The 72089-nt window shown below is 37.5% G+C and overlaps 1 protein-coding gene across 2 annotated transcripts; it reads right to left on the bottom strand.

Moving 5' to 3' along the window:
- Positions 1-45572: 45572 nt before the first annotated feature.
- On the bottom strand, positions 45573-66343 carry GORAB (golgin, RAB6 interacting). 2 transcript variants are annotated; one of them, XM_012765170.3, is made up of 5 exons: positions 66197-66343; positions 58723-59080; positions 56398-56499; positions 54131-54271; positions 45573-47483 (listed from the first exon to the last, which is right to left on the bottom strand). In XM_012765170.3, the coding sequence occupies exons 1-5, from the start codon at positions 66255-66257 to the stop codon at positions 47036-47038; spliced, it is 1110 nt and encodes a 369-aa protein (XP_012620624.1). In that variant the 5' UTR covers positions 66258-66343; the 3' UTR covers positions 45573-47035. The 2 variants fall into 2 exon arrangements, with proteins under 2 accessions (XP_012620624.1, XP_075856491.1); XM_076000376.1 differs by lacking the exon at positions 66197-66343 and having other exon boundaries at positions 58719-58854.
- Between the last annotated feature and the right edge of the window lie 5746 nt (positions 66344-72089).

Genomic DNA, 72089 nt, shown 5'->3' with positions numbered 1-72089 from the left:
AGCTTTGTTTGTTTGTTTTTAAAGAAGACATAGGAAGGACCACTCCTAGTGGACGTTAAGAGGGCATGGGGTCTGTGGGAGGGAGCAGCCGAGAGCAGAGCTTTCAGTCCAGCCATGATTTCTACTCCAGTGGTGAGCCCCCGTCCCTGTCCCTCGCTACTGAGGTACGCCATGTTGGGTTAGGAGATGAATCAGCTCTTTTCATTAGCCTCTATTTTACTTGACTCCTGAGAAAGGCCCAGAGCAGTTCTTTAATCCAGGCCAAAATGGAATATAATCTGAATTCCAAACATTCCAGTTGTAATGGAAAGAGCACATGCTTTGGAATCAGGGAGGCCTGGGTGAACTTCGAAGTTCTGTCACTTACCGGCTGTGTGATCTTGGGGAAGGTGTTTAACCTCTTCAGATCTGAACTCGCTTGTGTCTAGAATAAGGGTGATAGTACTTAGCCCGTGGGGCTATTGCGAGGCTAAATGAGATCATGGACACAAAAGTCCTAGCACAGTATGTGACACAGCTGATTTTTTTAATAAACTAAATCCCCCTCATTGTGTTCCTATAAATGTCAGTAGACTCTACCAAACCCCGTGGAGCTCACTTCTTAACGACAATTTATGTAATCTAAAAAGCTCAGCTGTGATATTTTTAAAAAGTTATATTCCATAGCTATGATATCACCAGTGTCAAATTTAAGCCTGTGATGACAGCACAGCTGCGAACTCTTTGGGCGTCACAGCCTTTGGAAGCAGGGCACTGTGACAGTCCTGAGGAAAACTGCTGTGTTTTGTATTCTCTGGGTGCACTTGTTAGATTCTTGAATTTCCAGACAGAAAGGGCTGATTGTATCCCATTCATTTACTTCGAAGAACCTACCTCAAATCCTTTCTTTTGAAAGTAGACAGATTATAAATAAATGTGTAGTATTATTATATACTTTATCTTCCCATCATGTATATGTGGACTCGATAGTCTTTGATGTTAATAATAGTCTGTTTTGAAATTCATGCTTCAGACTCTCCCGGAGAGAAATTTAATACACAAAAAATTTAAAATTAGAGAGTAAAAATTATGTGGGCTTAATGATGAGTTTAAGACAGTCTGCTGACTCAATAGAATGACTTCTTGTTGCTGTTTTCAGAATAATAACAATATAACAATGGAAGTCTTGAATGTCTGGCCATTAATATTTTGACCCAGGAAATCACTCCCTCCTGAGGGAACAGTATTTTGCCACAATTGCTGCACAGTGTACATGGCACTATCTATTTAATCCCACACATCTTGATGCCATCTAGATGAAAACAATAACAACAGGTTGTAATTAGGAATAGGCTCATGTTAATACAGGCAGCAGTAAGGCGAGCAGAGCATCGGAGCCCAATCAAGGATTAAGCAGGCTTGCTCAAACCCTGTTTTTGGCCCTTCTCTCCCATATTTTGAAATCACGTTCGAGTTCTCATTTCAGGCAATCATTTCTTCAGGATTATAGTATTCAGACTCTGTGCTTGTCAAATAAAGGACAATGATTTCATTGTTTTCCTTTCCCTACACCAGTCTTTTAGAGAAGCATACCAGATAGGAAAAAAAAAAAGAAAATTCATTGTTTTGAGTTCATCTTCAGACTCTACATGAGTTGACAAGGCTTTGCATTTAGTTGGTTGTCAAACTATGAAATCTTCAAATACACATGGTTAGGACAAAACTTTCTGTCTTCGCCATTAAGTAGGATTCATTGCCCAGCTAACTTTGCCACAGAAAAGTTGGACAGTTGAGATGTTGAAAATATCTGGTCTTGCGGAAAGTACTTAAGTGCACATTCTACCTTACCTCCACTCAAATCGATTCCAGGGATTTTTTTTTTCATGACACCACACCTCATCTCTCTTACGTTTTCAATTGCCACATTAGCAGCTTCCTTTACTGCAGTCTGTTTATATTCACAAAAGACCAATTATCCACAAGTCTCTGACAGAGGCACCATGTGTTGTCTTTCTTCATTCTATAAATACATATTAAATGTCCTGTGCATGCTTTATGCTATACTTGGGATCTTGAGCAATGAAAAACTAAGTGGATAACATGCTTCTGCCTACAAAGAGTTTGCCCAAAGAGAAAGAATGATGGTTGCTTTCCATGATAAAGAATTTAAAGTTAAAGATGTCCTTCTATCGTCCATAATACCATCTACTCCTAAGATCCTAACCTATGACTTTGCAGGTTGAATTCAACCCAAAGACACATTTTGGCTCACACAGTATTTATAAAAAAAATTTTTTAAATCATCAGTATTTTGAAATGGGAAGATATTACATAAAATTCTAGATTTATGATTTTTCTTGAAGAAAAAAAGAAGCGATGTGGCAATACAAAGTCTTCCTTCCCACTTGGCCGTAATTGAATGGAGTGTCCATTGCTTTCTTACTGTGTCCTCCCAATTTTCATAATTTCTGCAGAATGTGGTGGGACGTTTCTAGGAAGGTGGTAGCTTCTTCTCTCTCTTCTTTTAACTTCAGTCTATTCTGCTACCTGAGCTTCAAAATCACTAATGCTGATTGATATATACGCATGTGTTGGTAAAACCAAACTCCGTGGGACACTCAGAGGAGAAACCTTATATAGGACTTTCTTCTGTGTAGTCTAGGAGAGCCTAGAGATCAGATGGAGATCCCCAAGGTAAAGATAAAAAAAACTGTGGATCCTGGAAAGAAAGTTCCTGGTTCTAAAACAGCATGAATCCTTGGAAGAAGGTTGGCATTAGTTTCATTGCAGATGCCTAGTCTTCTGGCCTTCAAGAGCTAACTAAGGAGGAGTAAAGTGGATTGAACTCTCATTATCTCCGGGATTGGAAGAGAGGAAGGATAGCTGGGAGTAGGAGGGTCTTCCCATGGTCTCTTAACAAGGGCCAGCCCCTTATTTGTAAAGACTGCTTTACCTTGTACCACTTCAAGGGCCTATAGTATAAGATATTCCAATAACTAGACAATTGACTCATGATGAGAAATAATCAATTGAGGAGAGCCCTTCAGAGCTCATGAGAAGAAGAGAGATAATAATTCACAGAACACTCCATATAGCTACTGAAGGAGACGGATGACAATTCAGAGATTCGAATGCAACCCAAAAGTGCTCCCTATATCTAAAACCATAATTTCTGAACTGAACAATTGAGTAGATGAGTTGATGGATTGGATGGTTACCACTGAGATGCAAATTAGTTGCTTGGAATATCAAGTAGAAGTAATATCTCAAAGCACAAAGCCCAGTACGACACCTCAAAGATTTGGAAATATCACTCTCTCTCTAACACACACACACACACACACACACACACACACACACACACACACACGACTTGGGAGATATAGCAGGCCCCCACATGTGAATTATGGAACTTCTAGAAGAAGGTGGTACAAAAGAAGGTGAGGCAATAAAAAGAAAATAATAGATTTCCCAAAGTCTAAATAAAGGCCTAATCTGCAAATTAAAAGAACTGATGAGAAAGAAAAAAACACAAACCCAAAAGATAGATTTTTGAAAAAGAAAAAAAAAAGTAATATTACTAAATTTTCTCACAAAACCACTTAAGGGAAAAAAGAGGTAAAGCAAAAGTAGACAATGATCAGGAATTTAAAAAGCAACATTATAGATTCATTAATTATGAAAATAATGATTAACATAAAAGACTATTTCCCATGATTCTTAAATTTGAAAAAGTCAAAAAAAGAATTATTGCCTAGCAGAATAAAATTACCAAAGATGACTCAGGAAGGAGTGGAAAGTTTCAATGAATCAATTACCACAGAAGAGATTGTCAAATGATTAAAAGTTTACCATTGCAAACAGTACCAGGAGCAGATGGAGTCATAACCAAGTTTTATCCAACCATTTAAAAATAGATAATTTTGGTGTTGGTTTGTTATTCTAGGCCACAGAAAAAGATGTTTTTAATTCTTTAATTTTTTTTGCACAGCATATATAGCTTTGATATCAAAGTCTAACAAAACAACTCAAAGGAGGAAAAATAAAGGCTTATAGCATGTATAAATAACAATAAAAAAATCCATATAAAATGTTACCAAATAGAATCTTGTGATATATATAAAGAATAAATAAATATTTTTAAAGATACGGTTCATTGCAAGAGGGAAAGGATATTTTATCATATATTAAGATAATCTATCATAAAAAATTTTAAGATAAAAACCCATATAATTATATCACTCAATGCCAAAAAGTCATTTTATAATTCAGCAGTAATTCCTAATTTTTAAAAATATAATTTACCAAGCCCGACTGCTAAGATTGTCCTAGATGGTCAACACTAAACTATTTCAATAAAAATAAGTTTTAAGTGCAAATCTTCTTAATATTGAACATTACTATGGATTCTAGCAAATCAATCTCATAGAAGAAACTATGAAACACTTGGAGATAAAATTGTTTTAAAGAAACAGGAGTTATGTGAAGAAAAGATTAAATCTACTGAAAGATATAAAATAAACTCTTCAAAAATGAAAAATATGCATTTTTATGGAAAGATCTGATATAATGAAAAAGTCAATTTGCCAAAAACTATTGTTTAAATTTAATATAATCTCAATTTTAATCCTTACAGAGGTTTAGGGGAAATGGATAAAAAGACTTCAAAGTTTACAAGGAAGCAAACATTTCTGAAAATAGCCTAACAAATGTTGATAAAGATGAATAGCAAATAGGGACTTGCTTTACTATCAGAACATACTATTAAACAATTGAGATTGAATGGCATAGGAAGAAACAAATAGATTAATAGAACAGAATAGAGAATCCAAGAAAATACATGATTTGATATGTAAAAAAGAGAAAAAACAGATTGTTTAATAAATACATCTGAAAGGAAATAAAATTTAACCCTATTTTATATGAAAAATTCTGTATGCATTAAAACCTTAAATAAATAAAAAAGAGTAACATATGGCAAGAAAATCTAGCACACAAATACAATCAGGGGCAGAAAAGATCCATCATGATAAAAGACATTTCTTACCATACAAAACATAAATTTTTTGAATGGCAAAATGTCATATATCATATTATATGTTGTAATACTAAGCATATATTACATGGTACATAAATAGACCTAATAATTTACAAAATTGATTTGGGATATACATTTGCAATGCAGAAGAGCAACAGATGTTAACTAACTGTAGTCATAAAAAGCCCTCTAACTAAATGAAAATATGGGATATGAATCTCAACAGCAAAGGACATGAAGATAAATTAAGTGGCCAATCAACATATGAAAATAGTCTTGCTTTAATTTTTATTTCCCTGATACTTTTTACTCCCCATTGGATTAATAAAATTAGAAAGTACTGAAATATCTATTACTGTCAGGTTCATGGAGACATGGGCTCTCTTACATATTGCTGATGAAAATGTGAATAGTTTCAGCTTTGATGGATACCAATCTGACCAAATATTAAAATTAATAAAATGTGCGTTTAATTCAATCAGTCAGACTCCTGGACGTCTCTTCTTTAGAATGAAAGCCATCAATTCTTTTTATACCCATATTTATGCTTTCTGAAAAGCTACCACTTTTTAAAAATGGATTTTATATGAACAGATATATATTGAAGCATTGTTGATACTGGCAAAAATAATATAAAATAATAAAGTAGATGTACCTCAGTATAGGAATGGTACAGTGAATTATGGTACAACTACACAGTGGACTACTATGGGGCCATTGAAAACAATGAATGAGAGGTCTAGCGGTTGATTTGGAGAGATTTCTAGTTGATGTAAAAAGAAAGTTGTTGAGTAAAAAGAAAGTTGCAGAGATGTATAAATATGATTCTATGTTATAAAATAAATGATAAGATGCTATATTTCTATATATACATCCATGAATATATTATTTACATAGAGGGTTGTTATCACAGAGAAAATTGTGAATGGCTCCATACTAAGTTATTAGAATGATATAGCGTTGTAGTTTGTTGGGGCCACACAGCAAGTTCTGGCAAATGGACTGTGGGTGAAAATGACGGATACACTTAAGAAATAACGTGGCTTCTGCATCTATATCTTCCCTTGCCTTGGCAAACCTGGAAGCCACATATTCCAGATGGTTTACCTGTAACTTTGAGGAAGATCACCAGTCCACATCAAATTTAGCATGAGGAAAATGAAATTTATTTCAAGTTTTTGAGATTTTAGCATTTTCCTCATGTGGCAGTTACATTAATTATCCTAATTCAGAGATTTATTTTTTCTTTACACAAAAGCAAACAAGTTTGTCTTAAAAATATCAAGTATCACATCCATAGCCTATTCCTAATTATAATTACTTCTTAAAGCAACATTTGTCTTTGTTTACAAATACAGCAGCAGGTGATAAAACCTAACATCTCAAACAGATTGCTTACAGTTCATAATACAAATGTATATGTCCCAAATAGGCAGAGATTAATTTTTTTTTAAAATGAGGTTTTGGTGGAACTAAAAATCTAAAATATACACCTTGTATTAATAGGAAGCAGGCAGTGAGAAAATTGACATCGAAAGTAAGAAAGATAGAAATTGATGTTATTCAGTGGGGGAAAATAAGTGAAACTATCGTTTATGGCAACATAGGGAGCAAAACACATCATATGCATAGCAGAAGAGATTAGAAAAGACAACAATTAGAAATGAATATTGAAAATTGCTCAAGCTTTTGTCAAAATATTACGAGAAAGTGACAAGCTCAGGAAAAACTTTGGCTGATTTGCAAACAGAAATGAAAAGGAACAGAGAGAAAATAGATATTTGAGGGCATGCAGGGTTGGAAAAAACTGCTTGTTAACCTCAAAGAGTATGAAATGGTAACGATAACAGCAAAAGATTTTAGAGAGAAAATGCCCCATAAAAACTCCTCGTTGACAAAAGTCTTCACATATGGGTTTATCACCTTCAAGCTTTATAGCCTCAAGTTGGCTACTATTAAGCTGAGAAGGACATGTGTAGAGATGAAAAAGCAAAGAAATAAAGCAAATCTGAAAATTATGCCTCAAAAATATTTAGGATGTGGTTACTGGCACATGGAACTCAACAAATAGATAAGAAACCTACTATAATTTTTAGATATTAAGCCCACCAACATTTTTAAAAACTACATTGCCAAAGAAACTATTAGCTTAGACCACTGTGAAATTTTGCTGTTCAAGACATGGAGACTTCTACTTCCCATCAAAATGGATTACCATCCCGCATAAAACAACCAAGAAATCAGAGAAAATATATGAAGAATTGCTTTTTAAGACATCAGATATGAAGCAATGAGGGAAAATGATCCATGACAGATGGAAAACAAACAAGATGAGTCCTACAATTATCCTAGCTTACAGCTCAGGTGAAGTTAGCAGCCAGGGCACAAATGGAAGAATTCAGATGGAACATGGCAGTCTCCCTGAATTGAGAAGACAGAGCTGGGAGTTGGGGAGCACAATATGGCTAGATTTCACAGGGCAGAGTACCAGAGAGGAGAGAGGTGCACACCCAGAGAATTCTGGATATCTGCAGAGGATTCTTCTCAAGTATTAATCTGAATATTGATCAGTGCATGCATGTGACAAAATACCCAAGACTGGGGGGAAAATGCCTGAAAGGATTAGAGGGAGCAATGCCACCAGCCAGAGTGGAAAACTTCATAATGCATAGAGCTTTGTTTAGAGTACTCAGAGAATTTCATCTTGAATTAAGGAAAAATTAGCCTCCAATTAAACACTGCTTATTCCAGCCTAACAAAGAGTAAGAGCAAGACCCCAAGGGTTGGACTGTTTCTAAATCATTTAACAATGTACCAAAATAAAGCTCAAGAATGTTTATAGGAATAAAACAAAAACTCAGCCCCTAACAAGGTAAAATTCATAATGTCTGGCATCCAATAAAAAATATCATCAGGCATGCAGATGGGCCATATTTTGGGGCCATATTGTCAACCCAAATGATTGATAATATGGCCTCCAAAATCCCCCAATTAATCAAAACTAACTCATAAATGACACAGATGATAGAATTAGTAGACAAGGACATTAAAACAATTATGATAGAATTTTATATGTTTTAAAAACTAAAAGAAAGTTTAAACATATTAAGTATAAACAAGGAAGATATAAACAAGAACCAAATTGAACTTTTAAAGATGAAAACTGTAATATCCAAAATGAAAAATACACTGGACAGGATTAATGGCAGATTTAACATTGCTGAAGAAAAGATCAGTAGCGAATTTAAGGATATAGCAATAGAAACTATCAAAAATGAATCACAGAGGATTAAAAAAAGAGTAAACAAAGCCTCATTGAGTTGTGAGACAACTGCAAGCAGGCTAATATACATATAATTTCTAGTCTCCAAAGTACAAAGAGAGAGATAGAAAAACCTTTGAAGAAATGCAGTCATCCCTTGGTATCTGTGGGGGACTGGTTCCTGAACTCCCTGTAGAAACCAAAATCCAAGAATGCTCAAGTACCTTATATAAAATGTTGTAGTATTTGCATATAGCCTATGGACATCCTCCTATACATTTTTAATCATTTCTAGATTACTTATAATATCAAATACAATGTAAATTCTATGCAAACAGTTGTTTTACTTTGCTGGTTTTTCACTTATATTATTTTTTATCATTGTATTATTATTTTTAAAAAATATTTTTGATCCTTGGTTAATTGAATCCTCAGGTGTAGAATCCGCAAATCTGGAGGGCTGACTGTAATGTCAAAATAATAGTAAAAAAAAAAAATCAAATTTGATGAAAACTATAATCTCATAGATCCAAGAAGCTCAAAGAACCTAAAACACAAAAAATATAAAGAGAATTACACCAAGAACTATCATACTTAAATTTCTTAAAAACAATAATGAAGAGAAAAAAAATTTTAAAGCCGCCAAAGAAGACACATTACCTACAGATGAACAAAGATGAGAGTGACAGCACATTTTCATCAGAAGTAGTGAAAGTGAGGAGATAGTGTACAACATCTCTAAAGTTTAGTCATGCATCAGTATGTTCTGAGAAATGCATCATTAGGGCATTTTGTCATTGAGCAAACATTGTAAAGTGTATTCACACAAATCTAGGTGGCATAGCCTACTGCACACACACCTAGGTTCCACGGTTTAACCTACAGCTTCTAAGCTACAAAGATGTACAGTATGTTACTATACTGAATACTTTAGGCAACTGTAACATAGTGGTAAACATTTATGTATCTAAATATATTTAAACATAGAAAAGATACAGTAAAAATATAGAATAAGAGATTTTTTAAAATGATACACCTGTAGAGGGCACTTAACATGAGTGGAGCTTGCAGTACTAGAAGTTGCTCTGAGTCTGAGAGTGGTGAGTGAATGTGAAGACCTAGCACACTACCATATGGTACTGTAGACTTTATAAACACTGTATACTTGGGCTAGACAAAATTCATATTAAAAACCCTTTTCTTTCTTCAATAATAAATTAACCTAGCTTACTATAACTTATTTACTTTATAGAGTTTATCAGTAGCTTTGTTTACACAATCATGATCACAAACATACGAGTAATGCATTATGCTACTTGTTACCACAGATACATTTCAAAACCAAATGTGCAATCAATACATTTTCAGTCACACAAAATCTGAAAGAATATATCACCATCAGATCTGCACTGTAAGAAATTATTCCAGGTGGAAATATGGATTTATACAAAGGGATGAAGAGCACCAGAATTGGCAATTATGTGGATAAATATAAAGACTTTTTTGTAACATAAAAATAATTGACTTCTAGCTGTGGCCAAATGAGGAGAGTGACAAATCCTCTCTCAAAGAAGCAATACAAAAGCTGGGGCAAAATTGACAAAAACTACCATTTTGGTTTCTGAAAATCAAACCTAGGCATACAACAATCTGAGAAGAGTTTGTTCTTGAAAAAAGCTTAATTTCAAGTAAGGACAGTGAGAATTTATAGTACTCTGGCTGGGAGCTTCCCCTTAACTTGTTCTCCCAGTTCAGTCAGCAGGAAGGCTGTGCCAGGGCTGGGAAAGCCATGGGAACTGGTACTCTTTCTGCCAGTTTGGGGGAGCAGGTGATATTCACCCATGGCATTGTCAGTCTGAATGGCTTTGGGGAGGGGGAAAGTAAAGGAGGGCCAATAACTTGGCTCTACTAGCTTGAGGTTGCAGTTGTAATTGGCACAAGCTTATTCCTACCTGAAACTGCTCACAAGTGCTCTGAAGATTGAAGAGGTGCCAAAGTATTCATGTATTCCTGGCTGACCCTGAGAATATGTATATGCATTTAGGAGGCTGAAAAGGAAACTTGTGAAAAGTAAAACCTGGGAAAGACTTGAAGAGAGACTGAATTTTGACTGTGCTCCCTTATCATACCAACACAGATTGATTTACATAAGTCAGAAGACTTACCGTTTTAATATTTAAGCATGACTTCTGTCTAATCATTGGCTGAGGCTACACAAGTACAGGGGAAGCCCCTAGGAATTCAGTCTTGAACTAAAAAATATGAACTAAAAACATAAAAGAAAAACCCTAAACCAGCCAGAGATATTCATGACCACACAATGTAGGGGAGTCAGATTTCACAGATTTAGCCCAGATAATTTACTAAACAAAGAAAAAACAAACAAAAGGGAACAACAGTAACAATCTTTAGGGGGAAAATAACAGAATCCAGAGTTGCTACAGACTATTATAAGATGTGCAAAGAAATAGAAAAGTGTGACTCATTTAGGAAAAATACAAGCAACCAATAAAAACTGTCCCTGAGTGTCTCCAGAATATGGATTTATCAGGCAAAGACTGCAAAGGATATATGTTCAGAGATCTAAAGTAAACCATCTATATGTTCAGAGATCTAAAGTAAACCAACATGTTCAGAGATCTAAAGTAAACCATCTTTAAAGAATTAAGACAAAGTATGGCAACAATGAATCAACAAAAACAGATTCTCAATAAGGATATAACCATCATTCTTTTTTTTTAAAAAAGGATCAAATGAAAAATCTGCAGTTGACTGAAAATTTTAAAAATCCACTAGATGGGTTCACCGGCAGAGTTAAGATAGCAGAAGAAATGAATCAATGTACCTGAAGTTTTTCTTCTTTTTGAGACTGACTGGGTCTTGCTCTGTTGCCCAGGATGGAGTGCAGTGGCACAATCAAAGCTCACTATAATCTTGGACTCCTAGGATAAAGCAATCCTCCTGCCTCACCCTCCTGAGTAGCTTGAAGTACAGGCACACACCACCATGCCTGGCTAAATTTTTATTTTTTGTAGAGACAGGGTCTTGCTATGTTGTCCAGGCTGGTCTTGAACTTCTGGGCTCAAGCAATCCTCCCAGCTTGACCTCCCAATGTGCTGGCCTGAACCTGAAGGTTAATCAATAGAATTCATCCAATTAGAACAGAAAGAAAAGAGATTTAAGAAAAAGACATGTGAGACAACATCAAGCATACCAACATACATGCAATGGGAGTTCCTGCAGAATAGAGGAGAGATAAAGGTACAGAAAATATGTTTGCAGAAATAATGCCAGAAAATTTCCAAATTTGTTGAAAAACATTGAAGTTCATTAAACCCCAAGTAGGATAAATTTTAAAAAGATCCATATACATACACACTATTAAGAAACAAAGACAAACAGGATATCTTGACAGTAGCAAGACTTATTGTATATAGAACAGCATCAACACAATTAAGGACTGATTTCTTAGTAGAAACATTGGAGGCCAGAAGGCAATGGTATGTCATGTTCTAAATGCTGAAAGAGAGAAATAACTATTAACAAAGAGATCTATATCCAGCAATATTGTTCTTCAAAAATGAAGGCAAAGTAAAGATATTCTCAGCAAGATATTCTCACCTAAAAATATTTGGTGCTATTGAACTTGCATATGTATAGTAAATATATTATTGTTTATTATATATTGTATAATTAAAAGCTTATAGAAATATTGTGGAAACTTTGGACAATTGAGAAAAAATGCCTAAACCACATCCCCTGTGTGGAAGTTTCTATGCATTCTTTTCCAGTATTTGTTCATCTACATACACATTTCATCTAGAGTAATAATAGTGTAAAGACACTTGTTACGATTTACTCACTTTATTACGTTATCACTTTTAGTAGTTGTAATATTTCACAGAGTTTGTAAGGCATCATTTAATTATTCACTTTCCTAATTTTTGACATTTCCAATGTTTTCTCTATTGTGAATGTTTGTCTGTGTATAACTTTTCCATCATTAAATGTTTTTCTAGGCTAGATTCTAAGAAATGTGCTTACTAGGTCATTTTATATCATAACTTTCTTGCCTCTGTCACCCAACCACTTTATCTACTCATCATTTTTCAGATCAAATGCATGGAAGGTTAACTACTACTTTTGGTTTTCTTTGTTTTCCTGCTTCAACTTGAACCCAATCTATCCAGGGCTCTGGTACATCTGCATCCACTTTCCTATCTTAGAGCTTTTGTCTAGAAGCATAGGACAAGATTAAATATATATTATTTACATAAATTATATATATTAATATATTATTAAATATATATTATTTTCTTTAAGAAGATATTCTATATGCAATCAATGAAAATATACAGAACTTAGAGTTAAAACAAATTGAACTGAGAAAAGAAGTGGTGAGAAATGGATTTATCAAGTAGAGAATAAGCTAGTTTACCCAGGAAGTCTTCAGGAAGAAAAACAACCTTGAGCTGTGGCTTTAATATAGATCCTGAAACTAGCATGTTGGGGAAAAAATAAGATAAATAACCAAATGTACCTTTGTTTATTGCCTGACATCTTTTCCTTCTATGAACTCTGTTTGGAACTCAGTAGATTTGATTAAGAGATGTTGACTATGGAGTGAATTGGAACCAAAGACTGTGCAGGTGAGCAGATTGTTCAGCATTAAATTCCTGACTCTATCACTTACTAACTATAGGAATTTAGAATTGCCTAACTTCTCTAAGCCCTGGTTTCCTCACCTATAAACAAGGAATAACTATGTATGCTTTGTAGGGTTACAGTAAGAACTGAAGTGTTTATACCTGTAAAGGGCCCAGCTTAGTAGACGCTCAATCACCTGCAGCAACAGCAGCCTAACAAAGTCCTGTTCCCAGTGTGATGTGAGCTTCTTCAGGTTCTGTGTATTTCATGGCCTCTTCCTAGCATCCCCATCTATAAAATACGCTCTAACCATAGTAAATAGATGCATATGAAAAATTTTAAAATGCATGTTGAATGTCACTGGCTGGCAGATTTATCATCCACTATCAAGAATCTCTAAATTAATTAAATTACGTTAAGATTGCAATAGGTGAAGCATAACTCACCAGTTCACTGCAGGTATTGACGAAGACACTAGCTTCCACTGACTGCCTTTGAGGGAAGGCTTGACTTTTGCTTAGTGACTACATGAAAAATATAAACAGGTAAGGGGGGCCATTTCTAGTCTCTAGTTGTAGAATTCATGGTTATTTTGTATTTCTTTGAACAAATGGGAGACTGATACTGCACATTTTGTAAGGATTTGAAAAACCACAAAGGAAATGATTCCAAGAGTAATTATCATAAATCACTTTTTCAGTACCACATGCCAATTTAATAGCCAATGATTCACTTTAGGCCCTGATTTTGTCTTATTCAACATTCTAGTTTGTAGGAGAATGACTGAGGTTGTAGACCATGGCAGTGTTAAAAACAAATGCCCAACTCTCTGAGATCCTACCATTGTGAAGATGAGGGATGCCAACGGCTCTGAACAGAGTCGGGACGTGTTCCAGCTTCGCTGTCACTGAAATGGGGACCCGACCAGGGGAAGGTAGGAAAGGTATGTCCTCTTCTTGCCTCTGGGGATCTCTCCTGTAGTTGGCCAGACAGCTGCAGGGGCTGACAAGGTGCTTCCCATCTTCTTCCTGTGGCCCGTGGGGCAGCAGGCAGCATCTTGCTAACAGCCAAACAGATGGACATCTCCTGACAAACAACCAGACTGTATCCTACTCTGGCTCAGGATCAGAACCAACTCTGCTGATTTACTCTCGGACTTTGCAAGTGGTAATGGAATTCAAAGCACTTTATTTCCAAATGCTAAATTGGATTTGACACACACACATACATTCAATTTTAGTTCCAAGGAAAGCCCAGCGCTTGATGCTTTTTGGTTCCCAGTAGCATCATTCTCCCTCCAAAGCCTGACTTCTCTGACCTCTCCGATAAGCATTACCATGACTTTTCCCTGCCGCAGAAGCTCCGTCCATGGAGGACTGTGAATTTATCAAATTTGTCTCCCTTTGGCACCTGGCAGCCCAGGAAAACAAACAGCTAAACTGAAGATAACTGTAAGTTGGTTTCTGCTGAGCCAGGTAAAGAAAATAATATATATTTTTACCAAGATGCAGTAAATACATAAATATTCTAAGGCTTCTAGCTGCCTCATGTTGCTTCCAGAAGCCAAGTAAATGTTTTCCTGGGGGAATTCCTCTTAGGAGTACGTTGTTTTCAAAGATGACTTATGCTAACCTGTGTTAATTATGCCTTAGTTTCACCTTGCAAACTGTTTCAGTGTTGTGACATCCATTTTAGAAAAGAAAAGAACAAAACATGTATTTTTCTTGTTTTTCCATTTCTCCATGTTCCACCTACATTAGGATTAAATTGATTTCCTCCAGAACACTTGCTCGTGTCTGTCTTTATCCTAAGTTGTTCCTTCTTATCTGCCAGGAGGCTCCCCGGTATTGACAAAGATGGTCTTCAAGCCTTCTCTGCCCTTCCTCGGTTTGCTTGTTTGTATTTTCCCTGTCTGAGGTTAGACTGACTGAGGGGCTTGCCACAGAAGAAGCAGGAGTTTGGATAAGCCAGCAGTTTAAGCAGGTTTTATGACCAGCCGGTGTAATAAAATGCATTCAGGGGTCACCCAAGAAACTTTAATCAGCACCAGGGGTCATTGGATAGCACTTCTAGACAGGAGAAAAAGAAATGAGGAACAGAGATTCAAAGGGGAGGAAGAAGAGCTGGGGGAAGGGGATAGAGAGGGAAGGTTCTCAAGTTATCAGTAATAACTTTTTAAAAAATCAATGTGTTCTGCAATCAGAAATAGTAAAAAGAGCCATAATTATCCAACGGAAACTAGAGATCTGCTGCAAATTTAGATGAGAATTTTAGCCAAAGACTTAATTTTTTTCCCTTGTGCAGTTTTGCATGAAAGTTTGGCCTTATGACTGGTCTCGGAATGGATATCAGATATCTCACCCTGAAGGGAGAAACATTCCCACCAAATCCTTCTCCCCTGAAAGAAAAAAAAAAAAAAATTCTGCATCCAATAATCAGAGCCTGGGCAGACAAATTGGCACCACTTGTTTTTCACTCTCCAGCCTCCTTTTTATTTTCTGTGAGAAATAAGACTGCAGACTTGAGTCACAATTCACAAATATTTGGTAGTATTATGTTGCAGGGAACTGGGGGGGAAAACCAGAAGAAGGTAATTCCTAAAAGCTTTGCCTTCACTCATGCAAACAAACTTTATGCTTCTCAATAAATCTCCTGTTTTGTAAGTGGCCATTAAAATAACAGATCATTTGATTAAAATTCTGTTTTCTTTTCACAACAGTCATTTGGAATTTTTGGGGACCTCCAAATGTGGTCTTGGCCATGATGTCATTAGCATTTTATTAATGCATTCAAAAGGTTAAAAGCTCTTACTTTTTATAGGGCTTTTAAAAGCAAACATTAGATTGTCTCTTGCATAAACTGAGTCTGAACCCATTAAAATGTGACAACAACTTCAGGACTAACCCTGTTTAAGGGTAAAAAATTGATCAAGGATTTGCCACATTTTTAATTGCTTTGAGTGAAATGAAAACTGAACTGAGGCCAATATTTGGGAATGGAAAGAATTAAATCCAGTCCAACACTTTTCAATATAATAATGATATTTTTTAAATTAGTGGGTTTTTTTTTCCCTTTTAGAGTTGAATGATTCTTTATGGCACAAAAATAGTTTATAGTTTGAGAGGTTTATTTTTCCCTCTCTAGTCCAGTCACAATGTAGGCAGTTTGTCGTTAAAAATAAGATGGAAAAATTTTTTTTTTAAATATATGTTTCAGGTGTCCTGGCCTGTAAAAGAAATGCTCAGGGCAGCAAGTACAAATTTGCCTTTGTTGTTTATATGAATGGAAAAAGAATCTGTGGCTGCGTAGATTGGGAAATGATGTTATCACGTTTTCAGATCTAAAGACAATTTTAAATTACACACTTTGGAGAATTATGTCCGAAATCCACAATAAAATAATAAAATCAGTAGTACTGAGGCATATGTGGCCATTTATTGTTATTTTCCATTTTGTTTCCTTCCCATCACATATTTATTTTTCGGTTGGATTGTGCCATTCTATGGCATGATCTTTTGTACACAAAAGAGAAAATCCCTGCCCTCTTATCCCTCAATTTTCACTCTAAATGAAATGATAACAAGCCCCATTCTAAGTTTTTTTGTATCCTTATATCATTGATCATGAAGGGTTTTCTACTTACCTTTATTGTTTTCTTCATTAATTTCTGGTCACCGACCACAATTCTCATTCTGGTACATTTTGTTTCTTCAGGGTACGTGAGCTCTTTTCTTTTTTTATTCCTCATAAATGAACTACTGAAAAACCATCTCCCTGAGCCTTTCTTTTTTAATTGCCTCTGTGTTCTGAGGCGCTGGGGGGGGAGGGGTACAGAACTAGCAGGAGCCGATCAGCAGATAAGCTTGCATAACACGCACTTAATTATACAAACAAGTCTTTCTGGAGAAAGTCTTCTGACAATTACCTCCCGAAATAAATATACCTCAGTGACTGTCAATAGTAATAAAACCTACACAATCATTTCTTAAAGCTTTTATTGTTTGCCTGTAATTAGCATGTTGATGTGATTAAAGCTACATTTGACTTTTGATAAACCCCAGACTCCTATAGATAACATTTCCAGCAGTTCAAAGCTGCTTTCATTAGAAGCGATATTTATCTGATTTGTAACCAATCAATTGGAAATAAAACTTTCCTGTGGCATGCCGTTAAAATAGCCAGCAGCAGCCCTGGTTTCCTCAAGCCCCTCTCCTCGTCTAAGTCCTTGAATGAGATGGATTCCATATGGTTAGGAGAAGCGGGCAGGAATTGGGAAGGTAGAGAATGCAGCTCTGTGGAGAGCCCCTTCAGACTCACCGTGTTGTTTCTACAGGCTGCTGTTGGAAGGCACCGTAACTGCTGTAACCAATTTGCTTGAAAAATACGCTTTCGTGTGGCAGCAGAAAAGCCTGCAGAACTAGGGTTTGTTAAAAGCATATTTGCAATGTTTACTCTGCTTCCATATTTTTAGGTTTATGTTTTATTCTTTTATCAGACCCTTTCAATCCTGACTTTAACTTTGCCCTCTCACGATGTTATTTCTCCCACTATTTTCATATTATTCCCATTTTATTTTTCTTTCTTCCCTCTGTCCCTTCCTCACCTGCCTAGCTATCTTTCTTCCTCCCTCCCTCCCTTCCTTCCTTCCTTCCTCCCTTCCTTCCCTCCCTCCCTCCCTCCCTCCCTCCTTCCTTCCTTCCTTTCTTCCTTCCTTCCTTCCTTCTTCCTTCCTTCCTTCCCTCCTTTTTGTTTTTATATGTTTGTTTTCTGTAATAATATTTGGTTTACTGCCAGCCACTTTAATTTTTCTTGTTCAAAATTACAAAGCTCTAAATTTTAAAGTCTGAACAAATAGATTTTCAAGTTTTTCTGCCCCAGCACACACGCTGAGGTGGTGCTCAATGTTCCCAAGCTATAGAGGAGTACTGAGCTGATAATAACATCCCTACCTTATCTCTGTAGCAGCGCTGCATTCTACAGCTTGTTTTCTGTGCAATTTCAGCACTGTACAAATGTATTTATTTTTGTTCTCAATAGAAAAGAAAGAAAAAGAAAAGAAGAAAAGAGAGCCAACCCGCCTTCAAAATCGGTATATACATATTCAAAGCACTTCTTCATTCTTAACCTCTACACTCTCCAAACATTTCATATTTTGAGAAATGAAATAGGGGAAGGAAAATATTTTCTATAATGGAACCAGTGTTGACATGCAAACCTTTATGGATTTCCAGCCATGCTTCATTAAAATCTGTCTTTAAATATATGGTAAACATGTGCATGAATGTTATATATGCCATACTTTTTAAATTGGGTTTTAAAGTGAATGTACATAAACGAAATATTTTATTGCTATTATTATAAAATGAAAACATGAAATCTATGTCTGTGAAGCCAATTACACTAATCTGAACATGTTCGAAGACTCTCCATTTTTATTTAGTTACACAGTTTCTCAGTGCCCATTTCGACTATTTTCTCAAACACCGTAATTTATAAACTTTTAGATAATCTCATACAATTCCAACCTTATTTAAGCACACATCTGTCTTTGCATGGATAATTCAAGTGCATTGTCTTAAAAATACTGACTCTTTCTAATCTTAAAGTGATTTCAGTTATGACATTTAATATCTTGGAAATAAATACCATTTCATGTATGTATAACCTAGAGGCAGTTACACTTAAAATTGGAGCAGAAATTATTCTTGAAAAATGAACGGCTTTGATGATAACAAGATTGGGTATGACAAGTATGTCTCTACTGGTCTGGGGCTTATGAATATGCCTTATAGCCAAGAGAATTTCTAAAGATGCCAGTCTCAGGAAAAAAAGTCTGTAGTACACTATGTGCCTCTTGAAAGCAGCTTTTATCAAAAAACATTTTCTTTTAAATATTTTCTTTTCCATCTTTTTAAGAAAATATTTAGGAATCATTAAAAGTCCGTTTTAAAAAGTTAGCTGTAATTTGGTTCTTCACTTAAATACATTCCCTCATTTCCTAATTCATATAAATTAAGATAAGTCGCTTAGCAAATATATTATGCTCCCAAAGCACGAAATATTCTCATCATCTTGATTTAAGATTATTAATTACATATTCTTTGGGTAAAAATTGTATTTCTGCTGTAAAAAGTTAAGTACATTTTAGACACTAAAGCTGGGATTTTCTTTTTTTATTGGACAGCAATTTCTTGTATTTCAGCATCCACATGATCACTAAAATAACAGAGATTCAGAGCATTCTGAACTGAAGCAGGGCCTTTAAAATATACTCTGCACATAACCAAAACCACAGCAACACAAGTAATAGAAGGAAAAATAATCTGCAGATTTACAAGGAGAAATCATGTATTTCTGCAAAGTTTTATTCTCACAGGATCTATCTGGCTTATGGCAAAATAAGCTTGAGATACCATATCAAATAACTAAAGGTAGAGGGGGAAATGAATTTTTTTTAAATTGGTGTTTAAGCATGTGTGTGCACATATGTGTGTTTATGTGTTTGTGTGTGATGAGGATAAATAGGAGACCGTAGCATCATGATTTTATAATTTTAAAAGCACCACCTTTTTTTTATAATTTTACTTCTCTTGGACCCGCTATCGTATATACGGTATAACTTCTTTCTTTTTTCTAGTGGGGAGAACATGCACTTATCTAGCCATTGACTATAACTACACAATCATAAACATCGGAATGAAAACTGAAAAATCTAGCTACCTATCTGGATTGTTTCCCTTTACAACGCCAAAGATCCAGGTGTCTGAAAATCATCGAGGCACTGGCCTAATGTTTTCAGTTTTTATCCAGGTGTTTGGCATCCCTCTCTGCTGAGGGTGTCTACCATCTGTAGAAATGGGATATTTCAAAAGTCCTCAGTGGAACAACTGAAAAAGTGATTGAAATGACGTTCTCCAGGCAGTATAACTAAAGAGGGGAAAGTTTGGATTTTTTTTTCCTTGCAGGTAGCCAAGCCAAGCCACTCCAATTCATATCTCTCATCTTATACCCTGAGATGATTTTCTCCCACTTCTGTCTTTGCACTGGTATGTGTTAGTTCCTTTATTTTTGGTTCCTGAAATGAACATACTAATTTTTAAATTCTATACTCCATGGAGATTTGGCTTTTGCTCATAAATCCTACATACGTAAGTAAGTGGCTGTATGTTTCTACATCTTGGAAAATAAACTCTTGAGTGAGAGGGAATCTCCTCATTTCAAGCATGACCTGAAGACAGAGTGGGTGGGTTTTCTGCTTCACCAGTAAGCCTGTCAAAAGAGCAGAGTATCCATGAACTTGAGCAGGTCTACACAGGAAGAAATAGTCTGGTTTCTATTGTCCCGTTAAACTACAGAGCCAATTCAAATTTAGGTAACTCTCAATTTGTTAGAGAGATTAACTTTGCCTTTTTTTTCTTACATGCTAATCCGAAGTACACTTAAGAGTGTGTTCTGATGTTAAGTGGTCTTTCTGAAGTCTGATCACACATTGGTGACCAGCTAAAATTCATACCAGTCCCCAAACCAAAAAGATGAGGACAAAGATATGTCCTGAAAGTGTGTTTCTGTGTATATTACAGAATCGCATTCATGAATTCTCTTTAAAACTTATTTCGTATGCATATAAAACTTGTTTGCTTAAATTTAGGAAAAAAGAAGAATCATCCTTTATGCAGATCTATATGTGGCTACATGACTAGTATGATTATATTTTTCTTTTTTCCACAGCTTGAAACACATTGAAACAAAGCCAGTTAAAGAGAGTCCCGATAAAATGTTACATAGCTCTGTAAATAAATGAATACAATAATTTCTATTCTCCAAGTGTCTAAAAACTAGTTCTTAAAAGCAACTTGGAAGATTCTTCTGAAGCAAGTCCTCTGCGCAAAATGGCGGTGTTGGGCAAGTCTGTTCACAGGGAAGGTTCTGGGGGAGCCACAGATTCTCGCAGAGAAGGGGTCACTGGCATTTTCATGCCTGAGCATGTCTCTGCGCCACTCTGTGGTGCCTACTCTTTATGTGCTATATGAAGGTCGTGTAGGTGGACAGTGTGGCCCCCAGGGACTCTGTTTACTCTGGTCTTGGCAATTTTTGCAGAACCACTACAGAATCCAGAAGAAAGAACACCACAAGCGAAGTCTTTAAAGGAAAGGAAAGAGAAAGGGGGGTTGGGGGGGAGGAAAGGAACAAAAAAAAAAGAACAGGCACTCTGAGCTCCAACGGAAGCTATGCCAAGAAGCAACTAACTAAAAACAGACTGAACAGAGACGAGAAATGAGGAAAGAATAAAATGGTTTGGAGTCAGGCTGACAAATGCATAAGAAAAAAATTCACATGGCTTCAGAGAAGTACTTGGCATCTATCTCAGAGATTCGTGTGTGTGTGTTTATGTATGTGTGTAGTTTTTCATTTTTATTTCTGGAAGGATATTTTGCAAATTCTTTTTACTGAAAAAGATGAGTTATTTTCCTTCTTTTAAAATGTGGAGAGACCACCCCCAACTTTCCCCCAAAAAAGTCTACCTCCTTTAATTTATTAGAGTTTTAAAAAATTTTTTTTTGAGCTACATCACTAAATCATTTTCGATAGTCTCTAACCTAATAGAGTACTAAAACCCAAATGTCTGGGTCTACTGTCATTCAACTAACTTCGTAGCACTCACTTAGGAGGAGATAGGGGACCATTGGGCTTGTTTCATTTAGTCTACTGTAACAAAAACAGAGTAGTTTCAAAAGAAGGCAGAGTGCAAAGTGGGCTGATTTCAATCTGCATTACTTTGAGCAGTTTAAGCAGCCCCCAGGCTGAGGTCTGCAAGTATTTGGCTTATTAGATCTAATCCACTGATGGCTTGTGTAGTAATGAATGTCTGAAATGCTTGTCTATGATTAGGAATTTTTAATGCTGTCCTCATGGGCTCTGCTGAACTTTTCCTGCTTGTAAGCAGAGGCTTAACACACTCAAATCATCCATGGAACTGTGCAAGTTGGCGACACCCGGAGAGAAATTCGCCATTGTGATGCTAATTTCCCTCTCACCTTTGACCAGGAGGGTAATTATATATAATTTGTAGAAACAGTTCTTCTGGAATGAGCAAACATAAGGGAAACAGGGAAGTTTGCTTATACTAAATTGAATACCTTTTGGATAAGAAATACAAATGCAGTTTGAACTGAATTATTTCCCTCTGCCCTTTTAATCAAAGCACTGGGAGAGTTTAACTGCTCGCAAAGCCAAGGCAACAGTGTGGGCATTCTTATTTGCACCTCTCCCTGCAATCTTTGCTTAATGAAACCAAGACCCTCACTCAGAACAGCTGCCAGAAACCTTTGTTTTCTTCTATCATAGACATGTTACAAAGGCATGGGTAGTGCCTAACTGTAAGAACAGCAGTAATGATTGTCCCAAAGGGCAGCATACAAGCATGTGTTTTCTGTGCTTCTCCCTTGCCCCTGCACTCCAAATGGAGTGTCTTCGCCTCCATGCACCAACCTTAACCAAGTCGTGTCAGGACAGACACACCTGGGAAGTCACTGTGATGATGGCTCCCACCTCTAGGGTAACCACCATTCTTGCCCTGAGAACATTCGTGTAAGCACCTGACTTCCCTGTGGCTTTGAGAGAAGTCTCTCAAAATGCATGCTTTATCATGTCCTCATTTCCAGTATTTCTCACATCACAAGTGAGCTCCTCAAAAGGTTGAAACTATCAGTGGTGCAGTAAGAAGATAAAGTCAAAGCAGATGTGATGTGGACATCAGTGATGATCTGCAGGTACAGCACTTACCCTTTTCTGGGGTAGGCAGTGGCAGCTGGAGGACAGGCATTTCAACCACAGTCAAACAAGCAGTCAGGATGTTCATATTGTAGTATTGATTGAAATACTATTTATATTGATTTCTACTATCGAAAGTTCCAGATAAGTAAAAGTCAAATCGGGTCCCTTCCATGTAGTAGAAATAGCATGAGCTTTAAAGTCAGACAGATCTGGATTCACATGCTTAACTGTACAGTATAGTAACTGCATGACCCTTGACCTTCGAGAACCTCAATTTCCTTACCTTTAGAATAAGCATCATATCAAGGGATTTTTAACATAAGATACAGAGAATGCTTGGTAACATTAAAAAAAACCTCAATACTCAATAAAAGTGAGATATTTTTTCTACCGTAAAAACAAAACAGAACATTTGCAGCGAAATATTTTGTTGCAAATATTCTAAAGTCTAGTTGTCAGTTTTCTTTAATAATTAATGATCTTGCTATTCCATAACTAGATTTATCAGATCATGACAAAGTCATACAGTTGTAGAAGTTATAGGAGACATGATGAACAATGTACTAAATGTTGAATGTCCTCTGAAAGTCACCTTTAGTACCAAATACCCATAGACAGTATTTTTTCTGTTGTAATAATAATAATCATAATGTGATATCTTTTTTAGCATTGTGGTGAGAGCTATTGATAAATTATTTCACTTATTTCTTATAACAATTTCATGAAATAATTATTTCTATTTTACAAAGGAGGGAATGAAGACTCAAAATGGTAAAATTTTTGCCACTACATTGATAATGGTGATGAGGTTGAGACACAGGTCTATTTGGCTAAATCCCAAGCTCTTAGCCAGGGTGTACATTGTCTTGTGCCACTCAACCATGCGGTACAGACTCCATCACAGAGTCCCTACAGGTTGTCATTTAGACTGTGCTCAAATACTCTGATGACACAAAACTCACTTTTCCAACTAGGTAACTCATTTCACTTTTTGAAAGCTCTATTTTTCTACAGTTCTTTACTTTGAATCTGATGATCATCACTGTGAAGCCGAGAGGAACACTTAAACAATTGTATAGGGGGAAAAATGTGATATGGGATTAAAAAGAAAAAAAAAAAAGAAAAAGAAAAGAAAATGCTGCTGAATTCTCTACAAGTTCCCTGGCCATTAATTGGTTTCTAGTAATCTTCTCCAGGGTCATTAAGTTTTCATTTGTTGGAAAATTTTCAGGGCTGATGTTTTAGGACTGGCCCTGCTATACGTGGCTATCAAGAACTTCCACTGTGGCTGGTCCACATTGAGATGTGCTGTAAGTGCAGATATACTCTGGATTTCAAAGATGTAGTCAAAAGGAAAAAAAAAAAAAGAAAAGAGAAAAAGAATGTAAAATACCTCATTAATTAATTACACATTGAAATGATAATATTTTGATTGTGAGTTAAATACATTATTAAAATTATTTTCACCTGTTTCCTTTTACTTTTTTAAATGTGGCTACTGGAAATTGTTGAATGATATACATGGCTTACATTTGTAGCCTGTGTTATATTTCCATTGGATAGCACTTTTGTGGAACCTCAAAAGTGGAGTTCACCAGATGTTTGAAATGTATCAAATCCACACCTTGCTCCATATAGTCTCAGAGAACCAGTAAAAGCAGAACGCTTATTCAGCTTCCATCCTGTTCTGGTCTGGGACTTTGAGTACACGGGACTTTGTATGCATGGAGAGATCATTTATCTTTTGGCCAGAGGCTAGTGCTAAAATGAATATCCCTTAATCATCCATATTTAAGGTTGATGAGAATTATTTCTTCATTTGCCCTGGAAATACTGCTCTTTCTGTTACAGGCAAATCCATGCACGGCCTTATTCCTTAAAAACCATGGAGTCAGCATTGGGAAAATGTAGGCATTTGCCCTCCTTTTGTGGGTGTGGGTGGGTGAGCATGGGAGGGAGCTGTGGAGCGGGGTGGTGGAGAGCTGTACTAAACACCGCCCAAGGAGGCGAGTGCCACCGTGAGCACCCATCATAGGTGGGCATAAGTGTCTGTCCAAGCCCGAGTTCTTCCTCTGAGCACAACAGAACACTCTCCAGGGTAGCCAACGGCGCTGAGGACCCGAGTCGGCCCTGCTAACGGTCCCTTGAGAAATCAAACGGCATTTCCAACTACCCCACCTCGATCAAAATGGCTTGTCCAGGTCGCAGAGAGAAGGCTACAGCTGACTTCCATCCTGGAGGGAAGAATTGGTTTCCTCGCAGCCTGCCTGCTTCCCGCCCGCCTGCCTGCCTGCCCGGGATCGCAGCTGAGCCATATTTAGCCTCTACAGCTAGATGTTTTAGTGCCTGGCTCTTTTTAACTGGCATATGTTAAGAGCTTTGAATTAACAGGTGCATAAAAACTGTCAAAAAACACTTAAATCTCAAGACAGACTGTCAGTTGCATTAAAAAAATATGGTGTTACATAACCGTGCACTCTGAACACGTCCAGCGTGTTCCAGCTTGGACAGTCCTCTCTCGCTCCAAGCTGCCCAGCTACGTTAATCCGTCCCAGGAAATGAAAGGCCACGGGCCTCTCACCTCCTGACGGAGGATGGGATTTTTTTTGGGGGGGGGTAGAGAGTAGTGGATCAGAATTGTGGCGTGGAGGGGAAGGTTTTCACTGCTGCTACTGCATCATTTTTCAAGACCCCATTTGTAAACCAAGCTAATTGAAGTGAAAAAGAACTCCCGGGGCTCTGGAAGGCACACTTGAAATTGTGCCTTTTAAGGAAAATAAACCATTTGTCATATAATGTGGTAAAATTTAAATTAAAATTAGCACAGGATGACGGGAAGAGAGAAAATGTGTTGCTCGAAGCTGTGTGAATTACAACGGTTTCAAGTGACTGTAGAGCAGACACTACTTGGTTAAAGTGAGTAGTCAAGTATGATCCAGTTCAAGCAGAAGGTAAGTAATGTTTGCTTCTATGTCTGATGTCAAGAATTCATTTATTCTATTTTTAAGGGTAGTCGTTATATATCACTAACTCTAAAATTGGGATATGAAACCTACCATTTTTTGACTTAAGTACTTTCTTGCACACAGCATGCTTCATAAAAGCATTTCATTTTAATCAAACTAAAAGTTTGCTATGACCTCGGCCGTGTTTTATAGCGATGTCTCGGATTCAGCACTGGGTCCTAATCTCCCAAATAGCTGGGTGACCATGGCCAAGTTAGTTACTTTTTCTAAACCTCATTCATTTTATAAACTGCAGTATGGGAGTGGATTAGGCATGGGTGGGTCAAGAAGTCTCCTTAACATTCATTTTGTTTCCAAGGAGAAGAATATCCTGTGATTTATGAAGTTCTACCTGTAATAACAGTGTGGCTTCTGGGTATCGCTATGTAGAATACTTGAGCTACTATATGGAAATGATGGGGCAGGTTGTTTCTTGGCTGATGTTGTTTTAATTTTTCCTGTGTCCTAGCAGTTGGATTTTTTTCTTTTTACGTGTATTCCAGCCCCAGATGGCTGTTATAGGTCAGGCTTCTCAGGAAATAGACTCTAAAATGGAGATGTGTGTATCAGTCTGTTAGAGAGCGTTTTTGAGGACAAGAATTAACAGAGAATCAAGAAAGCAGGTCTCGGCCGGGCGTGGTGGCTCACGCCTGTAATCCTAGCTCTCTGGGAGGCCGAGGCGGGCGGATTGCTCGAGGTCAGGAGTTCGAAACCAGCCTGAGCAAGAGCGAGACCCCGTCTCTACTATAAATAGAAAGAAATTAATTGGCCAACTGATATGTATATAAAAAATTAGCCAGGCATGGTGGCGCATGCCTGTAGTCCCAGCTACTCGGGAGGCTGAGGCAGAAGGATCGCTTGAGCCCAGGAGTTTGAGGTTGCTGTGAGCTAGGCTGACGCCACGGCACTCACTCTAGCCTGGACAACAAAGCGAGACTCTGTCTCAAAAAAAAAAAGAAAGCAGGTCTGGGCACAACTCGAGGTCGGCTTTCACAAGGAGGGTCTCGGCAGATCCCACGGGGAGTTTTGGCCCTGGGTCATCCTAACTGAGGCAGGCAGGTCAGTCCTTTGTACCTGCACAACTGTGGTCTTTCATTGCAGGCTCTCTTCCCCCTTGCCCCAAAGAAAGAAACGTTGGCAAGGCCGCTCTCTTGAGCCTAGGGCAGCTCTTGGAGAGAGAATCACCAGTGAGCCATTAGCAGCCAACTCTTCAGGCAGCTGGCCATGGAGGTGCCACAGCCCTGAGGGGTCATGTGGGGGTCATCTGGGCAGTGGACCACCCTGTCCACTGCAAGACAAATATACGGTCTGTTCTGGGGGATCTTATTGTAGTTTCTCTCTTACTAGATATGTGACCTTAGAGAAGACACTTAATTATGGTCCTTAACCCATACTTTCCTTATCCCTAAATTGGAGATAATAACAGAACCAGGTACAATTATCATGAAGACTAAAGACATAATATCATTAAGACTAAATAAATAATGAAGACTAGCAGTCTACTAGATGCTACAAATATGTAAAGCATCTAGTAGACTGTCTGATAAGTAATGGGCTCTCTTTAAATGTTAGTTTTGCCTTCATTTCACATCAAATAATAATCCTTCTTCATGTCTAAGGATAGTTTTTCAACAAAGAAGGAAGACCTAACAAATATTACACTGCGCTTGAGGGTTAGTCCACGGATGAAAGTGTTTTCCTATTGTAAACTTCCTTGTTCCCTGAGGAGTGCTGACATTTGGGGCTGGATTGTGCTTTCTGCCCTCAGAAGGTTGTCATTCTTGTCAGAAAAAATATGTATTGAAATGATACACTCTCTCTTCATCCCATCTTAAACACCATTCCCAGCTCTGCCATTACTAAGCATTCAATGTTCACGTATTAGGAATTGAGATTAGACTTAAACTATAGAAAGACGATTTCTTACCCCCTTATGCATTAATTTGGGGCTATCATTAAGTGTCCTACCAAATTCCTCTGATATCAGTTTATTAAGATCAGTTTATTAAGGGTTTGGATGGCATAGAGGGAAAGTAGGCAGAAGCACTTAGTTATTTTGCCAAATCCTTTCAAAAATATGAACCCAAGCCACAAATACATAGTGAGCACAGTTCCCAATGAAACACCATTGGGAAGTGTTTTATTGTTGTTGTTTTATCCTTATCAAGTGGCGATAAGAAGTTAGGTTTTGTAATGGGCATGGAAGACAACAGGTGTTTGCCAAAAAGAATTATATTCTAAGAAAGAAACATGAGTGTTTCAACTTATACACTTTTCCCCTCTGTTTGGATATTCAAGACTTGCACCTGAAATTCTGATGGACATGTCAAATAATCAAGACTTATTCCTCATTCATGCCCCTTTCTTCCTTCCCTCCTTCCCTCCTTCCCTCCTCCCCTCCTCCCCTCCTCCCCTCCTCCCCTCCTCCCCTCCTCCCCTCCTCCCCTCCTCCCCTCCTCCCCTCCTCCCTTCCTCCCCTCCTCCCCTCCTCCCTTCCTCCCCTCCTCCCCGCCTCCCCGCCTCCCCTCCTCCCCTCCTCCCCTCCTCCCCTCCTCCCTTCCTCCCTTCCTCCCTTCCTCCCTTCCTCCCTTCCTCCCTTCTTTCCTTCCCTCCCTTCTTCCTTCTTCCCTTCCCCCACAGAGGCATAGAAGTTTTCTTTTGGCTTTCCCCCTGCTCAGTGTCAGTCAATCTGATGTAACTGTCACAACAGGCCAAAGGAGATGCAATATCATAAAACCAAATCTTGTTGGTAAATATTTTGACTTTTGAAAAGCTGAAAAACAATTGAAATTTGGAAATTGAAGAGCCAAGTCCAGGAAGGAAATTCCGGAAAAGGAACCTGGCCCCAGCATTAGCAATCTTGTTAGCTGGGAGATATTTTTATCTTTGAATATGGAACAGGAGGATCTTTTTCTTCAAACATTACAATGAAACCAAATCTTTACAGCCTGCCAGCAACTTATAATAGAAAAGAAGAAAATTGCTTGAGCTCTAACCATGGAGAACTTAAAACCATAACAATAAAACAAACTAAAAAGACCCAAACAAACATGAACCACTTTTCATTCCACTGTGTGAGCTAAACAATCCCATCCCTCAGCATGTATTGGTTTTTATTTTGGTTTATTTGAATTTAAATATCCATTTTCCCTCTATTTAAATGAATCTGAGATGTTTTAGGGATGGAAATGAGTTTTTCTAGGTTATTTTAGTAGTTTTCACTCTGCCATCTTGATTATGATATAAGATGTCAGATACTTCCTTTTTTTTCATCTTTAGAGAAAGTATGTAATGAGTCCCTGAGAAATATTATTCTGTTCTAAATTTTGGCACTTCAGTTTTCTGAAAAAGATATGGTCAATGGCTTCATTACTGATCCATACTTGACACTTTGTCAAAATTTAATGGGTCATATTTATGTGGCACAAATCTTAAAGTAAATTAAGTCTTGTGCTGAATATGGAGTTGGGGGGGGTTGAATGATCACAGATTGGGGGGGAAGGGAGATGGAGGAGTGAGGGGAGGGACTTGGAGGGGTTCTGACACATCCTAAGCATCTCTCTGGATTACCCTGGCACCCCTCACTTCCCGGGCCCCCCTTACTCTGCCTTGCTTTGCCACAGCGTATCAACTCAGCTAGCCTGGTGGCTTCCTTGCTGGGATGAGCAGCCTCTTTATTTGGAAATGCCAAGTTCCCGCCCTCAGCTGACTTTCATATGTGCAGAATTTCTGTGTCCTTCCACCACGTTCAGATTAGGATAAACAGGACAGCAGAGGCACGCTGTTTACTAGTATGTACATACTATACACACTGTGGTACCTGATAGCCCAGCTGCCACCAAAATGATGTCATCTGGAAGGCTTGGGGAGGTCGTACCTAGGAGGCAAACCTATACCAATGGGAAAGAGGAAATACATGGGAGCTGGCCAGACAAATTCCCTCTTCTTCCTTGCACCCATGGACTGCCCTGAAGCAGAATATAGCCTATCAGTCAAATCTCCTACTTACTGGGTGTTCCTCCTGCGTCCCTGGCTTGTCTCTCTGCTATCATTGCAATGCAGTGGCCAGTGCGATATTGCCCTTTCCACCCTTCTCTCTTCCTCACTCTAACTGGCCTCCCAAATAAAGCACCAGTAGTTAATCCTTGCATCAGAGTATGTTTTCTAGAAGGCCTGTGCAGCAGAGCAACATGAAATCTGAAAAACTGATCTTTTCAACAGCGTGCATAAACTACTGTCTGAATCTTAGAAAAGTGGTATACAAATAAGAAACCCCTCTGAGAAGTTAGGAATGCAAATCAGCTGTCTTTTAAGATCCTGGTAACAAAGGGTGACACAAGTACATGTTTTTCAGGGCAAGCAGGGAAGGGGGTCTCTCTGTAGGACAATGTGGGCACAGGGTGGCCCTGAGGGACCACTGGGTGGCAATAGGAGCAGCAGGAAGTCTCTCAGTGGCTGTGATGAAGAACCTTCACGTGTCTTCACAGGAATATCACTAAAGGGAAACAGAGGAGGAGAGAGTATGGCGGGTAGTGCATGGTGGTGTGAGAGAATTTGTTCAGAAGAACTAGCGAGGCATCTCTTAGAAGTTTTAGAACTAGTTGGAAATTTGGGAAAGGACAGAATTGAGGGAAGGTTAGAAGTTCTGAAATACAAGTTGGACCAAAGACAACTTTTCCCATGTAGTTTATGAGTTAGAATGACTAATAGCTTTATATCCAAGCTAGCTGCACCGTGGTAACTATTTGCTACATGCCCTTGCTATGTTTTGGTAGGGCACAGTCTGACAGTTGTGGTGACCAGGCCCACTTACCAATAGGATGTACCACAATAGACTTTATTTTATTACTTGTTTTTCTACATCCTAAGCCTGTTAATTAATCTATGAGCTATTCTTTTCCCCTTAGAAATGATCATATAACACCATGACCTTAAGCTTTCTTAACTAGAACTTTTAAGTTACACGCTCAAAGCCAATTCTCCTCAGATTATAGCTGTGGTTATACAAGAGAGAACTCCATACTTGGAAATATAGCTTGTGCTGGGAGTAGGACTCCTTACTCCAAGCTCTCTACCCATAGTAAAAGGCAGCTTCCAGATACTTTCAAATTATGCTGGAGAAGTTATCAGTAACTATTAAACTTGAGAAAACAGAAAAAAAAAATGACTACAGGAAAGAGCAAACAATATACATCTTCGAAGTAAGAATGAGGGCAGAACTAATGATTTTTCACTTTAAATCTCGAATTATCTGTGTCACAATTTCTCAATCCAGGAATAACCGAGGAGCCTTTCCAGTTGCATGGCATTGTTTGTACATCAAGGAGACTAAGACAATGTATTTGTAGTCATAAACATATTCCCCACAACCTAGTAAAGATAGGTCAAAAACCCATGCCAACTCTGCACACCAAACAAAATCTTATGATTTTGTTTTTCTCCTAAACTTTTCTTTGAGAAGTTGGAGGGAAGACTGTTATTTTAATTTGAAAATAAAAATAATGAATTATTACCCAATTAAAATAGCAGAATTATCACACATGACAGGAAATTTAAGGTTCAACATTAATCCCACTGTCAGTTGACTTATTACCACTGTTTTATTCTAGTTGTTGTTCACATGTGACACATTTGTATACACATCACTAAGTATGCATAGAAGTAGCACGTGTTTATTGCTGTTCATTTACTTCCTCTCCTCTCACCAACCCTTCTCTACCTGTCAATATACTTTCTTTTATTTCAGCCAATTGATCAAATTTTGTTGATTTTATTGATGTATCTCCAGTATCATAGTGCTTGACACATGGTAGACATTCAAGAAATGTATGTTGAAAGAATGAAATTTGTCAAGGGAGATCACTGTAGTGGATTAAATCTTTTAAAACCATCTCCAATTCTGAAAAACCTTAAACAGGTTTTACTCTTAAGGTTACACACTAAGCTATATGGAGCACATAATTTTTAGACCTAACATTTATACTTTTTTGTTTATTTACCCTGAACAGTAGTACATCACAGTTAATCAGGCCAAAATAGAGGCCACATGTATAATCATAAGGTGGGAGTAATTATATAATTTTTCATAGAAAAAAATTTACACAGCTTTTTTGTGTAATATTACAGGGTGTTATCTTTCTCATCATCAATGAGATGAGGAATGAGAACAAATATTTACAAATCATACATCTAATAAGGGGTTAATATCTAATATATATAAAGAACCCCAACAACTTAATAGCAAGAAAACAAATAACCTGATTTAAAAATGGACAAAGGACCTCAAAAGAAGATGTTCCTCAAAAGATGAGGAACATGTTCCTCAAAAGAAGACATATGAATGGCCAACAAGTACATAAAAAATGTTCAACATTACTAATGATCAGAGAAATGCAAATTAAAACCACAATGAGATATCACATCACACCTGTTAGAATGGCTACTATCAAAAAGATGAAAGATAAGTGCTGGCAAGGATGTGAAGAAAAGGGAATACTTGTTCACTGTTTGTGGGAATGTAAATTAGTATAGCCATCATGGAAAACAGTATGGAGATTCCTCAAAAAATTAAAAATAGTACTACCATATGATCCAGCAATCCTACTACTGGGTATTTATCCAAAGGAAATGAAATCAATATGTTGAAGAGATACTGTACTCGGCATTATTCACAATAGCCAAGATATGGAATCAACCTAAGAGTCTATTAATATGGATAAAGAAAATGTGGCATATATACACATAACAGAAAAGCCTTTAAAAAAAAGAAGGAAATCCTGTAATTTGTGACAACATGGGTGAACCTGGAAGACATTACGTTCAGGGACATAAGCTAGGCATAGGCAAATACTGTATGATCTCACTTATATGTGGAATCTAAAAAAGTTGACCTCAGAAGCAGAGAGTCGAACAGTGGTTGCCAGGGGCTGGAGGGAGGAGCAGGGTTGGGGAGATGGTGGTCAAAGGATACAACATTTCAGTGAGGTAGGAGAAATAAGTTCAAGAGCTCTATTGTACATAATGGTGACTACAATTAATAACAATGTATTTTTAAAAATTGCTAACAGTACATTTTAAGTGTTCTCACTCCAACTTTTGCGCATGTTAATTAGCTCTATTTAGCCATTTCACAGTGTTTTAAAATGTGGCTACTTCTGTTAGGGTTGATGCCACAATAAAAGACCATCATGTTGCAGATACAACATTTGAATGCCTTGTTCATGTAAGTTTGGTTTTTAAATGTGATCATTTTAGATAAGCGTCGCCTGAAAATATAAGGAACTAGAAGCTCCTGAACCAAGAAGATCGTGAGGCTAAAGAGTAAGGGAAGGAGAAAGATGAAGTGCTTCTAGATGAGTTGCCTATGTGTGTAGTCATGGAGGACCCCCTGGGGCAGAAGGGTGGAATGCCAGCTGCCAAGTGACAGCTGATGTAAATTCTTGGACATTACACTGAAATCTAGGACTTCCATTCCCTGCTGTCTGATGGAAAGCTATCCTGTATCCATCATCTGATTCTGCCTGATCCTGACCTCCTACTAAGACTCATGCAGTTACCTGTGTCCTGTGCTCTGTACCTGTGTCATTCTGGACTCTTCTGTTCTCATCTGGGCTGAGTGTGATATTTTTTTTCTTTTTAAATTCTCATTGCTTTCTGCTTTTCTGGTTAGAAAAAAAATACAAATAGGAAAGGAATGAGAATGGGTAGAGAGTGGTGAGGGGCATTAGACCTGCCAGTAATCACAGGTGCCTCGTTAGAACTGATTTATGTTTGGCCAATCTAGAAAATATTTTTACCAAAACAATCCAGTCCCAATTCATAGAGCTGTGTAGTCATTCACTCTCAATCGGACCTAAACTACTAACATGATTTAAACTCTGTAACACACACGGTGCCCAAGGCAAGAATTTAAAGTGAGAGTCAAGTTTGCAGTCTTTGACAAAATATACTTTCTCCCTCCCTGTCGCTTCTCCAGTTACCAAACCTTTTCCAACCTGTCTGGACCTTCGGGGGCTGGTGCATAAATCAGGAAAAATGTGCATGGAAATGGCTTCTTTTTCTTCAAAGCAACATGTGCCCACCTCAATGGAGCCCTAGAAGTCCATAGTGGTGCACGTGGTTGCTAGGATGCCAAGGGAAAGCCTGTGCTAACTGCTGCAGGCTCTCTCTCTGGTACTTGCCATCAAAGCCTCTCCTTTGGAGAACTCAATTTTTAAAAATCTGGATAAGTCCCTGGGTTCAAATCAAGAAGAGACTTCCTGGATTCTCTAGGCTCCCAGATCTAGTTTTTTATTATGATAGAGAAGATGCTGATAGTATGATGGCTTGGCATGGTCTCTGAGAGAAAGATTCTGTCACAAGATTACTGACTCTAAATAACAGTATCCTTTGGGGATTTCAGACTCCTCTGAGGCTGTTCACAGCCTGGGCCAGAATGGTCACGAGAGGCCTGGGAACAAACAGAAGACATGCAACCTCAAGGCAACAGCAATATGTTCACAGATCTGTTTCCTCCTTTGTTGTTGTTCTTTTTTTCCCTCTCTCCTTCCTTTTTCTATCCTTCTCTCCCTCCATCTTCCTTTCTTCCTTTTCCCTCCTTTCTTTTCTCCTTTTCTTCTTTCCTTCATCAATACCTTTGTTATTGATAGTTTGACTTCTATTTTTAACTTTTATGGTATACCTAGCCAGCTGGGCAGGTGGAAAAGATGAATAAATAATCCATATTTTTCAAATGCCGTATCCTGGCTTCTTGTTTTCCTAAGATTATTATTATTTTCACTTGACTACTGCTTCCATTAGTGAGAAGTACATTGAGGTTCATAGACAAATGGGTTAACTGCTATGACAAATGGATCTTTCTATGCTATTGAGAGTTATCTAGTTAATAGGGAAACCAAGGACTCATGAGAAAACATCCATCAAAGCTCCTTGCAGTGCATATACCTCTCCTCACTGGAGCCTTGTCCTCTAAAGAACTACATCCTAGTAGATGAAAGAAAAAAAATAAGAGAAGAGAACCCATGTGTGTTAAGTATTGAATATTCATTAATTCATTCAGTAAGCATTAACTGAGCACCTACTGTGTCCTAGGAACTCTTCTACCTGCCAAAGGTAAAGCAGTGAACACAAGAGACAAAACCTGACTGACTTTCTTTGTAGTGTAAGCACTAAGCATTTGTATGAGTAACTATTTGATGCACCCAAGAATTCTCTAAGCTAAATATTATCATTTCCAGTTTACACCCAAGAAAAGAAAACTTCAGAGAGTGTAAATTATCACAATTTGTTAGAGAAACAGCCTGGATTCCAAACCAAATCGGTCTGATTTCAAAGCTTATATATTTTCTATTATACCGCCTGTTTTTTAGAGACTAATGAAATCATAAGAGATAGTGTAGGGCAAAAAAAACTAGGATAAGTGCCAACTGGGAAGATGCCAGGTGAGTGGTACCTGTCCAAGGGCTGGGGAAGTTCATGAGAATTTCATGGAGGTGCTGAGTCTGATGGACAGACAGAGCATAGACAAGAGGAAAGAGAAGAAACAGAGTGAAAATACAGAGAAAGACTTGTACATGGCCTATTTAGGGACAATGAGTAGAAATAACTTAAATGAAAAGAAAGATTCTCATAGGAGAGAATTAGGAGAGAGAGCCAAAAGGGGGAGGGCTGGGACAATTGTGGTGTGTCTTCCATACCACCGTTTGTACTGCATCCCGGGGCAGTAGAGAATTTGGGAAGTTGGACATAGACATCATGACAGTAATGTCCTCCTGCTCTACTATCTAAAAGGTTTTCACCTTCTTATCTGTGAAATAGAGGATAATTATGGACATATTTTTAGATAACCTCAGGAATAACTAACTAATAAAAAACATTTGTAAATTGCTGGACAAAAAGACCAGTATATGATTAGATTTTCATCCTGAATATATTTTTTAATACCCACTCAGATTCTTCTTTGGGCAGGCTTGGTGTTCATACAACTGGATACATGAGGATTAGGCCAATAAAACTGGTTGAAGAATGTGAGAAATTTATCTACTACATGAAGTCATTGTTTCATATTTGTCTGAAGCTCCCAGAGGACTCTGAACACCAGATTTTTGTTCCTCTCTGCTTTCCACATTGCACTTTCCCATGAGGAGATTCTTTTGATATCAGCATGGGGTGTATGGAATTCTTTGGGGGTGAAAGGTGTACTTTCTATTATAGTAACTTTTTATTTAACCAGTTCATCTCCATGCCAAAAACTGCTATTAATGCAATAAAATTTGAAGGGGCATACCAGATCTGAGTTTTAATTTTCCTCTAGTGGGGTGAAGTTGCTGAGCAAATTTGTTGAGCAGCTGGAATTGTTAAGGTCACACTAACATTGAAAAAACAAGGTCCTGACATCAACATACTCGAAGATCTGAATAATTTTTGGCTGCCTCCAATGTTGAAATCCATTTCTCTGGGCTGTTCATTTCTTCCTTTCTTTCTCCCACACTGGTTTCTGGCTTTTCTCCTTTTTCTGATGAACCCAATTCTATGTTGATTTTTAAATTTCTCTTGCTATAGTGCAAACAGTTCCTACGGTATAAACTTTAGGTCAATTCTACCCAGTATTATTTGCTCCATCTATTCAGGACAAAAAAAAAAAAAATCTTTCTTTTGCCCAGATCCTGCATAATTGCATGAATGCTCTGATTTAGTTGGCTCTGCAAATCTATCCCAAGGTGTATTGACTGCAGAGATGGAAGAGAATTCATTATACATTCCCTGCTGAAATAGTGACCTGCAAATAATGATGGGGAAATCAACCTTGATTGCGGTGCTTTTCCTTTAGTCTAATTTCTTCTGAACTCTAGACGGTAACTTTTTTGGCTGGATAGCCTTGGGACATGCTGGAATCTGACCAAGGTGGTACCCAGACCTGAATTTTCACACCATGAAGCTGGTAACAGTTTTGATTTCAGTGCCTTGAAAAGTAGGTGATTTCGATTGCCCTGTTTCCTTTCAGGGGAAAATGCTTTCTTTGCACCTAAACAATCTTCCGGTGGTGCTTTTGACTGACAAGCATATTGTTATGATTATGACTGGACTTCTTGACTGGACTTCCTGCAGGGATAGCATTTAAAACTGCCTGAGACTGGCACAAATCAAAATATTCATCAACTTAAACTATGTCAGCTAAAATGGAAAAGCCAAAATTGTAGTGTTTTATATCATGTCAGAAGTCCATGAACACAGTGCAAAACCTCTTAACTCTTTCCCTGCCTAGAGAAAATTCCAAGTATGCTACATAACTGAAGGTATCTGGATATTTTTTTCAAATTGTGCCTGCTATATACATGCACTGTGTTTGCCTTTGTGGGGAATGGGAGCTAAGTTTTCACATGTAATTTGCTGGTGGTCTATTTGGAGAGAGAGACATATCCATAAATAGATACAAAATAAGTAGAATGCTATGTGTGGTAGGTATAGATAAGCTGCCAGGGTAGTTCAATAAATAGGAAATCACTTCCATGCAGGGAATGGTAAACTGGACATCTAAGGGGTCATCTGCCCAGCCTCTGCTATTTCGAGACTTTTCCTTTCCTCCATTGGTAGTACTTCCCAGACATTTTGTAAAACGGGATCCTATCCTTCCCTCTAAGGGCTCTCTCAGCTACACTTGATTGATCATGGACCAGGCTGGCCCAATCAGAAGCCCTTCCATTAGAATCCAGATATCATTAGAATGCAGATATCATTAGAATCCAGATATCAGAACAAAGGATTTCAGTCTCAGCGTGGTAGGAGGAGGACTACCAATTTAAGTCTCATCTACAGAGAAGAAGAGAAAGCCATGAAGAGAGTATATACTAAGTCAACATGCAGAGACAAGCAGAAACCGGAGAAAGCACAGTTCTGATGAAAATTCACATCCTTGGTACTTTCATGAGGCACGATCATGTTTCTGTCTCAGACTCCTGTCCTTCCCACCCCTTCTCCTAGCACCTGCATTTCATTTTCTCTGGGGGAGGGGGTGCACAAGAATGAGTTGATTTCTATTACTTACATCCCTGGGAGCCCTAGCTAGTGCAGAAGGCTTCGTAAGAAAGGACGGGTTCATCTCTATGTAACAGAGGGTAAGGAAGAGAACAGAAATCCTAGCGTAGCAAAATAATATTTGATTTTACTGTAATAATATTGTATTAACCAATGTGTTTTTCCCCATGATTTCCTGTTACGCTTGACCCTCCCCTATTCGGGCAGCTAGACCATGAGTCACTCCTTGCCTCAAGGGAGGGCTGTCACAGCAGAACCAGAGAACAAAAGAGACAAATTCTTGGCTTTTGAGTTTAAAAAGCTGACTTTCAGGCTTCAGACAAAAAAGATTTGGAAGAATATTTGATCAATTTGAGCCAATTTTTTTTCCTGCCCACATAAGATAAAAATTCCCCTGGCTGGGATACAAGAGGAGATTCTAAGGCAAAGCAAGACAGTTAGATGCTGCCGAGTCCCCGAGAAGGAGCCCCTGCACACTTCTACTCCCTCCGCCTGCTAAGCCCTGGCAGGAGTGTGGGTTTTTCAGATTCTGAGAAAAAGGAGACCTGTGCCTTATTTCCTGGTTGGAATCTAGGAGATGGCAAACCTTAGAGAGATCCTTTACCAGGCGTCCTCAAACTGCGGCCACATGCCTCCCGCTGAGCACATTTATCCGGCCCTCCGGATGTTTTTGCCGCCACCGCTGCCTGTTCTGCTTCGCAGCTGACTCGTCCTGGGCCCATAATGCGTACTCTCCAACGGTCTGAGGGACAGTGAACTGGCCCCCTGTTTAAAAAGTTCGAGGACCCCTGTTAGACCCAGCATTGCACCAGAGAAGCTGCCTGACACATCTAGAGCAAAAGGGTCTGGGGTTTCCTCGGAGAGTTTCCCATGGTCCCAGAGTGGTAAGGGAGGTGAGACTAATATTCTCTGCGACTCTGAGAGAGGTATAGAGGTGGCCAAGAGGGAGCCAGGTCTGGTCTACCAGATGATGGACATGAAGGCCACATGAGTTGAGTTCCAGGCACCTGTGGTACCATGCACAGCTTAGAGGATGCTAGCCAGGACCTACAGCAGCCAAGGAACAGCCCTGGAAAATGCTAAGGACCTTATAATTCTGGGAAAGTAACTCAGCCTCCCCTCGGGGAGCAATCTGAGCCTGTTGGGCCCACAATTCTCTGTTCTCTGCACAGAATACTTCCCCAAATGGAGGCTCTGATTAGATGGTTTAGGCACCGCTTAGATGTGGCACACATCTCTATGGGCCAGGCAGAGTTCCTGCTAATCACCCAAAGGATGGCCGACCTCCCTTGTGGGTCAGACCATATTGGTTGGTTGCCTCACAGAACATGCTAGAGCTCCTGATTCAACCTACTGTGGCATACCAATTATCTCTTGCTGCATAAAAAGCCATCCAAAAACTTAATGTCTTAAAGCAACGACTGTTTTATTTGCGTCCGATTCTGGGGATAGAACAGCAGAACTGCCCATTTGATGCTAGCGCAAATTGCTGAGAGGCAGAATTTGTGAACAAATAAATTGGTTGTTTTAAGCAACTGTTTTCCCTTAAAATCATGTTTATTGAGGCATGATTTTATGATTTACATAGAGTGAAATTCATGCTTTTAGGTGAATAGTTTTATGTAAGCCATTGAGTTTCTGAGAAGACTTGTTCCCTAGAATCGAGATGCTGTTGTAACAAAAACCTAAAACATATGCCTTTGGCCTTGGGACCAGGCAGCAGTGGGAGGCTACGAAAGCAGTGAGGAAACTACTATAGGAAGCTGCGAAAAGGGCAGCCCATATTATCCAGCAGTGGAACGACTGGCAAAAAATACCACCTATGATAATTTGGAAAATAGAAAATGTACCTGATGAATTTCTGGCAGAGGAAATTTCTAGACAGAATGTTGAAAGTACCCACTGAGTGCTGCTAGATGAATATCATAAGGTATTACAAGATAGAGATGCCACAAGAACAGACAGAAATGTTTCACTTTGCAAAGAGCATTTAGAGAAAATAGAAAAGGCTAAGACTCACTGGGTTGGAAAATAAAACTGTTTCCTGTCCCCAGCCTTGCCAGCTGGTAGATTATCACTGTAAGGAACAGCCTCACGGTAAAGTGCAGCAATGGTGTGACTATAGGATCTTTTGTTAAAACCTCAAAAATGTTTAAGGTGATGCCTAGGAGAACTTCTGCACTAGACAAAAGGCCTTCTAAGAGTCTTAGTGGCTGCATTAGTCAGCTTCAGCTGCCATGTTAAAATACCACAGGCTGTATGGCTTAAGCAACAGAAATTTATTTTCCATAGTTCTGGAGGCTGGGAAGTCTAAGATAAAGGCTCTGGCCAATTCAATTTCTGGAGAGGGCTCTCTCCCTGGCTTGCAGATGGCCACCTTCTTGCTGTGTGCTCACAAAGTGAAGGAAGAGAGAGTGTGAGCTTTCTTTCTAGTGTCTTTTCTTAGAAGGGTGCTAATCCTGTTCGATAAAGGCCCCACCCTTATGACCCCATTTAACCCTTAGTTACCTCCTTACAGGCCCTATCTCCAAATACAGTCACATTGGGTATTAGGGTTTCAACAGGAATTTTGGGAGGACACAGTTCAATCCATAGCCAGGGCATTGGCTCATAGCTGCCAAAAATACACAAAGTTAGGAGACGGTTCACAAAAAATAATTATAAATGTGTCTTTGGGGTTATGAATGAACTTCACCAAGATTCAAAGAAAACCTACAAAGTTTATGAGAGTTGTACTGACAAAAGTGCCACCTCTTGTACTAAAAGAGACCGAAACTTTCCAAAATGAAAAGAGGCTTTTTGGACCATCAAGTTTCTATGGACAGAAAGCAGATCAAGAAAGCTAGTAAGTTGCAAACATGGATCATTTCTTAAGGAAAAAAACATATTTCAGAGTGCAGAGCCAAGAACTGTGGAGAACAATGAACTAGGAAACCACTCTCGGAGAGCAGAACTAGGTCGTAATTATGCTCCGTGCCCCCAGAAAAGGGAGTCCTGGCACGTCCCAGACTAGAGTTCAGAATGCCTTCTACGTGCCTCCTGTTCCTCTTCTTTTTAAAAGCAAATGTCTACTGAAGCTATCCTGTTATCCTCAGCATTGCATATTGAGGTGTGGTGAGGACAGGCACATTTTCATTTTAGTTCACAGTCTTTAGATTAAGAGGAGTCACACTGGAGGTCCAGTGCCTGAAGCGCCTCATTCACATCTGGACTTGGTTAAATGATGAGATAGATCCTGGACTCCGCATGTGAAACCATAATGGGATGAGACCTTGGGGGTAGTCAGTGAGTACATTTTGCATCTGGAATGGATGTAAATGATTATAGCAACGGGGCAGACTGTGGTAAATTGTTTGCAAAGGTGGCCACAGCAATTCCCCTCATTCCTACATGAACACCCCTTGCAGTGTGACTTTCCTGCTCTTCCCATCAAGTTGTAGTCCATTTCCCCACCGCTTAAATCTGGGCTGGTCTCATGACTTACTTTCATCAGTGGGCTGCAGCAGAAGTGAGGTTGCTTCAAGAAGCCTTGAGCTTCTACTCTTGCCATCTTGGAACCTTGGGACTCCCACAAAGAGAAGCCCAAGCTAGCCCCCTGAGAATAAGACTAAATGGAGAAAAAGGCCCAGATGACAGGCACCATCAACTGCCAGAATGTGAAGGAGGCTGTCTTGGACCACCCAGCCCCAACAAAGCCACCAGATTACTGCAATCACATAAGTGATCCACAGCAAGATCAGTAGAACTTCCAGCTGAACCTAGACCAAATTGCTGACCCACAGAATCATGAACAAATGAGTGGTTGTTGTTTTAAGATACTAAGTTATGGGGTGGTTTGTTATGCAACCATAAATAACTGATACATGTGGCTAGGATGTCAGAGTTAGTTTCCCTTCTCTAATAGCATGTTGCACTAGCCATGGGAACAGGGCAGGTTGAGGTCATTTTCCTCAAATGGGGATTATCATGGCACAGGCAATAAAGGCTTCAGGGACTCGTTTCTCAGCCCATGCAGTAGGAGATGATTTCAGGATGTCCTCAAGTCCTCTCCAGGCATACCACTACCCAATTTTCTCACGTGATCTTAAGCTTGAAATTTCTTTAAGCTGGGGCTAAGACTTCCACTATCCAGACTGAAATACATTACTTTATAATATTGTGTTACATTAAAATGCAGGCCCTCTTGGGAGATATGTAATCTACTGACTTACAAGTTCCCCCAAGATCTAAGTAACTCTCCAGATCATCTCCTAAGAGCAGATTTTAAGAGAGAGCAAGAACACTGGTCACCTGAAGGAGAGGCTGGGCTAAGAGAAGCCACTGTTTGCCTGGACTTTTGTCTACAATGCGGCCCTGTCCTGTGCCATGGGAGACATTAAGGACCACAGAAAGCCTTGCTCTCTGAGTTTCATTCTATATTCTGAAGACTCATAGAAACATGGAGAGGAATCCAGCAATAAAACAGCTGCTTCTATCTGCAGGGTTTCAGGGGCCTCTGTCCTGAGTTTGGATATTTCTCTCTCCGCCTTATGGCTACTGGGTATCTCATCTCTCATCCTGGTGAAAGACCTGTCCCCACCATGGTGTGGGTTTAGTTGGTCACTAGCTCTAGAGACTCCCTCTCTTCCACCAGCAGCACAGTGTTAGGGAAAGGAAAGCTCAGACAAAAAGCCTCATCATGTTTCTGGATCTATGTGACATTGGAGCCGTGTCTGCTGGTCATTTCTGGGGGAAATGCACATGAGGTACATGAGCTAAACTATGGAAAATCACCCAAGATGGTGCCTTTTATAACTGATGGATGATTTTATAACTTTTTCCAGTTATAAAAGTCAGGTCTGAGCAATTGCAATCATAATTCTACCAGACTGTAGTTCCATACATATGGCTATGGATTTTCAGGTTTGTAGGGGAATTGCCTGGTTTTTGCTTAGCTAAGTCAATGAGGAGATAGCCAACTCTGCAGAGTTCTAAATGAAGTGAAGGCTCTGGTATAAATATACAGCTTCAGAATGCTGGATACAACTAATGGCCACATGCACTGTATACATGGCAGCATTACTCAACAACTGAAATAATAGCTCATAAAATGACTCTTCTAACTCCAATTTTTCATTTCCTTCTCCCTCTCCCTCTAACAGGAGTGACACTATACATTGTAGGGTTATTACTTCACTCCACGTATGAACCTTTGGCCTACTGACTTATCCCTTGGGGCATGCTATAATCACTAAGAAATGTTATCCCTGTCACATCTTATTGCTTAATTGTGGCTCTATTTTAGGTTCCTAGAGTCATCTGGCTTGGAAGACCTTATGCGTGATCTTTGAACAAGCCTCCATGTTGAGTTGTCCTTGAGCCCATACTGTCTGTCCCATTTACATCTTGTTCTGGCTTAGGCAATGGTTATTGCTCCTTGGTTCCATAATATCTTGAATAATGGTAATGAGCTCTCATATTAATGCTATTCTCCACCTAAGAAGACACTATTAACCCTTTTGTCAGAAAGGTCTGTCCTTAATTTTTCTAATACTTGATGGGGCTTTACACTGATGAATCCCAGTGGGTCCCCTATTTTTAAATCAATGACATGCAAAAACCTCCCCTCTTTCCAACTCATTCTTGCTCTGGTGACTACACTTTTTTAACTCAAAATTTTTAAATTTTGGTTGTGTATTTGTTGCCCTCCTCCCCACCTTGTGCCAAAGGTGAACTGAAAAATATGGTATGAACAAATTAAAAAACAATTTGATAGAATATTTAAAATTAGGGATGTTCTAAAAATCTGGGACTTCTGGAGGATGTATCCATTTCAGTGTTGCAACCATTTATTTTGCTTCACACTAATAACACATTATGTTCTGTATCAGCCTTTGTTTTATGAGTGTAAATCTTATTCCCTCAAATAGACTATAAGCTTCTTAAGGACAAAAGGCACAGATCAAATGCCTCTTACATAGCTCTGTCCATACAGGTAAGCTACACTCAGTTGTTTGATCAATTGCATAAATAAATGATAACTGTATTTTCAAGACACCTGTTTGGGATTAGGAGCTTGCAAAAGTAGCTTGACATTAAGGTAAAAGCAGACTGGAGAATAGAGTCCTGCTTCATCCCTCCAGAGAGTAGTTCAAATCAGGCCTGGGGTAGATCTATGTTGAGAAGGGGTATAATTACCCTGGTCCAGAGTGGCCCCAGGTCTTGTCTGGCAGACTGAGTTGTATCTATCAAGGCCCTTTAAAAGGCTGACTTTGCTCCTTAGAAATATAAAACCCAAAACATCATTTATAAAGGTCACTGGGAATGGCCTGGGTCAGAATAACTTGAGTCCTTTTTGTGCCAATGCCATGGAAGAGGAAGTGGCTGAATACTTAGATAAGCTCCTTGAGAGTACTATGTTGCTAAATGCAAACAAAGAATGAGAACTTTATAGCTGAATTTTTACTCTGTAATTCAAATGCCAATTCAGCAATGAAATATGCTGTAGGAATTTCAATCAGAGATTATCATCTGACTTGTAGACCAGCTGTGCACTCAGTGAGCACAAAGATTTACTACCTGTAAGCAGAATTATGCAGAGGTGAAAAACCTGAGAAAAACTCATTTTTATTTAAATGCAATGAGAACTGTGCTTTAAGAAATTCTGCTTCTTTGAAACCCACAAAAATGGCTCTCGGTTTAAAAAGTAGTAGGGAATCAACCTTTTAAATTCAGGGATTCAAGTTTACCCAAGTGAATGTATGCTTTAAGGTAAGTGAAAATTACTACAATTTTGTAAAGACTATCTTCTAAATAGAACAAGTGAGCTAACACAAAGTAATTGGCTCCTAAATTATTCACATCATTAAGAACTCTGCTAATCTTCTGCTTTAACTCTTTGAGAAATGTAAGCAAGAAAGAAGTTTAACATCAGAGAGGGACAGCTCTACAAAGTGCCCAATAAACTCATGGCTGTAATTCTGAACAAATAATTTTCTTCCACGGAAATTAACCATTATTGTGTATTTGTGAATCATGTATCAAAGCTTTTCCAAAGTACTATAATTTATTTTAAAAGATATCTATGTCAGGGCTATCCTGGAGCCAATGCATATGGTCCTCATACCCGGGAGCCCCCACTTCTCATTCATGTGCTCTTATTCCTCCCACATGGGATACAGCTGCCTTTGTATAAAACTGATGCAATACAATTTTGTCACTTATATCATCACCTGAGCACTCCGATACCACCCTGGGAAAGCGCTGCAAGATAACAATTTTTCAAAGTAACAGTTTCGGTGGACCCTTTATAGCAATATTTGAAAGCATGTCTCTCTCTCTCACACACACTCACACACACACACACACACACACACACACACACACACACACTCTAAAAGTGAATGGATTATAAAGCAAAATTTTCAAGTGGAGGGATCCAGTGATCTTCACAGCCTATGTAAGAGATACATCTGGAGTGTAGAACTGCAACTTTACTAACACTTTAAGTTTAAAATAAGCTTGGTGCCCAACAAGCAGCTAGTGAAATCTCTGGCCCTCAGATTTCTCACTGTAAAAAAGGTGATTAAATCAGATGATCTCTGAGGTCTCATCCAACTCATTTCTCTCATGGTTCTCACTTTTTCATATATCTTATAAGTATTTAGAGAATTAAGATTGTACGTATCTGTTTTTAACCAATATTATAAAACCTCACTTATTAATGAATTTTCCTTAATAGAGGCTCATACAAAAGTAGGTAACTGTATCTACCATATGGAGATCCAAGATGCATTATCACCACACATTATTAAACTGTTTGAAACTTCTTTTTAAGGTAAATGAAAGACCATGCTATAAGTACGTAAGACTTTATTCCTTAGAAAAATAAGAGTGTTTTGGACAATGAAGCTTTCAATTTTTATGTATGTCAATCATAAATAAACACAACTATTTACATAAATACTTCTGTTTAGAGAAGTTGATAATGGAAAGTTTAATTTCAATGCTTCTGTTTAGAGAAGTCAATAATGGAAAATTTAATTTCAACTGAAATTATATAATATAAAAAGTACAAAGCTCATCCATATTACCAGAAGATAATACTCTCAAACGAACTCATTCAAAAATAGGATGCCTCTAACTTTTTCAGAAATGTTTATAGATATAATATTATGCTTGTCCTTATCTTCTTTGATGATAGTTCTTTTTTTTTAAGACTTAAAATGTAATATTTTACTTTTTGGAATTTCTGATAAATAGATCATAATTTAATGTGATATTCATAGACTTTGTGACAAAACTATAATATTTATTTACACATTCACATATAACACAAAGTAGTTGTCAAGTATTAGTAATAGGAATTTAATAAACTATTAAAGTATTAAGAAAATCAGCATTTTAACAATTGAAATGCTTTATGACAGGATAATTTATGCCCAACATATAAAAACCGTATTTATATTAATAGATAACTTTAGAAAGAAAAAATACATCGGTTTTTCGGACAATCAAAAGCAGTAACATTTTCTATATTATTCTAAGCTTCCCTTTAGAAATGTTTTGTCTGAATATAATCAATTCACTGATTAAAGACAATATATTAATAGTAAAATTATTATGTGTAGTATGTGTATCAACTAACCAAAACTCAGACTGTAAACTAAAACCATTTAAAGGCAATTTGAAGACAATAGTAATGTTGGTTTAAGTTGTCTGGTTCTTTACATTAACTGCAGTTTCTTAGATGTGTTTTGCAACTCTAGTAAGATCCAGATAGATAATTCAACCTGTTACCTGCCTTTCTTTTTTTCAGGTAGTGATTTTTGTTTTTGTTTTTTTTTACTGATTACATAAAATAGGACTTCCATTCTCAATACTTCTCCCAGGGGAAGATAAATGAGTTTGATTAGGTGTTGAGAATCATTTTCCATTCTACTTTTCTATATTTACCTGGTCTAAAACAAAACATTCTAACCATGTGGTTTTTTTTCCCTCCATCCTTTTAAGTCCCTTATTTTCACCCAGTAATAAGGGTAAAAAGTATACTGAAAGAACTGGACCAAAAATCAAGGTGAAATATGCCCCAGATATAAAATTACTATAATTTCATATCTAAAATTTATATCTAATTACTATAATTGGGACTTTAGAATGGTCAACCATGTTAATCTACTAAAACTAATCTAAACTAATTTTTAATGGATTCAAAAATTATCATTGTTTTAAAGAGGCATTTATCAGAGTTCAGGGGATACTCTACTGCAGAAATTATCCTCTCTGAATACCATATTAGTTGAAAAGAACACTAGCACTTCATGTGCCCAGAGCAGCTGAAATGTCATTAACTTTTTGATTTGGGCCTGCTGTACTAAGAAGGGGGACGTTATTGGAATTTGCGCACTGTTTGTCTACCTTTGGGGAAATAGCTTGTTCTTGATGTTTTTTGTCCTCTTTAGCAAATCCTAATGTCACATTCTCCCCAGCAGGCTGAAATGGCCTCTCTAAATCAACTATTTGTTTCCCTGCATCTGCTTCTTGTTCACGCAGCAATCTTTCCACCTCCATTTCAAGCTCCAAAGACTCCTCATCAGCTTGTACATCCAACTGTTGCATCAACTCCTCCAACTTCTTGGCCTTTCGGAGCTCATTTTCCTGTATGATTGTACAAAGATGTTCAGTGAGTTGCTCTTTTATCTCAGTCTTGCGCTGTAAATCTAGCTTTGCTGTAATGTACTCTGTTTCAGCCCTGTCAAATCGCTTCCTGTAAGGATAGGTACAAAGATTGTTCCATTAGTTTTCCATTGAAGAAGATATTCAAAAGAGGGTCTAGACACAATAATTACACTACAAAATTGGGGGGGGAATGTATAATGAAGATACAGATATTAATACTTCACAATTTACATGTTAGACAAACTAGGTTACAGCTGAACTTTCACAACATCCTTATTTAGATGCCCCTGATATAACACATTCAGGGGCATTTAGATGCCCCTGATAAAACATTCTTCTGCACTCATTTCTTCTTTCCACAGCTGTGCTTGAGTGAAGGCAGGCTAAGAAGGTTAATTCAGGCATGTATTAACTACCAGTTGAGGGAGGAACCCCGATTTATAGCATTTGCCAGTTTCTGTGTTATAAACACTACCACCTTGACTAATTTCAAGCTACCAATGCAACATCACTAAATCAGAATTGGGAAGAGACACACAAAATCTGCTCTCATGAGCCACTGCAAGCTAGCTCCAGCACACAAATTTATGAGACATAAAACAAGAGATGAAGAAAGTGGAAAAATCTGTATCCCCTGATTAACAGATTAGAAAAGAAAAATTTTGATGGAAGAGAAGGATATAGACAGTGGTTGGGAGCTGAATATAAATGGGACAGAGCACACCCAGCAAAAAGATACTGGGTGAGAGCAAGAAGTAAATATAGAGTAGAATAGAAAACTTCAGGACAGCTATAGGCAGGATTTCTCAACCTTAGCACTACTGGTAATTTGGGCCATATAATTCTTTGTTGTGAGGAGCTGTCCTGTATGTTGTAGGATGGTAAACAGCACCATTGGCTTCTACCCACTAGTTGCCACTACCACTCAAAAGTTGTGACAACCAAGAATATCTCCGGATACTGCCAAATGTTCCTAAAGGGGCAAAACTGCTCCCAATTGAGAATCCCTGGGTTAAGCTGTTCTCACCCTCCTCCACTCAGCAACAGACTGCTGTTACACTTGTATTAGAAAATTTTATATATTTACACATATATAAACTCTGTTGATAGGTAATGCCAGTTTTATGTGAAGTAGGGTAATTCACTGGAGAAGTCACTTTGCAATCTCCTCTTTTTCTTCTTCCTGAGGTTGGTGCAAAGAGAAATGTTGTATCTTCATCCATTATCTTTTGCATTTTCCATATATAATTTGTTGCTTTTCTTTTTGCAATAAGAGGATTCTTTCTCTCTTGCAAGAAAAAAGGTTGATTCCCATTTACCAACTAGTTCTTTAATTTAATTACCATTAGCAGTAGTGAAGGTCATGTTGCCTTACCTGTTATGACTGCCTATATTAACTCAATGTAATGAGTAGTTTCTAGTGTAAGAGTTACAGCAAAAAAGAAACAGATATATCTCCTAATCTAAGATTCTTTGTTTTGGAAGGAAATACAGTGAAAAAAATAAAAGGCTTTTATTTTAGAGAACCCAGCGTTCAAAACTTTCCTCTGCCATTCCTCTATGTGTCCCTATTTTGGTCAAGGCTTATTTTGGATGCAAAGAACAGATATTCAGTTAAACTGGCTCAGGTTAAAAAAAAAAGGGGTCTCATTGTAGGATACAAGAGGCAATTTCATAAGCATGCCATCAGAATCAAAGGCTATTTTCTTCAATGGTTAGAAGCCACACAGTTTCCCTCACTTTAGTTTTTGTTTTACACTCACGTCCAATATGGCCAGCAGCCTGTGCTCTACATCAAATTCACTCCACTCAATCTCTCAGTGATCCAATTTAATAATTTCGGAGGGAGAACTTAGGTTGGCCTGGCTCATTTCAGTTTAAACAGAGCTCACAGTATCAGGCCATGCCATGAGCCACTATTTAGCCTATGGATTGAATGTACTGGAATTGGTAGCCCATCTTTGTTTTAATCAGGTGTGCCCCGGAGTCAGCACCATGAGTACAAAACACAGCCAGGTTCCTGTGGAAGGGGTTGGGGAAGGGCCTGGGGAAGAGGTACATAATGACTGAAAACTCCAGTATGGTGACTCTAGTCAGTTACTTCAGCTAAGTCTTGGTCTATCTGTAAAAGAGTGAAGATAATAATACCTCATAGGAGTGTTAAGGATCAAATAGTATAAATAGGGCGAGTGTCTACCCAGTCCCTGGTAGGTGCTCAAGAAACACAACTTCCCCTTCAGAGCACTGGGATCAAAAAATACTGTTACTACATTAGTAAACATGTATCTAAATTTGTGATTACATAAAATTTAGGGACCTGGTATTTATCCTTGACAACTCTTATTTATATAATGTTCATTTATCATATTTCTTTTTTTTTACTGTCACCTAGTAAATATAAGAATGAGAGAACTAGTTATTTTTATGGTTCCCTTATTTCCATACTTTACAACATATCTTGTTTATGAATGTTCTTGCATCAAGCCACGAGCTCTGACAATATTCTCCTCTATAGATATACGAATACCCTGTGCTCCTGCCCCTCTCACCTTTCTTCCCTCAACCTCCCTTCTCTGTAAGTCTGTGGTCTCCCTCAGCCAGTCAAAGTCAATTAGTAGAGATTTACAGACTGGGTTCATGAATACTGAATTGAAATTAACATCTGCAAATAGGTCTCTAGGTTTCCATGGATTTTTCATCCTGGATAAATCACTGAAGATTTTGTATTCTGTTTATTTATTTAAAGTCCTTCTGGCCAGAAACATGCATATATATTCTCCTACAGAGAGATTTATATTTAAAATATTAATTAGTTTTACAAACTGCACCACCAGCCTATGGGTCAGATGGATAATACAAACCAGAGTACAATAACATACTCTGGAACAAAATAGTAAGAGCATTATGTATAACACAGTAAGACATAGTGAACTGGAAACATAATTATAGAATTGCTTTGTTATTTTAAAGGGACACTGAATGATTTAATGAATGTTATTTAAAGGACAGAAATTATCTCTGGGTTTTAGTATCCCTGAAATTTTTAAAAACTCAATTATTAACCCTCAGTATAACCTCAAGTTCCACTGATCCATTTTTAGGTTTTCACGTCCTTTTCTGAGCAGTTCTAACTATTTGTATGAATTAACATATTATGACTTTTAACCTTTCTTAAAAGTTTGTCAAATAACAAAGAGAAAATTTACTTATTTTTAAAAAAACAGGATAAAATGAATTCCATTTCGCCATCACCAGATGGGTCCAACGGACTCTTTCATAAAGCTAAGATGCATTATGGGATTATAGATACTATTTTTCCCATATTTGGAAACATTTTGCCATTTCATCACCCTAGGACTTATTTCATCAATACTCACCATTTATTCCCATTTATGCTAAAATATTAAAAAAAAAACCCAGAAAATGATATAATGATCTAAAAGGATGAGGTAATAATAAAATAATCATTGTTGAGTTTCCTTATTATGTTGTCCAAAGTATTACATGATCTCCAAAAGGTATAAAAAGAAGACTGAAAATACCATATTTGTAACTTGTTCTTAGTTTTCATTGAACTCAGTTTAGAATTAATATTTTTTCATTTTCTGCCTATATGGTACTAGCAAAGTGGAGAAAATGGACAAAGGAAGACATTTTGCCACTGTTAGACAAATCAAAAGATAAATGCTGTGGTAGGCTAAAAACATCGCCTCCCAAAGATATTCACTTTCTAGTTCCTGGAACCTGTGAATATTACTTCATATGTCAAAAGAGGGAAAATTACCTTATATGGCAAAAGATGTGATTAAGATAAGTATTTCAAGAGGCGTTTACTCTAGATTATCCAGTTGTGCCCTAAGTGCAATCATATGTATACTTTTAAGAGTATGGTGAAGGAAATTTTGAGAGAGAAGAGGAGGAAGTGATATGATCATGGAGGCACAGAATGGAGCAGTGTGGCCACAAGCTAAGGAATGCCTACAGCCACCAGAAGTTGGAAGAGGCAAGGAACTGATTCCTAGAGACTCTGAAGGAAGCATGACCCTGTTGATACCTTGAACGTGGAGGTATGGCCTCCAGGAATACAAGAGAAGACATCAGTGTTGTTTTAAGCCACCCAGTTTGTGGTAATTTGTTACGGCAGTCCTCGGAAACCAATACCAATGCAAAGACACGCTCTAGAGACCAGATAGTGAAACTGATTATATAAATAAAATCTGTCTTTAAGTCTTCAGAAAAATACATCCTAGGTGAATTCTCTCAAACTCAAGAATCAATGAGTGAGAAATATATTTCTAAGGACAAAAAGGAAATATGACATTCTCAGAGTTAATTATTTCAACAGGAAGAACTTAATCACTCAGTATTTTACAAATATCAGGAATATCCTGTGTTGCTAACATAACCATATTCTTTCAGCTCTTTATAATGTTTGTTAGTCAAACATTACTTGATACAAAGAAGTTTACTATGTTTACATTCTTATTAAAAATTTTAAATAAAGTTGTTTTATATAATCCCTTTTATTCTTACTTCTATAAATTATTCATAAAATGATTTAAAAATATTTGCCTCTGTGTGTGTTCGTATACATGAGGGTATCTACTAAACCTGGATGGCAAATAATGATTCAAAAAAATGTTCTACGTGCAGCTACTCTGTATTTTACAAGCTCATCTACACAGCATATGGCAACATTATAATCACAGTTGTGAACAGCAGCAGCAGCAACTCTCAAATTTGTTCACTCAAAGTACTGTTCCCCTTAATGTATCTATCCTAACACTGTTCTACAAAAGCCAATTTTAAAGCAAATTCTGGCCTATTCACTATCAAAGAACCTTTTGTGGATTAGCACTGTACCAAGTACTATAGTACTAAGATATTTTTATTAAAAAAAGAAAAATCAAGGAAAACTCCCACAAAAACTGACTGCCCTGAGGATTATCTTCCAACAGAAATCTGGACCAAGGGGTTAGGGGCTGCAGGGTAAAAAAAAAAAGAAAAAGAAAAAGAAAAAGAAAAAGAAATGTGGACCACAATTTTATATTACCAATCTATAATTTCTCAAAAACCACAAATGAAAATTTAGAAAATGTTATGTTGATCTTACACATGAACAAGACACAACTCTGGTTGTAGTCACAATTGTCTATGGCCTAACTTAACTCAAGAGCTTAGGTTTTTAAAAATAGCCTCATACAACATTTATTGACATACAACTATGTTATTAGTACCATGAGAAATGTCATCTTCAGCTTATTAAAGATGTAAACATTTATTAAAATTTTATTAAGAATATTTATATATTATAGGATGTTTTCTCCTTTAACAAGTAATCCTACTTTCTTTGTAGTTTTTTGAAGGGCAAAACACTATGACATTTTTAATATAATATTCAATACAAAATGGCATAGTTCTCCAGCTTCCATGAGGACAGACTTAAAACATAATCAGATTACTTTTCTGTTGAGGTACCTGGTAATGTACCTTATAATATGAATTATTCATATACAAGGCTACAAAGGGATACAAATGTTCCTCTGGCAAACTTATGTTACAGAGAATAAAATGTGCTAAAAATCAAGGCTTAGTTTAATCTTAATAAAATCTTAGTTACCTCCTTAGTGACCTCATTAATAGAAGTCTGGAATCTCTAGTTATCAGCTACTGATGGCCTTAATTTAGGCAGTTAATTAGTAAAGACAACCCATTAAGTCTAATAGCATATGGTCAAACAACAATTACAAAAATCACAAGGACAACCACAAACCTCTTTCTTAAACACTAAACAGTGAATTAAAAACCACAATCAAGCATTTCCGCTTTATTAAATTGTTATATAAACATTCTGATGTTGTGGTTTACCCTGGACTAATGAGGCATTCTGATTGATTTCTAGTGTTACAGAGAAAGATGCAAAACTGAGTCATTAACACAGCATTCCCTGGTGAAAAAAAGACAAACCAGGATGATTAAAGCAATGTTGAAAGAACTGAAAACCCTGAAATTGGACATAATTTTTTGCCCTTTTATCTGTCTGCAAAGTCCATGTAATTCTTTACATGTGTTAGTTCATTTTAAAAATACTCCATGATGATTTTTTTCTCTTTAACAAAATGCCAATGGTTGAAACCAAAAAAAAAAATGATATCAAACCATTTCATACAGAGTATCATGGAAAAGAAAAAAATAAGAGAAAAACTTTCAAGTTTCCAAAACAGAGCATTTTTAAAAAAAAATAATCATAAGCTTTTAAAACATAACTAGATCCTCTTACTCTGATGAAAACTGAAGTGAGAACTAGGCTTCAATCACATAAGGGCTATGTCAGATAATCAAAAATTTTAATGGAAAGAACACAGACTTGGTGTTAGTATAATAGAATTTTGGAGCAAGTCACTCAGACTTCTACTTTGCTAGATCTTGAACAATAATAAAAAGAGTTTCAAACATTAAATAGCTGATGGTTTACCAGGAAAGACTAAAATGTAAATAAATAATGCAAGAACTGCTCTAACAGGCACGTGAACAAGGTTAACTGGTAGGGTAGAATTAAGGAAGGCTTCACAGAAGAGGGGACGGTTGAGTCAGCACAATAGAGGAATAAATACGACACCTAGCAGGGTTGTTATGAGGCTTAAATGACTATAAACATAAAAGCTCCTGGACCAGTTAGCAACAAGCATTAATTAAAGCGGACTCCTTGTTTATAGTTCAATTTCCCCAACTCACCGAGCATATGAATAGTCTAGGCTGGCCTGATCGATCCGGTTCCTGAGGATTCCAATGTCAGCTGACACCATGTCATCTAAAGCCTGTAACTCCTTCTGGATCCGCTTTAGTTTTATTGTCTCTGCCTGAGTTCTTTTGGATCTAGAACATCACAAACGTGAGTAGGGAAAAATAAAAACATTTTAAAACCATGTATCCACATATAAGTGAAAAAATAATATACTATGTATATGATAATTTATGATTTTTTGAAAATTAGAAAAAAATGAGAAAAATTGAAATAAAGTAAATGCTGGTAACATTTGAGCTTTTCTCCCTTATTTTTCCAAAGTTTCTATTATAACATATTATTTTTCATAAGGTAAAAAAACTTTTAAAAAATCCCAGTAAATAGTTCACTTGTAGAACTACATTCAGTAAGAAGAACAAACACTGAAAGAATATATCTGTATTCCCTTTACATTGAAACATCCAAAACAGCTTTCCAAATTTCTAGGCTTGAATTCTTCTTCTCACTAAGCCCATTTTTGTTTGTCTGATATTTACCTGACATCAAGAAAAGATGCCTGCATTAAACAATTCTTTATAGGTCTGAAAATATCTATTTGGTCTTAACTTTCTTAGGACCCCAACTTTTATTGCTTTGATTCTTGGCCTCCAGACAAAACTATCAGTCCTCAAAATTCTTTGTGGGGCTCAAAACCAAAACACTCTTTTCTTTCCTTATTTAAAAGCACAACCAACCTCATCATCTTTCACTCCCCTCACCATCCCCAAGTACAACATATACTTAAGAAATAGAACAAGCAAATACAAAAGCAAACCTTTAATCATGATTTCACTCATTTCAGAATTTCATACATATTCTCAAGGGAGAAGAAAACCCCCCACATAAAATAACTATACTGCAACTTACATTCTTCTGATTTCTATTCCATTATGCAATACCCTTCCTTTCTGCCTACAAAAATTCACTTACCAGTATGATTCTTTTACTTCAAGTACTTCACTATCCATTTATTAATAATCCAAACTTGTCGTATTATATTTCCACAGTTTTGTTGTATAAGTGCTTTCTGTCCTAAATCAAAAGCATTTAGAGAAGTCTTGGAGCCGATAAATCTTTTTGTAAAATCTCCAGTAAACAACCTCTCCACCTTGTCCAAATTGAAGACTACTAAAACACTTTATTTTTTAATAATCACTTGTGGGATTAAAAAAAGAGGCACTACTCTTTTATACATTGTTTTGTCTTATACATTGTTTGTGAGTAGTATATTTCCTAAGCTTCATGAAAGATCAAAGTGTACCAGCAGTAGGGTAAAAAAAACATTTTCAAATACATATATCCCTCTGGCAGACAAAATTCTGAATTATTCTTACACCCACCTACCTTCTCCCTAAGTCTTTCCCTCCCTCTACACATATTCCATCTTCAAGCATTAACAGTTTTGCCAGAATTTTCTGGAGGTCTAAAAAGAAAATGTCACTGAGTACTTACTTACACTTAGTTCTGGCTATTTGCAATCATTGCTTTATTGACAAAGCTTAGTTTCCTAAGGCTACAGGAGATTAGATAGAAATTACCAATTAAGTGGGCATCAACAGAGGTGGGGGATGGGAAGAGTGTCTCCGATGGGAAAGTTCCTGTTTGGGGCCTGGTACAACGCAGTAAATGAGAAGTGAGACAGATACTGGGAGATGAGAGAAAAATTCATTCTCACATATTGTTCACAATAGTGACCCCAAGTTATCAATCAGGGTTAAATTATATCATGTATCCTCTATGAATGGAGGCAGGGTAAATTATTAAAGAAAAATGCCCATAGGAAACACAATTAAGATTTGTGGGAGTGTAAGTCACTTATGTGGAATAACCTCTTTCATCTCCATGTCAGATGATTAAGGGCTCCCCGTATCAAAATTATAACCTGAATTTGTTGCTAATCTACATATACTGAGAGCTATTTACTGCTTCTCTTACAAATGTGCAGATGGTTAAAACTGAAAACATTAATGCTGGTCCTTAAGTTTTAATAACAACTATATTTATAAAGTAAATAAGCTCCATGCTTGGAAAGTTCTCCTTAATAAATTAAAACCAAAATTTCAGTATCACTTACAAAGCATAATTTGTTTATTAGCCTTAAAAGTTATAGTTGCAGAGAAAATACCAGTTTATTAGAACAGACATGGGGAAATAAATATAAAATATGACAGAACTGACTGCAGGTTACAACCAACCACTCCTGGTTCAGGTGCCTCACCTTTCTGCAATAGCTTTAGCCAAAAGAGCTTTCTTACGTTTATTTTTCTCTTCCATTAGTCGTTGTTCTTGTTGGAGGACTTCCCAACGGGATTTTTCTTGCCTAGGGGAGGAAAAAACATAAAAATGAGTTTATGAAAGAAACTGCTACCCTATCCCACACCTTACCAGTCTCAGTCCTCTAAGTATAAAATTTAATCAAGAAGATTTATGTACATTTTCTTTCAAAAGTCCTCTTAAAAGAAACCCATCTGCAGTTCATTATTTTGTTCTAATAGGAACAAAGACTATGATCTGAAGTAAAGAGGCTTACATAAATTGGACCCTTGAAATCCATTATATGGATATAATCTAGGAACCCACAAACTGGAAGCCAGAGTACTGTGGAATTTTTTTAGGAGTACAAAGGAATTTGTGTAAGTTAATTATGTATTATATGCAAAGTGGAGACCAAAATAAATTGGTCTGTAGTTGATGTCATATTATTTATGTTTTAGTTTTCTATAATGAAAGTCTCTACCATCATATCCTCCAGACAATAACCAATGTTTATTTCATACATTTTCTTTCAATTTGCTTACTTTTTTCCAACTCTTAGATATTTTTAAACAAAGTAAAACACTATGAGCTAAGATTGGAATGTTGGGCTTAAGAAAAACTTCAAAGATCTGAAAACATGTATTATCTTTCAATCTGTTCGATTCTGAAAGAAATATATTAAAATTTCCCATAAAGTCATGAACTTGATATCAACTCAAATTAAACAAGGTGATGGCAAAGCTATTTATTCCCATTGCTGCTTTTCCTACAGCCATTATACCACAAGTCTCTATTTCCAAACCTAGTAACCACTTCCAAAATTGTCTTTCCCTCTCCATTTCTATAACTCGCACCATAGAGTTCACGCCAGTCATTTCTCATTTTTGACACTGTGGCATTTCCTCACCAGGCGCCTTAGTTCCAGCTCACCCTGCACTCTCACCCAAATGATCTCCAACACTGACACCTGGAATTTCTCTAACCATTGTTTTGATGAGGCCTTTCCCCCTCAGAGGCCTTGGATGTATCTCGATGCATGAGTGAACCTATTAGGCTTCCAGTCCTTCCTCATCACTTTAATTCTCTACTGTTCTCTGGTTTGTCCTTTTCCCTTCCCAGAGAAGTGAGCATTCTCTATGACATAGCTTTCCTTTCCCCTTCTTACAACCTCAGAATTTCTCCTTTACCAGAACAGTTCCTCAGATTACATGTCTTCTATGAACATTCTCCCAAATATCTTAAGAAAAGAATAACTTTCCTAATGACATCCAATCTAAATTTTCCAGCTCAATTTAAACTCACCTCCAGAGCACTGGTCTCAGGCCTTTGCTGGTAAACTACACTTAAAGACATTTAAGTTAAAACACTTGTTCAATGTTGGTTTCATAATTCATGTGGTTTTATTTCTCTTGTCAAAGTGATTTCTTAGCCCCTCGTGGGCAGGAAATATTTTAAACTCACAGTATAGAATCTAGATCAGCAGAGATTAGAAAAATATCAGTGATTAGAAAAAATATAAGATACTTTGGAAAAGACTCACAGAAGGGAAAACAGAAATAAATGCCATCCTTTCTCCCCTGTGAGTGATAAATAAGGAGGAAACAAAAAAATAACAGTATATATTAAAACATAAGCGAACAAATAAAAAATTCTAAGAATTCATGAGTCACAGAATGGCTATTTCCATAAGAGTGTGGCTAATTTAAATTATGTAGGCTGTTTTTAATACAAAGACAATAAAGAAAAATAAAAAGAAATCTAATGATGCAACCGAAGCATATAACTAGTCCCCTTAATTTCCTATACTTTCTCTATTGACCATCCCTTCATCTCTCTTCACAAGTACCCTGTTTTTGGCCAATGGAGATGCAGTCTAGAGGTTGAAATATGGGGTCAATTTGGGGGAAAATACGCAAGTAAGAACTGATTCTGGTATCCAGACAGACTTACATGTAATCACAACTCTACTACTTACTAGCTGTGGTTTAGCTTTAGGAAGATAGTATCTTTTCTAAGGCCCAGATACTTCATCTATAGAGTTAAAATAATAAACATGCATTGTAAAACTGTTATGAAGACTAAATGGCATAAAACATATAAAATGCCTAACAGTGCCTGGCTTATAATATATTTAGGTGGTAGTTATTTTTCAATAGTTTATTCATCACATTTCTTGGCTTGAACATAAAACAGAGAAAATGTTAAAACACACAAACTATATTTCCTCAAAGCCCAGTGAGAAAAAAAGAGTAAAATGAAAAGTCTCACAGTATATAGACTTACTAACAATTCCACTTTCTTTTTCTCCAATTTGCAATCTGGCTTTGGAGATAGAACTTCAACATTTTTGTGATCATCATGGGAATTCTTGAGTCCTGGTTCCTTTGGTTGACTTTCCATACCCTGTGGTTTTCCATCACCAACAGGAGAAGTTGGAGTAAGAGGACTAGGAAGAGTATGGGAAGAAAGATGTGGTTTTTGAGTGTTAAATCTCTTTTCAGGTGCAGAAAGCAACTGTTCTGGATGTACTGAGGTGAACCCATCTTGTAACCCAAGTTTTTGGCTTTGCTCTAGAAGGGCTTTTTCTCGCTGAAGTTGTTGTCGACTTTTCTTCACTGGGAGACGCCGCTGTGATTCAAATCGATCTACAGAAAAGAAAATGAAGGAAAATTCATTTGTGTAGGCAATAAATTAGAATTTCTCTAAGCAAATAAAACATTAACATTAAACGTTGATAATTCCAGAGTTTCTCCTACATCATTCTCTCTCTTCAGAGCCATCTTTCTGTAAAGTTTCAACTACTTTCTGTAGTTCTCAGATTATACTGTTAATATTTAATAAAAGCTGCCTAGGCTTTTAAGGACTCTTTAAAGAAAGTCCAATTGCTGTGAGTTGAGCCTCAGGACACAAAGCAAGGTTTCTTTTTTCAACTTGATTTGATAATTGTCAAAGAATCAAGTAATTCTGACCAAACTAGAGATGACTGAATTCTCTGGTATGTCTTAAATTTGATTTATCTTTCTGTCTGTTCCCCTGAAATGAAATGGTAGCTGTGTTTTCAAATGGGATTCCCCCTCCCCTTAAATTTTAACAGCTTTTAGGGCAATTTGATACATATTTAGATGCTATCACAGAAATGTAATTGAATGAAGTCTGTTATCTCTAGGAATGTTAGTTAACCGTAAATCATTTTCTTTCATCTTGCAAACAACCCAAGTTTGTATTCCCCAAAGTCTAGTCAGGGCTCTAATCAATGCATTTAAACTAATTTAATAGTTGCCTGAACAAAGTAATAGAGGAAGATAAAACTGGAAGAAAAAAAATTCTAAATGATAAACTGAATAATAATACCTCTATTTTACTTTTTGGATTGTCCATGCCAGTGTTAACCTCTTAGGGCAGACAACTGGAGAATATGACTCACATTCATATTAAATGTATAAGTAGCATTTTTTATAAAATGCTGGGGAAATGAAGTTATGACGAGTCCTTGTAAATGAACAACACAAACAGAACTTTTAAATTCTGCATACTGACCTTTGAGGCAACACAAGCTTATTATTTAAATTTCCCAAAGTATAGTTAAGAGCTATGGACACAGTCCTGGCTTTGCTTCTGTCCAGCTCAGTGACCTCGGGCAAGCCAATTAATTATTCAATACCTCAGTTTCCTCATCTTTCAAAATGGCTGAAAATTACCTGCTCTACTTTATGCATTAAGTTGCTTTAAGAATTAAATGAGATATATGTAGAAAATATTTTTTTTAGAAAGACAGAAGTACTATCAAAAACAAATGTTACTGTTGATTTTAGCCAGAAACACAAAGTATCTATCTCCCTGTATCTTGCTACAGAAACTTTTTCTTGGCTACAGATCCTTATTCACACCATCAGAAAATGTCACGGAGCCTGCTTACCTCCCAGATGAACTCATTAGCTGAACTATTAAATATTAATGTACCTCTGAAATTCAGTTCCTGTAGCTTCTATTTTTTTTTCATTTTTACAGAACCTACCTATAGATTGAAAATGCTAATTTTTCATTCCAAAATAATGAACAAATCTGGCCATTTAAAAACAGAACATACTGTTTTCCATACCGTGTATTGGGGGCTGCAAATATCAAGGAGACCATAGTAAACTGAGCATAAATCTGGTGTAAAGAGGGCAATTCACAGTCACCTCTAGTCAACTGTTGTCATTAAAAAATTTAGGTCAGTATAGCCAGACATTTTGATTTTTCACAATTAAAATTCAGATTTTTAGGTAAAATATCCTGATTTTTTAAATGTAGGGAACTATAACATTCAGGAAAATCTCGATTGTGCTGTAGGGAGAAATCTTAGTGGTTTTAAACCACAAAGGTTTACTTCTCATTAATGCCAGGTGCAGACTAAAGGCCAGCAGGGGGTTCTGCTGATTAGTGTCTCAGGCTCCAGGCTGACTGTATAGTCACCAGTTAGTGTTGTCAGCCACCATGACAGGGGGAGAAGAGAGCTCAGGACTGACCCAGCCAGCAGTGGCGTAACACTTCTGTTCATAATTCAATGGCAAAAGTCATGCATCCCCACCCCAAACAAGGGCAATTGACATATGCTGGTTTAGCAAACAGCACTAATGATTATTATACTATTAATTTGAAAAGAAATTTAAAGATTGGGTAATGAGAGAGAGACAGAGGGAAGGAGGAAGGAAAATATGAAAGCCAAATACATTATTGGGTTAAATTAAGCCAATAGGCTATGAGTTTGTGATCTCTACCTCATATCCTTTATTTAAGCCCTGATCTCTCCACAGCAAAACTATCATATGAATCATGTGTTGACCATTCCCTTCCTTCTCTAATAGTCATATTGCAACTACAAATATTTCTAAAAAGTATTTTTATTTAACCTTTATAAAAAAGATTTCATGTTGTACATCATCTTTTCTAATACTATCAATAGTGTTCCATATTGTACATGTTGCTGTAATCATTCATTTTGTTGTATAAAATTCCACATGAGAGTAAACCAGAGTCTACTGATCTGATCTCCTTCCACTGATGAACATCTAGGTTGGCTTCAGGCTTTTGCTTCTATTAATTTCACTGTTATGTCTTCTCTTTTACATGTCCAAGAATTTGCCATGGATATTATCTAAGAATTTTATCTATACTTCATGTTGGGTCATAAAGTATAACTTTAGAAGGAATGTGAAACTGCTATCCAAAATGTATTCCCTCTAGCAATGTATAAGATTCTGTGAATATACTTCCTCTTCAATAAATGATGTTGTCATACATTTTAATTTTGTCAGTCAAATGGGTGTAAAATGGTACCTCACTGTGCTCTTGATCTGTAATTCTCTGCTCTTTGGTGGGGATGAGCATCTTTTCATATTTCCTTTTCTATGAAATATCTAGTTATGTCTTTTTTGACTTTTCTTTTGGCTTGTATTTTTAACATATCAGCAGCAAACAATTGGAAAACATAAGAGAAGATATATCAATATCAGAAATTATCATGTATCTAGAAACAAATCTAACAAAAAGATATTCAAGACCTCTACAGGGAAAATTCTAAAATTCATTAAAAGACACTGAAGACCTAAATAAATGAAGACATATGCCATGTCAGTGGTAGTGTTAATAATGTAAAGATGCAATTGATTTAAAGACTCAATGCAATTACTATCAAAATTCTTACTGAGTTTTCCATGAGTTTGGGAAAATTATTAAAAATTTTATATAAAAGGATAAACATTCAAGAATAGCAAGTAAGCTTCTAGAGAAAAAGAGCAAAGGAACCATACTACTAGATATCAGGAATATCATGAATCTTTAAGGCAGTGTGGTATCGGTGCAAGAATAGACAAAATGACCAATGGAATAGAACAAAAAACCTAGAAACTGATTCATGCATGTATGAAGCATTAGTATATGTCAGATGTAGGATATAAAATCAATAGCAAAAAGCGGGATTATTTAATAAATAGACCTGGGGAAAAATGGTTATCTATAAGGAAAAGATACAATCAGATCCACACCTCACATCATATGAAAACAAAAATCTTAATAGAAAACACAGATTAGTATCTTTTAGACCTTATAATAGGAGACTGATTTCTTAAGGCACAGAAAACATCAGCTGTTTAAAAAAAAAACACTGACAAATTTGAATATATTAAAATTAAATACACTGTTCATCAAAAGATAAAAGTTAAAAGACAAGTTACAAACTGGGAGAAGGTATTATATAACTGGCAGGTAACATAACTGGCAATGAACTACTATCAAGAACAAAAAACTGTTATGAATAATTTCTTTAGAAACTGATAGCATGAGGCTGCACTATTTTTTTGCTCGCAGTTTTGTTATGAAATAAGTTATATACAAAATATATGTATCACACACACACTCTTTCCCAATTAGTGTTCATCATAAAAAAAAAACAGTTTAAGAAATAAAACATGACTATACTAGACATAACTGCTATTTTAACACATTAACTGCCATATGAGTTATAGTTAACTCACACTAGCTTTTAAGCACGGGGCCTCATGAAGCATATGTAACTCATATGTCTGTTTACCTTGGAGCTTCATGAAGTATTTTTCAAGTTGCATATAACTCACACATAGAAAACAATAAAAAGTAACAAATTTTTCATTAAATTAGAATAGTTTTGTTTTTGTTTTCAAAGTTTTTATTCTATTTTCATAATAAAACACAGTGGCCCCAAGGAAAAATTATTATTATTTTTTCTAGTGTAGCAGTCAATGTGTTAAGGATAAACATAACCGTTGCTTTTGGAAGCCATAAGAGAATTGAATTTCCTGTGTATCAAGTAATATGACTAGCTTTTGGTAAATGAAATATATGTAGGAGTCACACATGTTATTTAGTGGTATCACTGTTAAATTAAGCATTTAATTACCAACTTATAATTTTCAATATTCTTTTCTTCTAGTGAACTTCTACATAACAGCACCAAAAGATGGTGTGGAACGAGTGTGGAACAGAGTCAACCCATGCTAACCCATGGCAGACATAAAACTATAGGGAAAAATAAATCTTTATTATTTTAAACAACTGATATTTTAAGGCTGTTTGTTACTTCAGTTTAACTTGGCTTAAACTGATTTCACAATTATCAACACCTCTGAAATTCCCTATGTATTTGCCCTTCCTCATCCCATTCCTTTGCCTCCCCACCATACACAGTCATGCATCACTTAAAGACAGGGATACATTTTGAGAAATGAGTCATTAGGCAATTCTGTCTTGCAAGCAACATAGAATGTACTTACACAATCCTAGATGGTATAGCCTACTATATACCTGTTATATGGGATAGTCTATTGCTCCTAGGCTACAAATCTGTACATGTTACTATACTGAATACTGTAAGCAACTGTAATACAATGCTAAGTATTTGTATACCTAAACAAATAAAAGGTACAGTAAAAATACAGTATTATAATCTTATGGGACCATCATTGTATATGTAGTCTATAGTTAACTGACATACTGTTATGCTGTACATGACTATATATGGTATATATACAGTTATTCCTCGGTATACTAGGGCAATTGGTTCCAGTAACCCCACACATACCCAAATTTGTGCATACTACAGTCCCACAGTGGGCCCTGAGGAACCTGTATATGGAAAGGTCAATCTTCCTTATATTTGGGTTTCACATCTCCCAAATATTTCGATCCACATTTGGTTGAAAAATATCTGCATATAATGGATCTATATAATTCACACTTGTGTTGTTCAAGGGTCAACTGTAATTACATCCATATTAACATACATGTTAATGCATGCGGCTATCATATATTCCCACTAGCTACACAGTAGCCTACTAGATGAATACACCACAACTTATTTAACTACTCTCTTGTTAACAAATACTTTGGTGTTTCCAGCTCTTTAATATTATAAGCAAGACTGTTAAGAACATTCTTGACCATGTTCCTCAATGAACATACAGGGATCTCTAGAGTACCACTGTCCTTATTTTTGCTGGCAACAAACCCCATTTTCCTAGACTACCTAATTATATTCTTAAGAACAGCTAGAAGGGGCTTTAAAATTAAAGATCCGAAATCTTCTAGTTTTACAAATGAGAAATTCAAGGAGAAATATTTAGAGGCAGGGCTGGGAGTTCTATATGCCAATCATTGTGTTTGGCTATGGGTAAAGATGTCAAGATGCTTTCTCTGTCCTCAAGTGGTCACTGACTAGTGAGCTGGTGTCCACACTCTAACATCTCAAACCATGGCCCTTCAAGTTCAGGCCCTTGCCCTCCTTTACCTACCCCAAATCACAGAGATATTTCAAAATATACTTCTACATAATGAATGTTCTGTTTAATTAGACTTCTACAGTTAGACTTCCTTATTCTGGAAAACTCACCTGTGTAACACATAACCTCTGTGAAATCTTCCTAAGCTCCATCCAGTCCCCAGAACAGTGAGTTTCCCCTTAGCTCTGAAGCAAGCTCTGTATAACGTCTACTATCATATTATTTTATGGTTTGTCTCCTCACCAAAGTACTGGAGTCAGACCAGAGGCCACGGTACTTATACTTGGTACAAGGGAATATATGAATGGATGTTAAAAACACAGAGCAAAAGAATTTGAGTACATCAAACTAGATAGAGTTAGTTAACCACACAGTGTGGTATAACCTTTATTATACAGTTTATAAGGCCTCTGGACCAGCAAAAATGTTCCCAGTCTATATAATCTACATTGGCCTTATTTCACTAATTTACTTCCTTTTCCACTTGGCAGTCCTAGATTATTCTCACATCTATGCTAACATCTAATTTTCTCACAAACTCTAATAAAATGCATAGCAGGATTTATTTAATTTTCTCCAAAATAAAATATTCAAATTATGGTACCAAGAGTGGCATAAAGTTGTCACAGAAGTTACGTGAGAAGAATCACCAGGATCACCATAGAGATCTTTATGAGATTTCAACCACAAAGCACAGTTGAAATCACTAAAAATTTTCTACAAGTATCAGCAAACTTAATTCCTTCATCAAAAGATTAAAAAAAAAGGACAAACTCATTCAATGATTACTCTATAAAGCTGAAGAGGGAAGCACAAGATTTTAGCTGACCCCAAATCCATAGGGCTGTATGTATACGTATATATGAAGCCTTCATATATAACCTTTCAGAGACCCTTTTGGTTTGGTGACTTTCAAGAATGAGAAAAAACTGCAAAAATCATCTGGCAGCCAGAAGTCAATGCAATACTCCAGATGTTTTATGAAAAGCACCGAGTTTTTGCGTTTATTCAGACCCTCATGCTCCCTTTTTTCCCTAATCATCATCTGCTGCTATAAATTCATCATAATTCTAATATGACGTGCGCCCGCCTTCCTTTACCCTAACCCCAACCCTTCAACTACTGATTCGTGCAGCAATCCTCCCTCCAGGAGACACCCAGGCTGTACGCTCACTTGCTTTTCCAAGTCCCATTCCTTTCACACAAAAAATGCCAAATCGGTGAAATGGATTCCTGAACCCTCTTTCCTACAAGAAGACCCCAGTCCCCTGGGTTTCCCCTCCCGCCGTGACTCGACTCCAAGTACCTCCACTTCTGGAGCCCCCACAATCCGTCCACCCACTCACAGCTCCTTCCCTTAACACAGACACACGGACTCTTCCACGCCCCCTTCCCCTTTAAAAGCTGCAGCCCCGCCTCTCCCGCTTCAGAATCAAGAATCAAACCTCTGCACACACATCCCTTTACCTTTAGTCTGCTTTAGCCTCCTCAGCTCCTCCTCAGAGAAGCCAGCCCAACCCTGCGCCATGTGCCCCCGCTACCAGCACCCCCAGAACGCCCAAATCTCAGAGCCCCGACTGCCAACACAGCTACCCAGGCACATCCGGGTTCTTCCCCACCGAGTCCAACCAGCCAATCAGCTCGTCGAGCTTCAGACCCAAGGCCCTTTCTCCCCGGCACGAGGGTCCGGCTCCCTTGGAGGCTGTCTCCAGCAGTGCCTGACAACTAGCCTACGGAAACTGCCGCGCAGACGTTCCCTGTCCCCGACTTGCCTGTGCTCTGTTTCGCGATGTCTCGTTCTCTCTGGTCAATCGCTTCTAGAGATAAGGGCGGAGGTGGCGATGTGGATAAGGCCGAAGATAAACAGGCAGTTTATCGGTGGCGCCACGGGGCGGGCGTGAGCGTCTCTTGGGGTCCTCCGTGAGTTCGCCCCGGCGGTCCGCCGCGCGCCTCGGAGGCGTTTGTGTGAAGTGCGCTGGAAGCATCCCTCAGATTGAAGACAAGGATCTTGTGTAGGCTTTTAGTGACGAAGAAACACACAAGAGGGCTGGGGTCTACGTAATTCATGGCAAGGAAACCGATACGTTTGACATAACCAGGTCTCTCGCAGGCCGTAGCATTTCCCCGATTTCTTTTGCTGGTGGGTTTCCTTGCTTTTTTTGTGTGTGTGTGAATGATTTTTGATAATATGTTATTTTTCTTCTAAGGAATGACCTAAATATCTCCCCTTAAAAATAGATCTCCCATCAGTTTTCACGTTAAAGAGACATTGTAAAACGCCGGTGCTGGGGGATGGGAAAACGTTTTTTAGGGTCCTGCCTGGAGTCCCTGGTCTCATAGTTCTGGTTCTGCCTTGAACACTAACTTCTCTGCGCTCCCATTTCCTCATTTTACATTAAAGGATGCAAGAGTTTTTGAAGCACACAGAGATCACGGTGACTTACAAAGGACCAGTTATCCTATTTTTCACATTTCTCTTTCCACTATTTTTGCAGTAACAACTACTCATTATGTTGGCTTACCTTGGAAATCCGAGATGTGAGTTTTGGCTTTAGTGTGTTGATATTTTTAAACAAATTGAAGGAGTAGACTGGAAAATAAAACACCAAGAAAAAAGTTGAAATGACTACTTCGAATTTAGTAAATGATCAGATGGTGAAGGATGTTTGGGAAATTTCTAGTTTATCAATTTAATCTTTGAGCCATTAAATGTAAAGTGGTTTTTCAATGTGGGGATGCCATAGATGCTTCCTTTTAAATGTGGACTCATTTTTCATAACATTTAAAAATTAAAATGCCATCTAAAAGGATTGGAGGTGACAGTTCCATCCAGTTTGTGAACATAGACTAAATACATTTAAAGTAATGCTATAGATTAGCTCCAAAATAGTAGATGGGTATCAGTGGCAATCTGGTAGTTAATTCAGTTTCCCATTTGCTGGCAACAGCCATCTAGTTCATCTAATAACAGTGCTAAACCACCCTTTGTGCCCCTTGTTGAAGTTTCACACAAAAATTGTCTTTCATTTACTTTTGGGGAATTTTAGGAATTATCAATAATCTTAGTAGAGATGGAAATTGGGGTATTTATAAGGTTTTGCACTGTCCCTGAATGAGAAACAAAGCACGAGCGAGATACAGTAAAAGATAATAAAATCCATCTGTATAAATTTATAATTTCCAGGCTGGGCGTGATGATTCATGCCTGTAATCCTAGCATTTTTGGAGGCCAAGGTGGGAGGATTGCTTGAGGTCATGAGTTCCACACCAGCTTGAGCAAGAGCAAGACCCCTTCTCTACAAAAAATAGAAAAATTGGGCAGATGTGGTGGTACACGCCTGTAATCCCAGCTACTCTGAAGGCTAAGGCAGAAAGATCACTTGAGCCCAGGAGTTTGATGTTGCAGTGCGCTGTGATGACAACACTGCATGCTAGCTGGGGCAACAGTGAGACCATGTCTCAAGAAATAATAATAATAATAAAAATAATTATTATTATAATTTCCAGTTTGCAAGGTTCCAAATCTACTGTTGTTTCTTTTGGCTCTCCCTGATAGTGGCTGGTTTCTTCAAATTATGTGTAATATTTTAGTGGGAGTTTATCTTCAAAGAAGTGTTTAGTTCTGTTGAAGTCCTTTGTACCCCTGTGTTGACAGAATATCTCTACAGGTTGGTTTTACTGGGCCCTAGAAGTTTCAATTGTTTTAAACCAGATTTAAGGTAATTCTTTTCAGCTTATGTGAATTTGGATCCTACCCTCATATATGATACAGGTCTCTGGTGTAAGCTTTCTAAATGCCTATATAGGTAGATAGATAGGTATTTTACATATATATCTGTGTATAGATAGATACTCAAAGATAGCAAGTTTCCTTACTACTTTTCCAGAGCAGTAGGCTGAGATTTTTTCATCTTCTGTTAATACATGGTCCATCTTTTCTAGGTTCTCAACTTTATTTCAACAACCTTGTCTTCAAATATGAGTATGAATCCCAATCCCCAGAGGTAGAGTCCCCGTTTGTACATCTCTTTTGCTTTCCTTTAAATTCTTTGACTTTTTTTGTTGTTTAAATAAAAACATATTATGCATTATTCAGCATTTTTATGGAAAGGGGACCATCTGTGACAACTTAGACTGTATTATTGCCTCCAGTTGATTCTCTATCAGAGCCACTGAATAATCTTTTAAAAATAAAAATCCAATTATGTCTATAGCCTAATTAAAACTATAAAATGGCTTCTCAGCACACTATATAAAATCCCAATTCTTATAGGATCCTATAAGATCTGACCCCTGCCTACCTCTCTTATGTGATCATTAGGCTTTCTTTCCCTTTACTCCACACTCCCTATGCTCCAGCCAAATTGGCTTTCTTTAGGGTTTTAGAATACATCAGACACTCCTTTCCCTGTACCCTGCTGCCTTCCCAGGCTCTCCCAAATGCAGTTCCTTTGACTATGATCTTTTCCTTGTCTGGCTAGTTCTTCCTGCCTCTTTAGGTTTTGGACTGTGAATGTTCACATAGAGACTTCCTATGATCACCACATTTAAATAGTAACCCCCCCCCCAATTTCTGTGTGTTCTTTATTATGTTTACAGCACTAATTACAATTTCTCAATCCAGTGCCCAGAGATAATTTAGAGGCATCCCCCCCCCTTTTTTTTTTGAGACAGAGTCTCTGTTGTGCTGGCTAGAGTGCCATGGCATCAGCTTAGCTCACAGCAACCTCAAACTCCTGGGCTCAAGCGATCCTTCTGCCTCAGCCTCCTGAGTAGATGGGACTACAGGCATGCGCCACCATGCCTGGCTAATTTTTTATATATATTTTTAGTTGTCCATATAATGTCTTTCAATTTTTTTTTTTTTTAGTAGAGATGGGGTCTCCCTCTTGCTCAGGCTGGTCTCAAACTCCTGAGCTCAAATGATCCAATCTGGCTGCTTCAGCCTCCCAGAGTACTAGGATTACAGGCATGAGCCACCATGCTGGGCCCTCTCCTCCTTATCAGACTAGATTTCCAGATTTACCAGCATTTGCTCATGAACTTAAAGTGACCCATACTCTGTTCTCTTTACTGCTAGTTGCCCCCAACCTTTTGTATCCCCCTGCCCCAGGAGCCTTATTTTTCATTCCTGCCTCTCATGACCCAGGGATAGAGGACTACCCTCTCCATTCATTACACCCTCCTTGCTCAGGATCTGTAAGGAAAAATATTTGAACTTGTTTGCTATTGTGGTGGTGTATTGAATTTATACCTTCCAGCTAAAAAACTAGGAGTTGCCCCAGACTGAGTTCTCCCTGGAATACTGGGAAGAAAACAAGGTTGGGCTCCCAGCACCAGAGTGATGGTCAAGCAGACATAAAGTGGACATGGGTCAGACAAAAGCCACAAGGGCGTCTGCCAGTATCAACAAATTCCCTGAGTGATGGGCTCCTTGGTCTCAGATTGGACAACTATGCATAAGGCTGTCCACTAGGTAAAAAAATATCTCTTGAAACACCCTTGGCAGGTCATGGTGGCTCACGCATGTAATCTTAGCACTTTGGGAGGCTGAGGCAGGAGAATCGCTTGAGATCAGGGGTCAAGATCAGCTTGAGCAAGAGTGAGATCCCCATCTATACGAAAAATAGAAAAATTAGCCAGGTGTCACGGCACATGCCTATAGTCCCAGCTACTTCGGAGGCTGAGGCAGGAGGATCATTTGAGGTTTCAGTGAGCTATGGTGACACAATTGCACCCTACCTGGGCAACAGTGAGACACTGTCTCAAAAAGAGAAAGAAAAACAAACAAACAAAAACACCTATGTCTAGCCTCCTCTTCATTTCCCAGTCAGGTAGGTTGCTAGCCTCTCTGGTACTGTGACCCAATTTAGCTGTGCACTCTCAAAACAGATCTTCTGTCATATTTATCCTAAAGTAGTTAATAACATGATGCTTTTGTAGTATTACTTTTTTGATTCCAATTTTTACTTATTTCGTACCTATATATGCTGTGATCTGAATGTTGGGATCCAATGTGCTAGTATTAAGAGGTGGGGCCTTTAGGAGGTAATTAGACAGAACCCTCATGAATCGGGGATTAGCATCCTTATTAAAGAGGCTTGAGGGAGGCTGCTTACCTCTTCTGCCATGTGAGGGTTCAGTAACAAGTCACCACCTATGTAGCAGACTGCAAGCCCTTACCACATACCAAATCTGCCAGTGCCTTGATCTTGGACTTTCCAGCCTCCAGAACTGTAACAAATTTCTGTTTTTTGTAAGTTACCCAGTCTAAAGTATTCTTTTTAGCAGCCAAATGAACTAAGACTATATAGAAATAAAACTGACTTATGTCTGTTGATCTTGTATTCTCTAATGATGTGAAACACAATTATAGTAGCATTTTCCTGGGGGTAGATTTCATTGGATTTTTTACACAGAATATCATATCCGCAAATAAACACAGTTTTACTTCTTTTCTCCCAATTTCTTGCCTTACTGCACTGGCTAGATCCACCAGCACAATGTTGAATAGAAGTGAAATCAGACACTGTAGTTTTTTTTGTTTTGTTTTGTTTTTTTCTGATCTTAAGGGAAAAACATGAAGTCTTTCATCATTAAGTATGACGTTAACTTTAGATTTTTCATTGATGCCCTTTATCAGGCTGATGAAATTTGGTTTTGGTCTTAGTTTGCTGAGATTTTTATCAAAATGGATAATGAATTTTTGTGCATGCTTTTTCTGAGTCTACTGAGATGATCATATGATTTTTCTCTTTCAGATTGTTAATATAGTCAATTGCATTGATTGATAGGCCAATGTGACACCAATCTTGAATTCCTGGGATAAACTTCACTTAAACATGATGCATTATCCTTTGTAAATATTGTTGGATTTGATTGACTTAAATTTTGTTTAGAAATTTTCCATATGCTCATGAGGGATATTGATCTGTAATTTCATTTTTTGTAATATCTTTGTTTGGTTTTGGGATCAGGGTAATACTCTGACAGAATGAGTGGAGAAATACAGCCACTCTGACTTTCTTTTGCTAAATATTAGCATCAGTAAATCTTTTTCCTTTTTCTAATGATTTTATCTTTTTCCTTTGTTAACTTATTAACCACAGTCTTTGTTTTGCTATTTTAGTGTTTGCTTTAGGATAATACCGCTTTTTGCCTCCTGGCCTTTATGCTATTTTTTCATACATTTCACTTGTACATATGTCATAAAACTCAAACTATAATGCTATTATTTTTGTTTAAACAGTTATCTTTTAAAGAGATTTAAATAAGAAAGTCTTATATATTTACCCCTAAAGATACAGTTTCCTGTACTCTTCATTTCTTTGTGCAGATCTATATTTCTGTTGGGTATCAC

This window comes from Microcebus murinus, chromosome 2 (assembly GCF_040939455.1).
Source record: "Microcebus murinus isolate Inina chromosome 2, M.murinus_Inina_mat1.0, whole genome shotgun sequence".
Taxonomy (NCBI): Eukaryota; Metazoa; Chordata; class Mammalia; order Primates; family Cheirogaleidae; genus Microcebus; species Microcebus murinus.
This window is presented reverse-complemented; position numbering and strand designations above follow the sequence as displayed.

Coding starts and splice junctions, on each gene's coding strand:
- GORAB (XM_012765170.3), bottom strand. CDS start 66,257: ATGGCGCAGGGTTGGGCTGGCTTCTCTGAGGAGGAGCTGAGGAGGCTA. Junction 59,081..66,196: donor GAGGCTAAAGCAGACTAAAG/GTAAAGGGATGT, acceptor TCTTTTCTGTAG/ATCGATTTGAATCACAGCGG. Junction 47,484..54,130: donor CTAGACTATTCATATGCTCG/GTGAGTTGGGGA, acceptor CTATCCTTACAG/GAAGCGATTTGACAGGGCTG.